This window comes from Periophthalmus magnuspinnatus, chromosome 10, assembly GCF_009829125.3.
Source record: "Periophthalmus magnuspinnatus isolate fPerMag1 chromosome 10, fPerMag1.2.pri, whole genome shotgun sequence".
Classification (NCBI taxonomy): domain Eukaryota; kingdom Metazoa; phylum Chordata; class Actinopteri; order Gobiiformes; family Gobiidae; genus Periophthalmus; species Periophthalmus magnuspinnatus.
Window position 1 is genome coordinate 7,624,845 of NC_047135.1, and position 72,089 is coordinate 7,696,933.

Here is a 72,089-nt window from a genome sequence, read left to right on the forward strand (position 1 = left end):
GTCGAATTTTGGCAGCTGTACCTGATTTGCATGTAATAATATCATAGGTTACACATGTTACACACTTCTATGGACTATTAAAAACACATAACCTATTTAGATCATGATGTTGCCTGTTATTGTTTTGAAAATTCTATATTCACTAAAAACAAAGCATCAACATGTTTAATAAGTTTTGCATTTCGTTTTTGATGCTCTCTGTCACTCTATCACAACCCAATCAGTGTGCGAAACTACCAAACTAACAAAACTACCGCACATTGCCTGAGGTTTGTGAAGTTGTAGCGTATTATTTTGTATCATTCTTTCGTATATTTATGGAAAATTGTTGCTTGGGAGCATAGGTGACGTAGGTTTGTGGGCTGAACATTGGACAGAATCGTACTGCTAACGGTAAGGATGGTTCAAATAGGACCTGGTAGAGATCGCTAGATTACTCAAACATGCATGGATGACATCTAAAACCTCTTGCATGAAAGACAAAGTTCCATCATCAAAAACATCCCGTTTTTGATGATGGAACTTTGTCTTTCATGCCAATACTGTACTTTAACTCTGCAAGTATGAGTATGCAGACATCACTTAGAGACATCCATTGGATCTCAGCAGGAGGGCTAACCACTCTGCTACTGTAATAACTATAATAGAATACTGTGTTCCAGGTTGGTCTCATTTGTTTGTCCTTTGCCTGCTCTGACTCAGCGCTTTGTGTGGGCTGAGAAAAAGGTCGTTAGATTGTACCTTCACACACTTTTGATGTATGGTGTGTTTGCAGAGGTTTAATGAGCGACTCCCATCACTCACACTGAGACTACGCAACCTGGAGAACACTGCGAGGGACACGGGGAAAACAATGCAGATTTATGGCACCTGACCTTTAATCGTGTACTTTCATTATTAGAAAGATATAGGAATACATTTGGGAAACACTGATAGCTGTTTGGAGGGTAAACTTTCAAAATAGACCAGGTGCAGTGGCAAGTTTGTGTCTAAAGTAAAAGTACAGATGTGAGAGCAGAGAAATACTGAAGTAAAAGTAAAGGTATCACAAGAAAAAATCTACGTTAGTGAAAGTATTTTGGCACAGTAGCATGGTGCAGTAAGGAGATTTCAGGTTTGACTCTCAGGCGTTTCTGTGTGGAGTTTGCATGTTCTCACTGTGTCTGGGTGGGTTTCCCCTGAGCACTCCAGTTTCGCCCATTAATCCAAACAAAATATCATAAAAATCACTTTAAAAATATTTAGTTCTCAAGCTAATGTAGTCCTGACCAAGACTAGGTCAAATGCAGAAGGCGCAATTCCTTACAGGGACAATAAAGCGTATCTTAACCTTAACACAAATAATGTTTTTGCACTACGTAACTTTTGTGCTAGTCCGTTATCTGCTGGTCTACATCCACATGTGCCAGGAATGTCCCGCAGTATGGCTTTAAACATATCTCTCTTGCATTTATTCTAGTACAGGTGTTTTTATTGCTCCAAAATATCCTTAAAAACATGCACTCACTCTTACTGGGCTTGCCTCTCCACAGATTTGATTTGTAACTTGGACTGTGGAGTTACATATACTGAGGAACATTCCAGGCAAAGCAATGACATCTCCATGGAGACAACCAGTCGCACACTCTCCACTAGAGGAGTTACATAGTGTATCTTTAATCTAAAAAAACAAAACAAAAACAAAATTAAATACTGCATAGTGAATCTTTATAATGGTTTCTTGACACGTTCTTGGCCATCAGGTGGAGTCTTGAGGCATGTAAAGCTAACAACTGGCATGCTAACACGCACTTCCTGATTATCTGACAATAAAGATGCATTAATAAAATAAAATGCGTTACTACATGCAGGCCGAACACAGATTTATTTTGACCTCAACAGCATAGCTGCACTGGGGCAAGACTCAAATACATGGGGAATTAATCGGATACAGACCCTTCTTCCTCTTTCTCACTCGCTCTAGGAACTCAGTCTCCCAGCATACATCACTTCCGCGGTCACCCAGAGTTCTCCAGTCCCCTCCAGGTCTTCTTCTGTACCTCCGCTGACGCAGCATCAGGACCCAGAGAGCTTTTAAGCACGCTAAGGAAACACGTGTGTCAAAGGAACAGCATGTTACTAAAATTAGCAGTGAGAGTTACCCAGAGTTCAGTGCGTTCTGGCCCATATATGAATCACCGAAGGCTTTATGGGAGATTATGACGGATGTATTGAAATGCACAGTGGTGAAAAGTACATGGAGTTTATATGAGGAGATGTTATGAATGCGAGCAGGTCCGAAACGAAGCTAAAGTGTTCACCAGTGGCTCCCGACCTTTTGACCTGAAGTACTCTCCTAAGCTTTGTCTCACACTTTTTACTCTAGGCGCTTTTTTACTGTCTTAAAAACATTCAGAGCGTCCTAATTATTCACCATGATGAGTTTATAAGTGCTTTTCACAACTTTTTTGAGAGTTTTGCCATCACGGTAACCTCAACAAGCATGCTAATGTGTGCTTCCTGATTATGGGGTGATAAAATCAGTTATTATTTTTATGTTTTCTTGTTGTAGCGGTTTTGGCTAAAACTGTGTCTAGTGCTGAGGTTTTGATATTTTCTCTTCAACAAATTTAAATGCATCTGGACTAGTTTTATTTGGCATATTAAAGTTTATATCATTTCACTCTGTCACTCTCTTTCCGTTGGTCTGTCTCCCTCTTTCCCTCCCTCATTTTCTCTTTCTCATATCTCCCTCTCTCATGCTGTCCTTTACTCCTCTCTGTTTCTCTGATTCTCTTTCCTTCTCTCTCTATCTCCTCTTCTTCTTTTCTCTCCTTGTCTGTCTCCCCTCTCATGCTCGTCTTTTCTCTTTTTTCTCCCCTCTCTCTCATTCTCTTTCTTTCCCGTGTCTCTCTCTCTCCGCTTTCCCTGTTATTTCCTAATCTCTTTCTCCCTCTGTCTCCCTCACTCATTTGCTCTCCCTCTTTCTATCTCCTCTCCCTCTGTTCTCTCCACCTCTCATGCTCTCCCTCATTCTTTCTCTTTCCCTGGCCTCTCTCTCTCTTTCTCCGGTCTCTCTCTCTCTCTCTCTTTCCCTTTTTTCCCTGGTCTCTCTCTCTCTTTCCCGGGTCTCTCTCTCCCTCTCTTTCCCGGTTGTCTCTCTCTGTTCCCTGGGTCTCTTTCTTTCTCTCTTTCCATGGTCTCTCTCCTTCGCTGGTCCCTCTCTCTCTTTTCCCGGTCTCTCTCTCTCTCCTTTTCTCTTCTTTCCCTGGTCTCTCTCTCTTTCCCCGGTCTCTCTCTCTTTCCCCGCTCTCTCTCGCCCTCTCTTTCCTCCATCTCTCTCTCTCTTCTTTCCCTGTCATCACTTTATCTCTCACTTTCCTTTTCTCTCTCTCCTCTCTCTCTCCCTCCCACGCGCTCTCTCCCCCCTCCCTTCCTCTTTCTCCTTCTCCCCCTCTCTCCTTCTCTCTCTGAACAGCTGCTCTTGACTCATACCTCCACATGAACATTTTGGACTCAAATAAATGTGCTGTGTTGTGCTTAGCAGAGATGCTCATATTGAGACTGCAATAAAGCAACGGCTCAATATGAGAATTCAACCCACAACCTTGCTGCTGTAATTCCCTCCCTGCCTGTGCACTCAAAGACACTGTCACTCTAATAATCCATCCAGTTTTTTACATTAAAGTAGTCGGGAATGTGCTACTGCCAATGGTTCACTCTGAATGACTTTAAGCATATACTGTATATTACCAATACCACTGAATCGATCTAATTGTTGATATGTTCGGGACCTATTATCTGCAGTTCCCTCCTTGTCCTCCAGGTGTAGTCTTGAGCCATGTTTCTATTTATAGACACTTAAAGAGGTTGATTTAAAAATGAAATGAAAAACAGAACTACCGTATTTTTTCCAGACTATATTTTGGCCGGGGGTGCGACTTATACTCAGATGCAACTTATATGTGAAATTATTAAACCATATAAGTTCACGTACCAGTATGACAGTTACTCGGAAGCGGCTGTTGAACTACCTCCAGAGTTGACGGAGTTCAGAAGCGACACCGAGGATAAAGAATTCAATGGACTTAGTGATTTGGAGTGAGATCTAGAGTAAACTTGCTTGTTTTTTCGGCATTATTTATCTGATTAACTGTTAATATCTTACGTTAACATATCAGACACTTATTGAGTTCACTGTCTATGCCTCATGTAACTGAATAAATATAAATGTGTTATGTTAGCGTGCTGTACTGCTGTTCAGCCTGTTGTCCTCTATTATGTTGTTGTTATTATAATTTGCCTTTAAAAATAAAATGTTTGTTCTTGGTCTCAAATTTTGCAAAATAAATTTCCCAAAAAAATGCGACTTATACTCCAGCGCGATTGTTTTTTCTTCATTATTATGCATTTTTTCGTTGGTGTGCTTATACTCCGGAGCGTCATATAGTCCGGAAAATACAGTAGTTCATTTTAAACGGTTTGAATTGGTCTGAAGTTAATCCTCACTTACCTTATGCATCTTCATTTTTCACCATGATGAGTTAATAAGTGCTTTTCGCAACTTTCAGAGATGAGAGTGGAGTTTTACTGTGACGATAAAGCTAACAATAACTAGCTTTATAATTAGTTAGAACACAGTGGACTTGTTTTGACCTGAAGAGCTGCTTGTACTAAATATCTGTACTGGGACGAGACAAATTTTGCTCAAATACATGGGGAAAATCTGTGCCTCGTGATGCCTAAAGCACATTTATGCTACAATATTAGAGGAAAGCTAACTATTTTATGTACAAATGCATTTACTTCATAAGGTCATGTGAGTTGAACCTTTAAATACACAACACCAAGAGCAGTATAGGCCCAAAACAGTAGTAACATGCAGTATCAGGGCTGCTGTGTCAGGAGTCTGCCACCTCACCTCAGCTCAATGTCATCATTCTCTCTCTCTTCTTTGTTCCTGTCACCCCTCCCTCGCTAGCCCTCTCACTCTGTTCAATCTCTCCTTCTTCTCTTCTTCCCCTTGAGCTTTCTCTCTCTTCTCTCCTCCATCCCACTCCCTAGCTGCTCCACTCTCTTTTCTTTTTGTCTTTTCCTCCCCTTCTCTTTTGCCCTTCCTCCCTCTCCCTCTGTTTATCTCTCTCCTCTTCCTCCTTTCCACCTCGGTCTTTCACTCTCTTCTCTCCCCCCTTTCCTCCCTCACTCTACCTCTCTTCCCCCCTTCTATCTCCTGTTCTCTCCCTCTCTCTTACCTCTCCCTCTCTCCTATTTCCATCTCCTTCCATTATGTCTTTCTCTCTCTCCTGCATCCCCTTTTCCTTCCCCTCCCCCTCTCTCTCCTCTTCCCTTCTCTACCTCTTTCCTCTCTCTCCCTCATTTCTCTCTCTGTCCCTTTAACTCTCTCTCTTCTTTTCCTCCTTCTAGCCCCATCTCTACTCCCTTCTCTCTTCACCTCCCTCTGTTCTCCTCCTTCCCACCTTGGTCTTTCACTCTCTTCCCTCCCTCCCTCCCTCTCTCTAATCTCTCCATCTCTCCTCTTTCCATCTCTTCCATCTCTTTCCATCTTCCCATTGTGTCTTTCTCTCTCCTGCACCCCCCTCCATCCCTCCCTCCCTCTCTCTTCTCCCCTCTTCTCTCTCTTCTCTTCCCTTCTCTGCCTTGTTCCTCTCTCGCCTCCCTCATTTCTCTTCCTGTCCGTTTCACTCTCTCTCTTCTCTTCCTCCCTCTGGTCCCATCTCTCCTCCCTTCTCCCTTCACCTCCCTCTGTTCTCCTTTCCACCTTGGTCTTTCACTCTCTTCTCTCCCTCCCTCCATTCCTCCCTCACTCTACCTCTTTCTTGCTTCTATCTCCTCTGTTCTTTCCCTTTCTCTTATCTCTCCATCTCTTCCCATCTTCCCATTGTGTCTTTCTCTCTCCTGCGTCCCCCCCTCCATCCCTCCCTCTTCTCTCTCTCCTCTTCCCTTCTCTGCCTTGTTCCTTTCTCGTCTCCCTTATTTCTCTCCCTGTCCCTTTCACTCACTCGCTCTCTTCTCCTCCTCCCTCTGACCCCATCTCTTCTCCCTTCTCTCTTCACCTCCCTCTCCTCCCCCGCTTTCTCTCCTCAATCTGTAATTTTGCTCTTTCTTCACCTCCTCTCTCTCCTATTGAGTCTCTCATCTGTCTCTGCCTACCTCTCTCCTCCCTTTCTGCCTCCTCCGTCTTCTCCATCTCCCTCTCTCACTCTTTATCCATCTTCTCCATCCCCCTTTCTCTCTCTCCCTCCCTCCTCCTCTCCTCCCACACACACATACACACCATAGATCACATGAGGACAATATACAGTACGGTGACATTTCGTTTTCATTTTGGTGTGAAACCTCTGCACCGCTGAGCTCCACATGGGGGCGCTCTGCTGCGGCTCACGCCATTTAAATGTGTGAAGAGGCTGAGGTCTGCTGGGAAAACCAATGCATTTTTAATATACAACTCCGTAGTGTTTTAAAGCCTCTCATTTCCCCGGATCACTGGGAATCGTCAACAAATATGAGACAAGTCTGAAGTCGACGAAAGAAGAAAACCTGCTCGTGAAACGGTGCAAACGTTTTCTAAAGCGTACATTTAAATTGGCTCTTTACCGTAGCCTATATATATAAATGGACGTAGCTAACCTGCTAGCCGCTGCATTGCAAATAGGAAGTGAGCATCGGCGCACTTCCGGTTCCATTGACTCTGGCTCAAATTCACTTTCTATTGAAAAACTTTCGCCCCTCTGTCTGTAACTGCTGCTGTCAGACTCGTTATTTTGGTCTTAAAATGTTCGTATTGACCCGTTTTACATAATCTCTGTGTTTTTATTTCGCTATTGAGTCCGAAACTCAAAATATGAACATCAATAACAGACAAATCAGGCGACTTGTTTCCCTGAGGTTGCTTCCGCTGGCCTTAGCAACAGGTTTGAATGATAGCGTTGCTAAACCAGCGGTACAGGCGAGAAGGGACGTTACCTTCAACAGCCTCGCTCCGGATTGGCTCTTTGGTTGCTATGATACTCGTGGTCGGACTTCCTAATATGCCGCTTGGCTCTTAATAACTCATATGTTTGACTGAATAAATTGGTATCATGGTTGGTGTAATGACGTTACATTGTGTCTAAATGAAATAAATTACAACCTCAGAAATAATGTGATGATACTTAACCCTAGATAGATTTGCGGTTGCGGGATTTCCATTACTTTCACTTCCTTTACCATGATTTTTATGGCTAAAAAAAACAAAAACAAAAAACCATCTAGGCGAGCTATAATGATCTATAATGTGCTCAGTCCTTAAAGGGTTAAAGGTGTACTTTGCAACTTTTCTACTTGTATGGGCATGCTATAAGTTATCTATCTCTATGGAGACAAAAAAGGACAAGGCAGGACAAATTAGAGGCCAGATTTGTGGATAGGTCAGCCCACTTATAATACGAATAAAATAAATTAAAGCTACATAAAGAAGTGTAATGCAATATAGTGGAACATTTTAGGCAAAGCAATAATGTCTGCATAAACAAAAGCAGATAAACTGTGCAGACAGCAGCTAAAATCGAAATTTACCTTTTGTAACTCAGACTTGGGCTCCCTCTAGTGGCAGAAGGAAAAACAGCAGGCTTCACTTGACCAAGACTAGGATGTTGTCACTATTGTTGGTCTTTACTTTGACATCACATCATTTTATAGGTCAATAATATTTAATGCAGATGAGAAGAGCTAAAATGAACAGATAAATGCATTTTAGCTTTTGTGGTAATACAGTGGGGATAGGGGAAGCTGTTTCTTATCAAACCTGAAAACCACCAATTAGCTTATTTTACACTCTCTCTCTACTTCCTTTCTTTCCTCCTCCCCCCCTCTCTCTCTCCCTGCGCCCCCACGCTGTTGTCTCTCTCTCGTATTCTATGTAAATTGGACATGAGCAGTTCCCGGGGTAAAGTCATGAGGAGCAGGTTTCACTGACAGCTCACATGGGCAGAAACATGATTAATAAAACGACGCTGCTGGTGAAAAGGAAGTAGAGAAGAGACAAGGAGGAAGAGAGGAGAGAAAGAGAGGAGACAGAGAGGGCAGAAGAGAGAGGAGATGGGATAGAGAGGGAAAGAGCAAGGGGGAAATGGAAAAGATGAGAGAGGAGGTGAGAGGGACGAAGAGAGTGGAGAGAGAGGAGAGGAAAGAAGGGGAGAGAAAAAGAGGAGAGGAGACAGAGAGGGCAGAAGAGAGAGGAGATGGGATAGAGAGAGAAAAGGCAGATGAGAGAGGTGAGAGAGAGTCAAAAAGAGAGGAGAGGAGACAGAGAGGAAAGAAGAGATGGGATAGAGAGAGAAACAGAGAAGAGGAGAAAGGAGGTGGGAGAGAGACAAAGAGAGGAGAGGAGACAGAGAGGAAATAAGAGATGGGCTAGAGACAGAAAGAGAGAGACAAAGAGAAGAGGAGAGAGGAGGTGAGAAAGAGTCAAAGATAGAGAGGAGATGAGAGGAAAGAAGGAGAAAGAGAGGAGAGGAGCCAGAGAGGAAATAAGAGATGGGATAGAGAGAGAAAAAGAGGAGAGAGGAGGTGGGAAAGGGACAAAGAGAGAAAAGAGGAGAGGAGAGAGGGAAAGTGAGAGGAGAGAAAGAGAGAAAATGAGACAAAGAGGAAAGAAGAGAGAGGAGATGGGATAGACAGAAAGAGCAAGAGAGAAATGGAGAAGAGGAGACAGGAGGTGAGAGAGTTAAAGAGAGAGGAGATGGGATAGAGAAGAGGAGACAAAGAAGAAACAAGAGAGAGGAGATGGGATAGAGAGAGAGAAAACAGAAGAGAAGAGAGGCAGCAAGAGAGAGAGAGAGAAAGAGAGAGAAGAGGAGAGAAAGAGAGAGTGGAGAGGAGAGGAAAAGAAGAGGAACTAAAGAGAGGAGAGGGAGAGAAAGGAGAGTAAGAGAGGAGAAAGAGAGGGTAAACAGAAGAGAGGTGAGAGACAGACTGAGACAAAAGAGAGAACGTGAGCAGCGATGGGGGGAGAGGAGAGAAAGAGAGGATAGAGAGGGTAAACAGATGAAAAGAGAGGTGAGAGAGAAACAGACAGAAGAGAAAAAGAGAGCAGCAAAGGGGGGAGAGAGAGGAGAGAAAGAGAGGAGAGAGGATAGAGAGGGTAAACAGATGAGGGACGAGAGAAGGTGAGAGATAAAAATAGAGAAAAGAGGAGAGTGAAGAAAGAGGAGCTAGAGAAAGAGAGGAGAGGGAGAGCGAGAGTGACAGGAGAAAAAACAGTCAGCTAGAAAAAGAGTTGTATTGTTACTATGAAGGAAACACGCTCACTACCACTGATGTAGTCACCAGTGTATGCAGAAACACTCCATCTCTTCCTCCTTCTCTCTCTCCTCCCATCTCTTCCTCCCTCTCTGTTTGGCCCATTCTCTTATCCTTCACATTCAACACTCAGGAGATGATGAGGAGTCGTGTAGCTGTCAGTCTCAATCCTGATCGCTGCCCCCGGTGGAGAGGAAAGGAACACAGACACTTAACTTATGAGAGGAATAACCATCAAAGTCATCGATGTTTCCATAAATGTGATGTATGTATGTGTGCTTTTTGAGTTTGTGTAGTTTCCTCATTTTAAACATAACAATAATACAATACATACAATGTGTTTCATTTGCTCATGTAATCTTGCATATTTAAGTTTTTCCCTCTTGTAAATTCAACCTGGAAGTGCAGTAAAAATGTGCCTGTGGGAGATAAACAAAAAATCTATTATTGTAACTGCAAAAGACAAAGTTTAAATCTGTCAACTGGACACATCGTTGTAGGAGTGAAGATGTTTCCCTGCTCATCTAAGCCACTTCTTCAGTTCTGGTCAGATTGCTGGTGGACACTGCCTTATATCTATCTGAAGGGAGGGGCTAACTACACTGAAACTGTAAACAGCCATTATCTCCATTTTCAGCTGAAACTACCCTATTTAACCTTTAACAACCCTGCTATTGTTTTCTTTGTTTTGTGTTTGAGGATGGAGTTATAGATGGGGGAGAGATTATGTCTCTATTTGTGAATATCCAAAATACGCCTTAAATAGATCTAAGAGAGCCAAAATACAGGACAACAGGGAATCTGAACCTAGAAGGAAAGGTGTTACCATTCTACACTGCGAGTGTGTGTGAAAAACTTCAGAGAATTTTCAGATAGTTTGAGATTCCTGTCTTTTACAAACCTACAAACACTTTCAAGACAAAAACTGGTTCACTCAAAGGACAAAACTTCGAGCCATAAACAAAGTAATGTGGTCTACTCCATTCAGTGTAGTGAGTGGTACACTGGAGAAACTAAACAGCCACTTCATAAGAGAATTTAACAATACAGTCATGAGAGCTCAGCAAAACCTCTTCACTCCTACAACAATTTGTCCAGTTGACAGATTTAAACTTCGTCTTTTGCTATGGATCAGACCTAGACGACTGAGGGATTACACAGATATTATTGTAACTGTTGTTCTGGAGTTATGCAAAAGTAGAGTACTGAGTGTATTGTCTAAAATTATTACTTGAAAAAAACAAAATCCATCCATCCATTTTCTTCCGCTTATCCGGGGCCGGGTCGCGGGGGCAGCAGTCTAAGCAGGGACTCCCAGACTTCCCTCACCCCGGACACGTCCTCCAGCTCCTCCGGTGGGACCCCAAGGCGTTCCCAGGCCAGCCGAGAGACATAGTCCCTCCAGCGTGTCCTGGGTCTTCCCCGGGGCCTCCTCCCGGTGGGACATGCCCAGAACACCTCCCTAGGGAGGCGTCCAGGAGGCATCCTGAGCAGATGCCCGAGCCACCTCAGCTGGTTCCTCTCAACGTGTAGGAGCAGCGGCTCTACTCCGAGCTCCTCCCGTGTGACCGAGCTCCTCACCCTATCCCTAAGGGTGCGCCCGGCCACTCTGCGGAGGAAACCCATTTCAGCCGCTTGTATCCGCGATCTTGTCCTTTCGGTCATTACCCAAAGCTCATGACCATAGGTGAGGGTAGGAACGTAGATTGACCGGTAAATACTTTACCTTTACCACAACGGACCGATACAGCGACCGCATCACTGCAGACGCTGCACCGATCCGCCTGTCAATCTCCCGCTCCATCCTTCCCTCACTCGTGAACAAGACCCCGAGATACTTGAACTCTTCCACTTGGGGCAGAGACTCACCACCCACCCGGAGAGAGCAAACCACCTTTTTCCGGTCGAGAACCATGGCCTCGGATTTGGAGGAGCTGATTCTCATCCCAGCCGCTTCACACTCGGCTGCAAACCGCCCCAGTGCCTGCTGCAGGTCCTGGCTCGAAGAAGCCATCAGGACAACATCATCTGCAAACAGCAGAGATGAAATCCTGTGGTTCCCAAACCAGGCCCCCTCCGGCCCCTGGCTGCGCCTAGAAATTCTGTCCATAAATATAATGAACAGAACCGGTGACAAAGGGCAGCCCTGGCGGAGTCCAACATGCACTGGGAACAGGTCTGACTTACTGCCGGCAATGCGAACACAGCTCCTGCTCCGGTCATACAGGGACCGGACAGCCCTTAGCAAAGAGCCCCGGACCCCATACTCCCAGAGCACCCCCCAAAGGACACCACGAGGGACACGGTCGAACGCCTTCTCCAGATCCACAAAACACATGTGGACTGGTTGGGCATACTCCCATGAACCCTCGAGGACCCGATGGAGAGTATAGAGCTGGTCCAGTGTTCCACGACCAGGGCGAAAACCACACTGCTCCTCCTGAATCCGAGGTTCGACTATCGGTCGGATTCTCCTCTCCAGCACCCTGGAATAGACCTTACCGGGAAGGCTGAGGAGTGTGATTCCCCTGTAATTGGAACACACCCTCCGGTCCCCCTTCTTATACAGAGGGACCACCACCCCGGTCTGCCATTCCACAGGTACTGTCCCCGACCGCCACGCGATGTTGCAGAGACGTGTCAGCCAAGACAGTCCCACAACATCCAGAGACTTGAGGTACTCAGGACGGATCTCATCCACCCCCGGAGCCTTGCCACCGAGGAGCTTGCCAACCACCTCAGTGACTTCAGCCAGGGTGATGGACGAGTCCGCCCCTGGGTCCCCAGTTTCTGCTTCCTCCTCGGAAGACGTGACAGTGGGATTGAGGAGATCCTCAAAGTATTCCTTCCACCGCCCGACAACATCCCCAGTCGAGGTCAGCAGCTCTCCGCCCGCACTGTAAACAGTGTTGGTGAAGCACTGCTTTCCCCTCCTGAGGCGTCGGACGGTTTGCCAGAATCTCTTTGAGGCCGTCCGATAGTCCTCCTCCATGGCCTCCCCGAACTCCTCCCAACCCCGAGTTTTTGCCTCTGTGACCACCCGAGCCGCGGCACGCTTGGCCCGCCGGTACTCATCAGCTGCCTCAGGAGTCCCACGAGCCAACAAGGCTCGATAGGACTCCTTCTTCAGCTTGACGGCATCCCTTACTTCCGGTGTCCACCACCGGGTTCGGGGATTGCCGCCGCGACAAGCACCACAGACCTTACGACCACAGCTACGAGCAGCCGCATCAACAATAGAGGTGGAGAACATGGCCCACTCGGAGTCCATGTCTCCAACCTCCCCCGGGATCAGGGAGAAGCTCTCCCGGAGGTGGGAGTTGAAGACCCCCCTGACAGAGGGCTCCGCCAGACGTTCCCAGCAGACCCTCACAATGCGCTTGGGTCTGCCAGGTCTGTCCGGCTTCCTCCTCCGCCAGCGGATCCAACTCACCACCAGGTGGTGATCAGTTGACAGCTCAGCCCCTCTCTTCACCCGAGTGTCCAAGACACGCGGTCGGAGGTCAGATGACACGACAACAAAGTCGATCATCGACCTCCGGCCTAGAGTGTCCTGGTGCCATGTGCACCGATGGACACCCTTGTGCTCGAACATGGTGTTTGTTATGGACAAGCTGTGACTAGCACAGAAGTCCAATAACAAAACACCGCTCGGGTTCAGATCGGGGAGGCCGTTCCTCCCAATCACGCCCCTCCAAGTGTCACTGTCGTTACCCACATGGGCGTTGAAGTCCCCCAGGAGAACAACGGAGTCCCCGGTTGGTGCACTGTCTAGTACCCCTCCCAGGGACTCCAAGAAGGCCGGGTACTCTGCACTGCTGTTTGGCCCGTAGGCCGACACAACAGTGAGAGACCTGTCCCCGACCCGAAGGCGCAGGGACGCGACCCTCTCGTTCACCGGAGTGAACCCCAACACGCAGCGGCTGAGCTGTGGGGCAATGAGCAAGCCCACACCAGCTCGCCGCCGCTCCCCGCGGGCAACGCCAGAGAAATGGAGAGTCCAACCCCTCTCAAGAAGTTGGGTTCCAGAGCCCAAGCTGTGCGTGGAGGTGAGGCCGACTATATCTAGCCGGTAACGCTCAACCTCCCGCACAAGCTCAGGCTCCTTCCCCCCCAGCGAGGTGACATTCCATGTCCCCAGAGCTAGTCTCCATGTCCGGAGATCCGGTCGTCGAGGTCCCCGCCTTCGACTGCTACCCGGATCTCTCCGCACCCGCCCCTCATGGCTCCTCCCGCAGGTGGTGGGTCCACGGGAGGACGGCCCCACGTCGTTTCTTCGGGCTGGGCCCGACCGGGCCCCGTGGGGAAAGGCCCGGCCACCAGGCGCTCGCTGCCGAGCACCCACCCCAGGCCTGGCTCCAGGGTGGGGCCCCGGTAACGCCAGTCCGGGCGACGTAACCGGCCTTGATCTTTTACTTTCCATGCTGGGCTTCTGAACCGCTCTTAGTCAGACCCGTCTCCCAGGACCTGTTTGCCATGGGTGACCCTACCAGGGGCATGAAGCCCCGACAACATAGCTCCCAGGATCATTCGGGTGCTCAAACCCCTCCACCACGTTAAGGTGGCGGTTCGGGGAGGGGAAAAAAAACCAAAATAAACATTCAAAATAATAATAATAATAACATGACCTTACATGTGTACACTCTCATTTACTCAACATTGTCGCCACAGCTGCCCTAGGGTAGACTGACTGAAGCAAGACTGCTAATCTGCGCCATCTGCCCCTCTGACCACTAGAAACACTCACACATTCACCACTTTTATATTATGGGCAAAGTGTGGTACTTGATTGTTAACCATGACATTTGCACGCACATTTTAGCTCATTTTTGATGGACCGGTGAATTATTGTAAGGATATACCACAAAAAATATAGATACTCACATGTGTCAGTATTGCTCAGCCTTACCACATATAAAAAATAACCACGCACAAGAGTGACAGCAGTTTTGTTTTAGCTTCCTTCATATATTTTGGTCAAGTCAAATGGAACACGACATATGGGCACATTTTATAAATAAATACTTGCATTTTTACAACATTTTACATATCTACATCAACATTCCAGGTTGTGCATTCAACAAAGGACAATGTATTAATAATCACAACAACAACAGCAACAGCAACGATGCTACTGTCCCTTCATTAAACTGCTTATAGTTGCTTATAGTTAGCTTTTGTGCTAGAATAAAAAAAAACAACAACAAAAAAAAAAAAAAAATTGGGTGCTTTTTAATACCAAAGCAGTTAGGATATCTTCTCAGTAACACCTTTTAGTAAAAAAAAATACACAAACCCACAGCCACAAAGTAATGTCTAGAGATTATCTTAAAATGACTTGAATTGTGAGTGATAAGTTTTATAAATCTTTTTTGACCTACAATATCTGTTATAGTTTAAATATATTTCTGCGATGTGTAAAAGTGAACTTTTCTGTAACTTTTGGGGTGGGGAATATGCCTAGAATGTCCTACAGCATGGCATTAAACTATATCTACAATATCTCCATCTCCAAGTAGCTGACACTAAAAGGTCAAGTTCCAGGTCATATCTGTGGAGCGGCGACCCAGCTACATGTTGTAAAAATGCATGCTCTGAAAGTTATTTTTAAGCAATAAAAACACTTGCAATGAAATAATGCAAGATAGAGAGTGTAATGCCATACTGTGGAGCATTCAAGTCCAAACACTAGCATCTCCATGGAGACACGGAGGGCATTGACCCACCAGAAATGATAAATATTGTATCTTTAATATTAACAGATGGTATTATAGAAAATAGAAATAGAAAATAGTAAAATGGCTACTATGTGACTAAAATATATCAAATTGTATAAACGACTGGAATAGAGATTCAAAATTACAAATCATTTTAATAAAACCTAGACATTTTTGTTTTTTGCTGTGTTCAGTTAGTGCTTGCTCAAAGGCCACTGAATAAATAGCAGATGATCGTCCAATACTTCAACACTGATAACTAATAGTATAAAATAAAATTGTGCAAAAGCGACACTAGCGCCAGTCTCTACGGTAGTCTCTCAGGGGTACGGCCGTAGGTAGCTCATCTGTGGGACCGTGGTGAGGTAGTTGGAGGGCACGTACCCGCTCTGCCCCCCTTGTGTCTGGACTAAGCTCCACTCGGGGTTCCCCTTCTTATCATGAGGCTCCAGGACTCGCACTGGTTCTCCCGCCCCGAGAGAGACCTCCCGATGACCTCTGGCTGTGAACGGGTACGCTGCCACCACCTGGATCAAAGAAAAGAGAGTAAAGTGTATATTGTATAAAGTCTATCGTGCCCGTAGGGAAATTTGACCTCTACATTTGACCCATCCTTCAAAGCAGCTACGATAACCTGATTGCAGCGACACAAGAATACAGAGTGCTGGTAGGTTTACTTGGGCAGTACCTCGAGGACTGAGGAAGAAAAGAGTGAGGGGGGAGAAGGGGTGTGGTCTCGAGGTATAAGGAACAGTGTGATTGGTCCAACAGGCATTCACACATCAAACTTCACCAATGCAGCCAGGTGATTGCAATCTTGGAAGTCTTGTGTGATGTCACATAGTACTTGAAGTTGCAAATCTAACTAGTTTGCAATAAAACTGCGGAAAAATGACTAGGACCAGTAGACTATGCTATTCAAACACCATATACACAGTTAAGTAGTAAAAAAGGGTTGATTTAGTGTTTAGTTCAACTTTGAGCATCACTGAAATAGCTGACTTGCAGTGTTCCTGATCTGGCCTGACAGAATCTAATCATCAGAAGAGTCATTTTTCCATTTTAAACTCATAGTCCTTTAAAATCTTTCCCATTCTCTTAGCGTTTCTAGCGTCACTTTTGTGGTCCGTCCCTTCTGAGCGCTCTAATAAGCCTGCTGCAGAGCGAGCCAACACTGATGAGTACAAATGACTGCAGCGCTGAGTGAAAAGGTTAAGGCTCTGACTATGTCCCTGCTCTGCGTTTCTAATGAGCGGAGCATGACAGCGCTAACACAGGGCTAAAGCGGTGCGTTAGTGCTGTCATGCTAACGCAACACTTTAGCCTAGTATTAGCATGACAGCACTAAGACATAGCTTTAGCCCAGTGTCATTAACACGCTTTCACCTCTGCTCTGCTTAGAGAACACACACTAGCCTAACTGCTCTAATTAGCATTTAATTAGCGCTTAATTAGCACTATATGGTACAGACGAGGGAGTTTGAAAACATAGTACAGAGTAGGGACAGTGAATATGGTAGAGAGTAGGAACAGGGAATTTTAAAGAAGCTAGTCCAAAGTAGCGGTTATCAGTCTTGTTTTTGCTACAATAATTCAGTTTATTTCAATAAAAGATTCCTCCAAAGCCAAGCCAAAATCCCAACTCATTTATCAGCGGTGCGCGTGACAGCTCCATCTGCCGCTCTAAAATATTAACATCCAACAGTCGGACCACAAAGTTTTCTCAACATCTGCGAGTTTACTTCTATGTCACAGTCATTTTGCATCAGGCAGAGGAAAGGAACAAGATTGAGCTTGGCATTTTTGTCACAACGCCGTCAAGCTAAGTGCATTCATGTGGAGAAGTGTCAAATATTTATAGTACGCGTCAGCCTAAAAATAATGAGGCTTTTTTCTTAAATAGTGCTGTTCTTGTTGCTTAAACTTTCTTGCTAGGAACTCCATTGAATCATATAAACTGGACTGGTGCAATAATGTCTTTTGCTGTTAAAAATCCCAACATGACAGGTTTCACATGTTGGTCAAAGATACAGCACAATTTGTAAAAACAACACTGAATCAATTAATCTTTTGTTTATTTTTGTACATTTTTGTTGTTGTGAAAAGTTGGAGCACTAATTTACCAAAAACGGCTTTGAACGTACGGTACGATATTGAGTTAAGGTATTGCAAGTACTCCTTTATTTTGAGTTTACATGCCTGTTGAGTGCTATAGAAAGTTATAAGGCAGTGTGACCGCAAATTAATGATAAAAACTGCAGATTTTTATCATAGAAAAGTTGTGCACTGTTTAGCTATAGGACCTTTTCACTAACAGAATTCACTCATTCAATATTTGTGGATATTTTTAATGGATTTAATGATTTCTCACCTGAAAAATGGGCATAGCTGGAGATAAAGGAGGAGCTCTGGGTTTGACGGGAATCACAGGGCTGGATGGAGAGGCGGAGGGAGAGAGGGGGGAGAGAGAGAGCGGGGAGGGGCGACGGTCTAAGCTCTTGGACAGGTGCCTCCCCTCTAGTTTGGTGTCGGCTCTGTTGGGCTGTGGAGATGGAGGTGGGGGGCCCTCTGCTGGTGGTGCCTGGTATTGTCTCAGTTTAGAGGCAGGAGCGTAACCTCTTTTTCCTGCAAAAACAACATTGGAGTTTGAGTCAAATTTATTCCTGAAGCTTTTAAGACATTATTGTTGTCATTTGAAGGCACTTAAGATTAAGATGGCCAGTTTATGGAGCTAATAATAAGATTCAACATTAGTAATCAATCTCACCTCCAGCGTCGACGAGCCAGCGCCTGCGGTCTCCTTTACTGTCCCTCTCACTGACCACAGCCACCAGCTCCCCTTTAATGAGGCTCAGGTCCAGGTCTCTGCTGCCCACCACTCCACACGTCGCCTCGAAGATCCGCTCCTGAGGGTGCTTCTGACACAGCTGATGGTAGCGGAGGGCCCAACATGGGTGCACCGGCTGGACAAGGGAGAGAGGGGGATACAGGGTGAGAATAATATCATAATTAAGGCAATGTGGAAGCTTATGATCATTGTATGTTAAAGTGGGACTAAACACCTAAACTGCGCACACAACTACATTTCAAATAGAGCTGCTAAACTGGGCAGTGCCTGGAGGACTAAAGGGGAGAGTGAGGGGGGAGGAGGGCGTGGTCTGGAGGTAAAAGGAACAGTGTATAGCCATGTGTGAGCCGAAACACATGGCTGTAATCAGGGCAGTCTGTGTGATGTCACGTAGTACTTGAAATTGCAGTGGCCAGTGAAGTCAGCACGCACTCAGTTTTTGCCCGTTTTTGTCCAGAATGCCCATTTTTGTCCTAGTTTGCACAAAAATGGCCAAAAGGGACTATGAACAATAGATAATACTACTAAAACTCCATATACAAACTTGAGTAGAAAAAAAAATTGTGTTCATTTCCACTTTAAATCGATGTTATTATGCATTACTCAGTCTACCTTTATATATACATGCTCAGTTTTTCTCATGTCTAGACAGGAAAGAGATGCTTGTGTCCATGGAGATGTTATTGCTTGGTCTGGAATGTTCCACAGGATTTCCATTCGTCCATCGTTTGATTTTTTTTCAATTACAAGTGTTTTTATTTCTGAAAAAAATCCCTTGAAAACGTGTCTCCATACTGCGGAACATTCCAATAAAAGTACTAACATCTCCTTAGTGACAAGCAGGTGACAGACCCTCCAATAGAAAAGTTACACAGTACACCTTTAAGATTAAATTACCCCGCATTACACATGTTGTTCAGATACAGAAGACTAGGGCATGCAGTAACCCTCACTAATACAAAAGTAAACAAATACAGTTAAATCAGATGAATGACCAGACGCTACTAAAAATATGTACCGTAAACAAATTGATACCCTGTGTGCATTTTGAAGTGGAAGCACAGTGTCTTGCAATGAATGAATAAATAAATACAGAAATAAAGCAGAGAAATGGATGTATAGAAGTGACTCATCATATACAGCACAGCAGACAGTGGTTTATAAATTGAAGGACATGGTGGTAAACACAGACCATGGAGACAGGTGCGCTGAGAGCCTCCTCCACAGTCTGACACAGATCCTGCAGTTTCCTCATGCCCTCCATCACAGCAGCCTCCGCCCAATCCCAGAATGCACTGGAGCTCATCCCGCTGTGAGGGAGCTACAAAACAGAGACAAAAGGAAAACATCTATTACATAATCCCAATAATATTTTACTTTTGTATTACCCTCAAAAAGCTTGACAAGCCTCTCAAAGCTTTATGTTCCTGTCAATATGAATCAGGCCAGAGTCGGTGGTTGTAGGGATGTCAAGATTAACTGGTTCATTGACAACTGATTATTTAACTCACTATGTAATCCTAAAAGAACTAAAATAATAATTTGGACAACATTAGTGAGAGAAAAATCCATTCCAATTCAAACTGCACAAATAAAATTAATATAAAGCACATTTTGCACTAGCTGGTCAAATGCTAGAGGAAAAGTCATCTTTTAAACAAATTAGGTCGTTGCTCATAATTGATGATTTTAAAAAGGGAGTATTAACTGCTAAAACATTGCATATTTAGATCACCATGGTACCTTTTATTGATGTATGCTATATTTGCAAAAAACAACATATTAACATGGTTTATAAGTTTCAGTTTCACTTGTGATGCTCTCAGTTCCCCCTCTCTTTGCTCCCAGCGTACAGTTTTGTATCATATTTTATTAATATTTATGGAGACTTGTCATGTGGGAGCATGGGTGACATAGGCTTGTGGGTTGAGTATTACACAGAATCTTATGACTAACTGTAAGTAGGGTTCAAATAGGGCCCAGGAGAGATCACTAAGATACTCAAACATGCATGGATGACATCTAATAACCTTTTCAGGCATGTTTTTAATGAGGGAACAAAATTATAACATGATAGAAAGCAAAGAAGATCAATTTTTTATAATACCACCTCTAAAATTTTAATTGTGACATCCCAATATGTTGGTAAACTATGTCTGCACAATGAGTCTTGCTCAAAGGCACAACATCATACTGCGTTATTAAGTGGATTAAAAAAAATCCTCTACGTTCATGTGAAAGATAAATGACATTAAACAGAGTTGTACCTGTGTAGCAAAGGTCTGGAAGAGCTGTGTCATGTCTGAGGCCAGGTCTCTATGTAAACAGCTGAACGTCCCCAGGAGCCTCCAGATGAGCTGCAGAGACACTGTGTTAAACCGGGGCAGCTCTGTGAGGAGGAGGGTGTTCATTGTCCTGTGGGAGGGGCAAGAGGGGGAAGAAAAATTAAAAATAAGTCAATCAAAATACAATATAATGAATATTATTATTATCATCATCATCATCATCATCATCATCATCATCATCATCATTATTATTATTAATTATTATTATTAAGTAGAAGTAGTAGTAGAAGTAATAGTAGTATGTAATGAGCCTATGCCTGTAGTCTGTATAAAACTACAGCATTGAAAAGATTACAGACTTATTGTATATTTGTCATTAACTATTGTTATAATAGTGTTGTAATTTAGTTTGAAATTCTGAGCCAGATTATTCATAAATATCTTGGTTAAATACTGTTATGGCCATATTAAAACTTTAACAACCGTTAAAAAAAATAATAAAAAGCTCTATTCGCTTTTACACCACCAGATGGCAGTAAATGCTAAGACGACTTCACATCTAGCGCCATGAAGCATGTATTTACAGGTGTTATCTCAAGTTCTTCACACTAATACAATAACAGCAGTGTAAGGTCTAGCAGAAAACACTAAATCCCAGATGGTGTTTAGTTTCAGATATGGCTCTGGCACAGCCTGTGATCTGTGCACTGAAAACCAAAATTACTCAAATGATATGTTCTGTCATGTCCTCTAATACATGCACGTGTGTAGGAGGTTAAAAATAGTGTTTTAGTCCAACTCTCTGATCCTATAATAACAGAGGCCCTGTCCTGATCGAGTGAAGTTTTATCTTCAGACAGTGTTTCACCAAGGAAAAAAATTGCAAAACAAACATAATCACAAGAGTTTGGCTCATGGCTTTGATTAGCTTTAGTCCCAGTCTAGTCCTGGTCAAGTCCCAGCCGTGAGGTTGTAGTGTGTTTTTGCAATGTGTGGTTCTAGTGTGTAGTTGTTTACTTGTACGTATTGGCTGCAGCCTGCTCCTCGTAGCTCAGGTTGCTCTTGGCTTCAATAAGCTCGTAGTCCAAAAGTTTGTCCAGTCTTTTCCGGATCAGATTCCTGGGTCCGACTAGGAGGTCCCGGAGCGCACAGAGAGGTTTGTGAATGAGGGCACGTAATCGCTTTTCCTGAACAGACAGAGAAACAGTAAACAAGGGAAAAGAGGAGACAGGAGGGAAGGATCAGAGGTCAGAGGAAAGATGTAAATAGACTCATGTAGGGCTAATACAGACTAAACTAATCAGAATTAAAAGGTCCTGTACCCAATATTTCCCATGTATTTCAGCAAAATTTGTCTTGCACCAGTACAGATATATTGTATAAATAAGTGCTTATAAACTCTTGCAGTGAATAATTATGATGCTCAGAATGCATAAGGTAAGTGCGGAATAACTTTGGACCAGTGGAAACTGTATAAAGTTCAGTTTTTTCACACTTTTAAGACAGTAAAACTCTGGTACAGCGCCTTAAAGGATAAAAATATGAATCCCACAAGTATAATAATGCATTTATTACATTCTGATTTAATAATGTCACCGTCCTTGTTATAAAAAGGTCTTTGCACATGTGTTTTAGAAGCTGTATAGACCAGATAATAATTAATTAATTATCAAAATAAAATGGAATGATTATTTTTATATCGATTAGTTATGATTATTCCCCAGTTTATACATAAAAAAAAAGTTCATCTTTCAAAGACACACTGGAATCAACCACAGACATTTGCGTTGGTGGGCAAATACTCAACCCATTAAGCCAATGCCGCTCAAAAACTAAAATCAGATCCCACACAAGTATGAGATGAGATAAAAAATACAGCCATGCACAAACACGGGCTAACCCACTTCTAAACACGAGTCCCAGTAGAGCGCAGAGTGCAGACTAAACATGCTGTGTACTCACAAACGTGGGCAGGATCCACTGTCTGAGCGCTGTGGTAATCTCTTTATAACAGACAGCCTCTCTCTGAGCGTCCATGTAGAGGTCAAACTCCTCCGTCTTATACGAGAGAAAGGCCTAACACAAACCAGCGCACACAGGGGTTAGTATCAGGACATATATTAAACACAGCAATTTAACATCTATTAAAACCTTTATTTACAGTGCAATTTCTGCAAACCTGACTCTTATTCGGCCTGGAAAAGGGCTTCCTCTTACTTGTTTCCATGGAAATATCGTTCTTTTGGCTATAACATTCTACAGTATGGGATATAACTCATCTATCCATGTTCCAAAGTATGGTTTTAACTTTCTATTTCCACTGAATCATGCAGGTGACGTGCCACATCCAGAAAGTTGGATACTGTACCTCTAAAGTGGGAATATTACGCATTATTACTTGAGCCAGTAACATTTCTTTTTTTTTTTTTGTTTGTCATATATTTTCACTCTTTAACACAGTTTTAGACTAAACTGAAGACCCACCCCTTTTTCTCCCTGGCATTTAATACTAGCTAAACAGGATATCTTGGTGTTTTATTGTTCTTTTCCTGTGTATAGTGTTATGTGTGCATTTGTTTTTTGTTTATTTATTTGACTTTTAAGTGAAGCACTTTGGTCAGCTGAAGTTATTTTAAATGTGCTCTATAAATAAACTTTATTTTTATTTTTATTTTTTTTCCCTCATAATCACCTTTAATGCCATTATTAGAACAGAAGAGAAGTATAAATTCAGTTTAGCAAATAGTGCAAACACATAGAGGAAGAATATATCAGTGGCATTGTAATTAGCATGCAAAGTTAAAATAAAATCATAATTCTTCCATCTATCCTGTACGGATCCTGTGGCATTCCATTCAGCCATTTTTCTGTGATCAAAACACTATTAACTATAATATTTAAAGGAATTGTGTGTAATATTTTTTATTTCAGATTTCATAAACATGATCTATCTGTGTCCCTAGCTATGAGGTAAACATATGCAAATCAAATACAGCTTTTACTGATAACAATTCTAATGCAAAATGAGCCTCACATGAGTCTCTCATTTAGGTTGCCAGGTTCAATTCTAAAATCCAGTTATAAATAAATAAAAGGACTCTCTGATCTGAATCCTCACTGCCTAAACCTCATGAATCAGTGCATGTGCTGCTGCAGTATATTCAAATGAGAATGAGAAAAAACCAAAAAGAAATAAAAACTAAATATATTATGCAATCCAACAGTTTCAAGTACCCACATAAATCTTGCATAGTTGTTGGATTGTAGGAAACTAAAATGTTGGTTATTGACTTGTGGTTTCTGTCAGGAATAAATATTTCCAAAGGTTAAATTTAGAGTAGAAGCACTCACAGAGACTCATGTGTTTGACTCAGGAAGTTTGAGCTCGTGACTCATTTTACAGGAGAAAAAAAACAAAAACTGTGCATTCATTTAAGCTTCTGCAGCAGCGGTCACGGCTACAGTGGAAAACCAAACGTACACTTTCCAATGTAGAGACCAAGTGTGCATTTCAGCTAGTTTTCCAGTCATAAAAAAAAGCTATAAAAATACAGTTTGAGAATTTTTCCACCCAATATTTTTTTTGCTTTTTGAGTAACAAATTGTTTAGAGGTATGAAGGAGAGGTCTGTAGCAAGAATTATTTTAGTAATCGACTAGTCAGCAATTCAGCTGCCAAGTCAAACAATAGATTTTTTACTAAATATCTGTTTTTTAACCAAATAAAGGTTGAACTATTGTGACTGAAGGTGTCGAGATAGAAGAGATTTATGAATAAACTGCATTATTCATGAAACTCAGAAACTGTTCATTAGTTTATGACATTTTGATTTAATAATGCCACTGTCAGGGAGAACATGCAAACTCCACACTGAAAGGCCAGGCACCCAGGAGTCAAACCTGGAACCTTCTTGCTGTGAGGCGTGAGCGATAGTCTCTTAAATTGTAACAGTTATTTACAGGAAGCATGCACACAACACAACGGACATCCAAACGCTACAGCCACAATCAGAGTTTCATTATCAGGAAGGAAGTCAGACTGATTACTTTGGTCCTGTCAGATTTAAAAACTTCTTGATTCAGTCAGTTACCTGTAGGTGGCTGAGGTAGGTCTCCACGTTCTCCAAAAGTTCCAGGATACATTTCTCCAAAAGGTAAAAGAATCCCTCCAGAGCGTCAAACTCCTCATCCACCAACTGTAAACACGAGGTTTTAAGCCAAACATTAAGTCAACAGTTCTCAACCTAGGGGGTCACAGGTCAATTTCAAGGAGTTGCAACATCATATTGGGGAAAAAAATCATTAAATCAAACATTTAATAACAGGCTGTTTTATCATATTGTGTTTAACCCTTTTCTCTGTTCAAAAAAGGTTGAAAACTTCTGATTTAGGTATATTTTAAAGTCCACGTGACACATTTTTATGTTTTTCTAATTACAATTGGTTTGATGTGAGAGTGTTGGTACATATTTATCATAGTTTTACATCTGTTAAGTGGCAGTTGAGAAGTACAACAATACAGGAAGTAGCACCACGTTCCAAAACAGAATAACCCCGTTACCTTTGGCATCAATGACAAAGATTCCATCCAAAGTGCAGAGACAATTTACACACAAAGAAGGCATTTTTCTTAAGGTTTAAACATATGTATTAGCTTTTTAGTGTAAATTTGATAGATTTGAACCTTTGTTTACATTATGGTTGCTAGATTTCACTTGTAGAACTACATCTACATAGAATCTGCTGCAACCATGTTTCCAACCACAACATACAATAATAAACGATCATAATTTTAGAAAAAAAAGAAAACATTTTTAGATGAAATTGAAATATAATGATGTGAAATGAGTAGTTTAATCTGTCAGAAGCACTTTTTTAAATCTACAATATTTGCAGCAATTCTTGATTAGCGCCAACACAGAAATAAACACTGTGAAATTTGGGTTTGATCTTCACAAACTTTATAAAAAACACCTTTTCTACAATCCTGCGCTGAAACAAAGTAGTATTTTTGTACTTGTCAGACTAAAATATCCTTAACAGCGTTTCATCAGTACACATCTATAAAAGGTGTAAAAATAGCATCCAAACCTTAGGAACAATGCCAGTCTCATGTTTGATCTGCTGGCTGAGGCGTGCTGTCTTCTTAAAGATGCTGTGAGTGTTCAGTCGGTTTATCATGTCTTTAATACTCAGGGTCTCTGTCTTCTTGTATTTATTAGCTGTGGAAAACAAAATGGAGGATTTATTTCAAACCAATGAGATCTTGTTAAAAATTTCTAAATGTTGGTGCAAAAAACGATGATTCTGTCTTGTCCACTTTTCTAGACACTCAAATTGTATGGTTTTATTTATATACTGACAACAGCCATTTAGATTATTAAACAGTGCTCATTAAAGATAATATGTGGGTTTTTTTTAGTTTTTTTTTTACATTTTATAAATCTGTCTGTGTCCTCAGATACAAAGTAAAAATGTTCAGATCCAATATTGATTTTGATACCAACTGTATGTATAATGTTGATTTCTTTATTAGACAAGAGACAATCAGAAAGAAGAATGAGCTCCTCACTTTGGGTTGCCAGATCCTGCGACCCAAAAGGTTTTTCTGTGTTCTTTCTATGTGACGTGTCCTCAGCTAATGGCATTCGTAGGTTTAATGGTGATTTAACAGACCTTTATAAACCAGTGGGAGTGGGATGTTACAGCGAATACATTTAAATGTGTTAAAAATAAGGTAAAAAGTCAAATTTGTGAGCTCGGCATTCAAAGTGCCCGATTTTGTCTCGTCAAAATCGCCATTATCCGTGTCGCTGCTGTTGTCTGGGAGTTCAGTGAGAATTCCTGCCTTCGCGAAAGCTCGGACCACAGTTGAGACTGATATATCAGCCCAGGCATCCATTGGCAGATTGTGGCGTATGTCACTCGGCGCTGACTACCCGTCTCCCCGTTATTACCGCTATTACTTCGGCGACGCCTCCTGACTACGGGTGTCATAATTGACCAATATTGATCCATATATAAGGCGCATCGGATTATAAGGCGCACTGTGGGTTTTTGAGAAAATTAAAGGCTTTTAGGTGCGCCTTATAGTGCGGAAAATACAGTAGTTCTGTTTTTCACGTTTTTAAGCCAGTAAAAATCTGATACAGTCCCTTCAGTATCCACATGTAACCAATTATTTGAGACTCACCGACTTCTCTGAACTCCCTGATCCTCTTGTACTCATTGATGCGACAGTTGATGTTGACAGAGGTGTGGGCGGTCTTCTCCAGAAGGGCGTACGCGGGGTGGGAGGGGTCTGTGTGCTTTAGGATGGTCTGGAGGAGCAGAGGATAACGCGCGATCCTCTGCACCGGCATCACCAAGAAGAAACTCAGAGAGGACGCCTTCAACTCCGGACTGAAGGGAGAGAGAACAAATGCGTTTATATTTTGCAAAATAAAGATAGGACGATATGAAAATGATGCAATTAACTCATACCATCAAGTACCATGTTAATCTATATATACATAACCAAGCACACTTCAAGGAATTTGTGTCCACCTTTAGTTGAAATGGCTTGAATTCAACATATTGCAGCGTTCTGGTGTAGGGCAACGAACCAAATTTATTTTGGTTGTATTTTATTAAAGATTAAAAATGCCTTACTTTACTTTACTTTGACAAACTTTTATTTAAATTTTATTTATTTATTTTTTATTGATTTTATTATACATCTGTTGTCTACTTTATGTAATTACTTTGTATACTGATTCAATTATTATCATCATCATCATCTATTTATTTATTTATTTAATTTTTTGCTTTACCTATTAAAAACGTTAACAAAAAAGATTTAAAAAAATAAATAAATAAATAATTTAAATGCCCAAAATTTACTAAGATGGACAGGTTTAACATTCCAGGCAAAACAATAACATCTCCACTGAGACAAGAAGGTGGTTGACCATATTAATAAAAAAGTTCCACAGCGCATCTTTATTCTGGATTTGAGTAGTTTGGACAAGGTTAGATTTAAATGCTTATATAACAGAACTGTCAATAGAATCAATAGTTTACTCCCATTTAAAGTGTGTGAGAAATCTATGTAGTGGTCTGCATGTGCACTATTTGAGTTGAAACCATCAAATCAGGTCAGACACACTCAGGTAAAAGCAGTTTCAGTTCATTGCCCTAGTGATCTTATTGTTATGTGAATGGTATTACAAACTACAGAAGTTCACTAATGCCTTATAATGAAAATGGTAAAGCAGGAACCAAAACAAACAAACAAATGACGAATGCGTGCCGTAATAGTAATAAACTAAAGGTGACTGTTCCACATATATCAGTAGTTTTCTAAATGACGCAAGTGTATTGCATGTGTTCAAAGTTCAGTCCCACAGCCTTAGACCTGTTTGCAGAAGAATGAAATATAAAAACAATCCCCAGGTGTGGCAGAGGGAGTAGGAGCAGTACAGTACAATGTGTAACTTTCATAGTAAGAGGTTCTCCAAGGATACTGCTTTGCCTGGAATGTTCCACAGTATGACATTAAATATATCCAACTAGCTTTTATTTCATTACAGTTTTTTTAATTTCTTCAAAGTACCTTCAAAAGACCTGGTGGTGCCAATTAAAGATAAATATGTTTAAAGAGGGGGTATTAGACTCTGTGGGGTGTTAACTGCAAACAAATAACATATTTAGATCACAGTGTTATCTTTTATTGTTTTGAAAATGCTTTATTCACTCGACAACAAACATATTAACATGTTTGACAAGTTTCACTTTTCACTTTCACTTTTCACGTTCTGAGTCCCGCTTCCTTTTGCTCCCCGCGTTAAGTCACTTCAGAGCGATATCACAACACAAGCAGTGTGCATCACATGGATGGAACATTATAACATGGTACAAAGTTGCAAACAGTTGATCTTGCATAATACCCTCTCTTTAATGCCATTCTGTGGAGCATTCCCCTTCGACCCCCTTCACAAACATTGGCTCAGATTTATATTCATGCCATCTCTACCTTACCGTTCGGCTAACATAAACTTGATGAATTACCAATTATCAGTGTTGCCAAGGGAGAATAATATTGGATTATGGTGCATTCCAGTCATCCTTGGAGGTCAGATCTAATGAACAGCATGTAATTTAATACATAATTGAATATAGTTTTAACTTACGCAGAGCTCTTGAGGACTTTGACGACCTGGTCCCACAGCGCCTCCTTCTGTTTGCAGTTGACCTCCCACGTGGTCACCTGGTTGTAGTTGGACAGATATTCTTTATAGGCCATTTCCATGTCTGAGGAGAGGCTGAGGAAGGCGTTACCTGTCAGGGATACAAGGCATAGGACAGGATCAGCTAGTTAGACTACTATTAAAAGAGAAATAAGGTATTTGTCCATTTTGTTTCTAGACCTCAAACCGTTTGGCACATCTGTAGTATTTACCCGCATGGCGTTTCGTGAATGTGCAAAGCTTTAAAGAACACATATTATGGCTGTCTTTAGCTTCAATTGTGTCATAACGTTGTTCCCTCATCAAAAACATATCTGACATTGCATTTTACTTTATTCATGCTTGTTTGATGAATCCTTGTAAGTCAGCTCCTTGTAAGACCGATAAAAACATGCAATTTTGAATTTTTTGTGATGCACCTATTTGAAGTTCTCCTGTGCTGTTTAAGTCCATAAATCAACATCTCAATATATCTGCCGTCAAATTGCTTTCATTACAATTCCATGCTTCTTTTTGCATGTTGAAAAAAGTTGCTAACTCGGGTTTGTTATGCAATTTTGGAGTTCCATATAAATCCTTTGGGAAACAAGTAAATGTACTTTATAAACCCCATAGGAAAGACTGTGCTCTGGTTTTGACCCATTCTCTGTCAAGTTCAACCCAGGATCCCTTCTCTACATCTGAGTGAACGTTACGATAAGGAGTACCTAGCTGGAAGACTTCCCCATTATGCACTTTTGTTGGCATGCATTAGTCTACAGAGTGTGTTTAATGCTGCATGAATCTTGTTCCAATCTCAAAAACAAAGCTGAAGTGATGTTTGCTTCCTGTGTTCAAAGAGTATTGGGTGACAAGAGAACAAGAGAAGTGTGACCGACACCAAACCCACTTCCTGAATGAACATGGGGTACATGGAAATATTATACAGAATAAAACAGTACATTCATGCATCCTAGAATGTTTTTTTTTTTCCTTTGAGCTAGTTCTATCTGTATAAATCTTGGCTTGAACGGGTTAGAATACTCATTTAATATAATAAACATCATTATATTTACAATTTTACAAAAAATCTTGCCTAGTTTTCCTATGTTTGACCATCTTGAAGACGTTTATAGTTCTACTTCCTGGTTGGACATGGGCAGCTGCTTCTTTAACAATTAACTATAGCATCTATCCTGTAAACAAAGGCCAACTATCAGGTATAAATGTGGACTCGACCAAAACAAATCTAGGACTAAACCAGGCCTAGAAGAGGGCAGTGCTCCACAGAGAATTATTGGCTAAATGTACGGAAGGTGGGTCTTACAGAAGTTCTGGAGGAAGTTAGGGTCTCTGGGCTGGAGTTGGTCCTGGTCCACAGAGTCAAGGAGTCGACTGGTCACAGAGACCACCTCAGGCAGATGCTCGAACAGACAGTCCACGTTTACAAGGGGAGGCTGGAAGAGGCAAATATATTACACTTAAGTTTATTCAGGAAGAGAAATAAAAAAAAAAAAAAACTTGTAGCAGACATTAGACCCTTCCAAGAGTAACGTAATGGAGTATGCTAGTATCACCACAATGAAGAAAGTGTGACACGAGGTAAGATATCTTGGTTAAATAATGGTTAAAATCTGGTCAAATTGATATGTGCAAGAATAGTATTGCACATATTAAACATTAAACACAACCCTCCTCTTTATACCTGTATTTTGAGCAGGTTTTCCCGGATGAATCCAGAGCTCAGTTGTAACATTCGGAGGTAGTTTCGTTCCGACTCGAGCAGTTCCTGAAGAGCCAGATTCTGTCTCTGAGCTTGGATCTCCTGGGATTTCTCCTCTTCACTTTTCCTCTGGACTTCATCGCTCTGCTCCTTCAGCTCGATAAAACTGTCCTGAGGGTAGAGATTACACAATGTCAAAATTTGGTGTTACAATATGTGTGAAAAGAAAACATGTGGTTTTAAAATTATCATCTAATCCATCATCTAATCCATCTTTATTAATACAGGAAGTGCTCCACTGTGTTTTTAAACTGCATACACTTTCACTAGAATCATTTGTGTAATTTCAGTCCTGGAATTGCCAATCTCTACTGAACAAAAGGTAAAAAGGAGCTGTTAACTTGAAAACTACCACTTCAGCAGAGTATTTTGGGCTTTAGAGATGTAGACAGACTAATAATAAAGGGATACTCAAACATGTGTGAGTGAAACAAAACACAACCCCAGGTATGTTTTTGATGAAGTATAACAACCTTCTAACGTGGCTTAAAGGTCACAAGAATCCAATTGGTATAATATAGGACCTTTAACCCACATACGTTTCCAACAGTCATATTCTGTCAAGGTCTATTTCTATAGCCGCGTGTCCTGAGGCTGAGCGACAGATGTAACTGCCATTGTTAATATGCTTCTCCTAAAACAACCAGGAACTTACACATTCAAGTCACTTTAACAGTATGCACTGATGGGAGGGGCATGAAAACGGCTACAAAAATATATATTTGTTCATATTTCTTTATTTTTTCCTTTGCAGTGTTATTGGTTTGACTGGAATGCTCTAAAGCTTAATATTAAACTATCTACAATATATGATTTATGTTGCTAATAATACCTGCATTAAAATACATGCATTGTAAGAAAGCATGTTTTCCAAGCATGCACATCTCTCCACAGACCTGACCTGTAATTTGGCCTAGAAGCATCACCTGCTTGTGGTCCATGGAGATAATGTTTCAAGTTTAATGCCATACTGTGGAACAATCAACACAAAGCAATGGCAAGCAGGTGTATTCCTTTAAAAATGGGTTTAAATAAGTGGTTATTTTTGTATTTTGAAAGTATGAATAAAAATCAAATGAGGTGAGATGTGATAATCAATAAAAAAAAAATAATAATAAAAACCAATACAACTTGCATATACCAATGCAACTTCTTTCTGATTTAAAGTCTTAAACGTGTCCCGTTGCTGTGGTTACCTGTGAGCAGATACTCATGTTCAACACGGAGGAGTTGCAGTCCAGCAGGTCTGAGCTCTCGTCCGATCCCACAAAAAAGTCGTCGTCTTCGGGGCTAAACAGATCGTCCAACTGGGTGTGGTCATGGAGCAGGTCGGGCATCATGGGCCGGTCCAGAGGCAGGAGGAGGGTGGGGGGCTGGGGCCGCGGGGGCACCTCCATGATGGGTCACTGAGGGGAGAGAGGGGTAACGTTCAGAGGTTGTCAAACACTGTCACCTACTTTGACCAAAACAAAAGTAAATTAGAGGCAGACTGGATATATATGGGTTGGCAGATATCTCGGGCTGATATTTGCACTTTTTAATGCATCGGTGAAAAACACATCGGGAAAGCCTGATGCACTTGTGCTAAAACACTCAACGATGCAAGTTTTCAACACCTGTCTGTAGAAAATATAAATGCATACACACACAAAGCAGTAAGTAAGTAACATATAGATTTACATTATATCAGTGAGAATGTTTCTGGTAGGAACAATCATTTCAACTCTTATAGGTTTGTGGTAAAAAGGGCCATGGGCGTGTTTGTAGTAAATGTACACTGCAGAATTTGGAGAAAAATGATCAAAATCAGCCTAAAAATATGGGCAGAGCTTATCGGCCATCAGTTTGTCAGGATTCTAAACAATTGGTAGTGGCATCAGCGGTGAAAAAAACTCATATTGGTCAATCTCTAAACATAACAGAATACATTGTGAACCTACAGAGCACACAAGGGACCTTTGTGATTTTTTTAAAAAGGGGGTTATTGTATGCTCTTAAGTTAGTAAGTCACACTGTTGCGTTATAAAAGTGCACCCTCGAGTTTCAAAGTCAGGCGCGAGAGTTCGTAAAATGATTGTGTGCAGCTATTGTACAAGGCTACTGTCAAGCAGCGGCAGTGGAGGGGGGTAATCCAACTCTACCTCACAACCTTGAACTTATTTTCACAACAACATATCGATAGATGAGCAGATATATCAGGTTTAGTTTGAATTGCATATGACAGGTATTCATGTTTTTCCAATTTGGTTTGGTGGGAGACTAGTATTTATAAAAGTTAAGTGTCAGTCTGTGGAGTAAAAAAAATAAAAAAATACAAAAATATAGGAAGTAGCAATGAGTTTTAAACTTCATACCTCAACCCATGTCATCAACTGTCGTTAATTCCATCCAACATGCAGCGACAATTTACACTCTGGCAGTTTCATTTCACAAAATAAAAGGTAGTTTCAATGAACAAAATAAAAAGGTCATGGCATCCATTTCCATCAGTCTAATCAGAGCTATTGTGCGACTTAGGTGGACGTAAAGAAGCATTCACTCCGAGAGCAGTGCTTGGGCTGGTGTGAACTCAACAGTCACACTCTGGACCACAGTAAATGGCTGGTCTGAGAGCATGTGAACAAGGCTGACCATGGGCCTACCTACACAGGCCGCCGTGACAGTAAAAATGGTTGGAATTGGACAAAAAGGTGTGTAAGAATGGGCACTGTAGAGTTGCTGTTTGGCACTCTCGCCTGATGATTGTGAGCCTGGGTCTGTGTGTGTGTCGTTAAAAAAAAATTTTCTCCTCTGCCAGGTGAAAAAAAAGACCAGTGTGTATAGGGGACGTGAGCGTGTGTGCGCATATTCACGGAGCTCTGTCCCTTAAAGCATGTTGGAAATCCGTTTGACGATCAGCTGATGGACTCCCACGTGCCTCATGATGCACTATTGAGGTAAATAATGTGCAGTTTGAACAAGACCGACCCAAAAGTAAAGTAAAGCAAACTAAATCTAATGGTCCACATGTGTGAAAATGACCTTGGACGAGTTTAAGTATTGTTTTTGTCACTTCTTTTGAGTAGATCATCTCATTCACAAACAGAAGGAAGTGACCTAACGGCACATAATCACATGATAACTGCATGTGTGAAGCTTTGCGTGTCATTGGGTCAAATACACACAATTAGAGGTGGTTAGTTTAAACGTTTAATGACAGCACAGAAAAATAACACATAGCTCCCCTCTAGTACAAAAAACAAGCCCCAACGGTAAATATTGACCTCCAAAGATTATTGTTCCATTTCTCATGTATTGGACAATATAGGAATTACTGTGGTTAGGCAAGGACTAAACCAGGACTAGAACAGGGCCAAACCAAGTCTACATCATGACTAACCCAGGGCCAAACCAGGACAAGTGTAAACACAGTCTAAGTATATGTAATATGGAAGTCCGCTCTGTAATTGGATCTAACAGGACCTCTACTTCAGAGTCTGAGGTGAGACATGTGACGCTGCAGAGTGAAACAGCAGGAGCAGAGCAGAGCAAATACAGCTGTGTCCAACCCCACTGTGAACACCAACGCTGGAGTGCTCTATCAGAGGAGAGAGGAGGAGAGAGGAGGAGTGTTTGTCAAAGAACTGCTCTGGAAATGCATTTGGCATAGATGGAGATGAAAGGCGACATAAACTAAAATAACCTTTTATAACATTTCGAATTTGTGTGTTCGACCCTAAGACGCCTAAAACTTCTAAGCAGTTATCCTCTGATTATAAACATGCCATCAGGTCACTCCTTCCTCTGTTTGTGAATGGCATTAAAGCAATATTGAGTCAAATAAAAAAAATAGTATACGTCCAGGTGTGGTTATAAAGGAGAATTGTGGAACTTTTCTGATGGAATGTACGCTACCTGCTTGTCTCCATGGAGAGGTTTGTGCTTTGCCGGAAATGTTCTACAGCACGGGTGTCCAAACTTTTCTCATTAAGGGCCACATATAAAAACACAGACAAAGCTGAGGGGCAATCGAGGGCCATAGACTCGTCGCCAGTACAGTGAATACTTCAAATCTGCGTTATTACTACAAGTTAGACTGAACCACTAGACGTTTATTCATGCTTACATACTCTGTGGGACACATTAAATATTTGATATGGGCTTGTTAAAGTAGATTTTCAGAAATGTACAGTAAAAAGTATTGTTTAAGGTAATATGGGCCAATTCATGTGTAAGCTTGAGGGCCAAGAAAAATTGGTCTGAGGGCCGCATTTGGTTCCCGGAGCACAGTTTGGGCATGCCTGTTCTACAGTACGGCACTACACCTACTTCTGAAAGGAATACCTCAAAAGCATTTTACTATGAGTGGGGTTGCCTCTCCACAGATCTACCTGCTTGTCTCTATGGAGATAAATAGGTTTAATGGTTTACTGTGGAACTTTCTAAACAAAGTATTAACATCTTCAAGTAGACTATATAGCATTGAAATTATGTAATTTAGCTTTTAAAATTCTCAGTATTATGTTTTAGCTTTTAGGGTTATATTGTGATCTGAATAATCTCGGTCACAGAAAAAACAAATTATCTTGACATTCACAAAAATTTTATTATTTGACAAAAAAGAGATGAGGGACAGTAAAAAATAACACAAATACATCTAAATAAATTTGTCCAGAGTTTGACAGGTGCAGAGTCAGATGATGTTCTTTAGGGTTTTGGGGCCCCATGCAGTCGCCCTACAGGACACCACTGAGCTAAACCGCTAACGCCGCTAATGCTACAGCGGCAATTAGCCTGGACACGCCTCTACTGGGCACGCTCAGTAAATCTACCCCTGAAGTTTTGACAGTTGTGATTAGTCTGTCTGCTGTGGGGTGTAAGACTTGTAAGGCATGAGTGATTCAAAAGAAACAACTTTCTCTTCACAGTTCATGCCAAAAAAGGAGCAGACTTGTCGGGTTTTATTTCAAATTCAGCAGTGAGTCAAGGGCAAGTTTAAAAGCATTGCACAAAAATATTACATTTTGCTTATTTTGTACACTTTATATGTTATACATGTGTTTCCTCTTCAAAACCATACCCAGAGTTTTGTTTTATTTCATTCACACATTACAAACCCTGCACATTTAGGCTGAGTTCTTCTCTCAAACAGAAAACACTCTGTTCCACCTTGTGATGTCATACAGTAATATTGTTAAACTCCATATACTTTCACTAGAATCATTTGGATAATTTCAGCTCTGGAATTGCCAGTCTCTACTGAATAAAAGGTAAAAGGTAATTCTTCGTGAAAACTACCACTTCATGACATCACAAGGTGGAACAGAGCATTTTGCGCTTTGGAGATGTAAACAAACTAATAATAAGGGTTACTCAAACATTTGTGAATGAAGCAAAAGACAACTCCAGGGATGTTTTTGAGGAGGTAACATCATTCTAACGTGTCCTAAAGCTCACAGGAGTCAATTTTGTGTAATATAGGACCTTTAATGCAAGTTTATTTAACCAGTCACAGAACTCTCACTTTTTGGGATACCACCAACGGTTAAATTAAATAAAACATTTGGTTATCTATAGCTGGTCCTTTTCAAACTGTGACCCATAGCCCTTTATAAAATCATAAAACAAATGAAAAACATGCATATATCCATCTTTAAAACTATTCACAACTATTAAATGTGAACAGACTTAATATGACTAACCTAAAGACTCCCTGTCCTTCTCCTGTTGTGTCTCTCCTGTATAATCCGTATAATCACAAGACCACTGCCCTTCGCCCTCTGACCTCTGCGCCTCAAACCTGACCTTCTTTCAGAGCATCTATTTTAGCCTCCGTTCAAATCAAAGTGACGCGGCTCGTCCGCTTTTCAATCCTCATTCATGTCAAATGCACAAAACTGACAACCCAGAGACCAGAGGAAACGCACAGAGGCACACAGAGAGAGCTGTACTATATGTTTAGCTTCAGGTCATTTTAAGACTATTTCTATTTTTCAAGTAAATATATTATTGTTAATGGGATGAGATGCAGTTTTTACAAGACGAGACGAGACAAGAATGAGTCCGCAACATTTTGACACAATTTATGATAAATAAATTTTGAGGTCAAGTTGATTTTTGAATCATGGATTCTCAATACAACTCACCAGTGTCCAACCTACTTTTTCTCCAAGGCAACAATCTCACGGGATCATTTTCCTCATGTGCACAATCCTGAAGCAATTTTATCTCACCAGATCGAGACCCATCCATAACTCTTATTGAAAATCTAAAACATGATCGTTCAGTTTTTAAAATAGACCAAATATTTTTGTTTATTTATTTTTTTAATTTTTTTTATTTTTTACCAAGAACTGCTTGGTAGTATAAAAAGCCAAGAAAGACATTTGCCAAATATATAACAGTTTCAGGTGATACCATAAACCACCATTTACTACATAAATTCTGGTGCTGCAACTAATTCTGTAACTATAAAAAGCACTAAAATCCAATTCTATTTAAATACAATGGTTTGACATAATGTTAATAAAGTCACTTTACGAGTTTGTGCTTCACATTCTGATGCTGCTGAAGCCTCTAGGCACATTCACACATGTGAAGTGAAAGAAGTGTCTTGCTCAAAGACACAAGAACAAAAGCTGATGTAGCTATTAGGAAATCAGATCGTGAACAATAAGCTAAACGACTCCACCTGCTGCTGACTGTAAAACTCTTTTATAACTCACTCACAAAGGAAGTTATAAAAGCACGTCAAATTTTCCAAAAGTACATTTTTACTGTAGGGAACTGTCACTAAGACGGCATAATGACTGGGTTTCAGTCACATGACATTTTCCAGTTATGGACACCATTTATGTCTAAAATATATATTTTGTTATAAAGTTCCATCACTTTAAACCTATGAAAACATAGCAGACAGATCAGCAACTAGGATTTGATATTGAAGCTATCTCCATGGCGATGTCACTGCATTGCCTACAAAATATGGCTTTAAAAACATTTATCCCCATGAACAAAAGCACATGAGACCACCAAGACAAGTTACAGGCTTTGAGCTCATAGTGTTTTTTGGACCTTGAGGCACAGTGGGTTTCACATATAAAGCAAATATGAGGTGGCACCTCTCCTGCATGATTAAAATAGAAAGTTAAAACCATACTATTCTCCATAGAGATGGATACGCTTTATACCATAGTGCTGAAGATTACAACCAAAGGAACAACATTTCCATGAAGATGAGCTGGAACAGACCCTCAAGCCAAATAAGAGTCGGGTTTGTGGAGAGGCAAGCCTGCTCAGAGTAAGAATGCATGTTTTTCTATGAGTAATAAAAACAACCAACGAAAAATACATGATTTTATTACAGTCTATTTTGGGCTAAAGGTTACGTAATGTTGCTTTAACTACACAGACTATAATAATTGTCATTTTCTGTTATGTTTTGTCTGCTGTAATAGTTTTGTTGAGTGAAGTCATGGCTCAGAAATGTGCCCCGTTCACATATTGTTGCGGTGTTAAGGAGGAGCAGCTCGTGTCTGGAATGAAGCAGGGCAACTTTAAATACTGCAGCATCACCTCAGCGTCAGGTTTGGGCTCAGGCTTAATCCACTGATTTAGTCACCCTGGACACAACTATTATCCAAGAACAGGTTTCCATTGGGTGGCACTGAAATGAGTAGTGCTGTGACCTACTCATACTAACCACGGAGCTCAAAACTACTGGGTTTCAGACAAGGTCACTACATTCTATAGGCTAATACTATTTAATACAGATGAGGTGTGGTTAAAATGCAGGTTTTTCTTGTACCACAGTGAGTTCTAGGGTCTAATCAGAAATAGAAATTATTAGGTTCAGCATGTGTGAATTTACCTTTTGGATATTTCATGGCAAAGTACAATGCAATCAATAGGGAAAATCCATAGTAACAGTACATTTTTGATCATTATTAAATTATCAGGCATGGAGAACAGAAAAATGGTTACAAAGGACTAATCAATGAAATCTAAAAAAGGTCTAAGGTGAAAAAAAATCAAATAAATTTGTAAAAAATATGACTTTAAAAGGTGAACTATATGGATTTTTTTCTGGTGGATGGTCTGCTACTTGCTTGTCTCCATGGATCTTAATTTTGTTTTGTTTTTTTAACGTTTCATAGTATGGCATTAAATCTATCTATCTCAAAATAGACAAGCAAATGACATCACAGTGTCGCCTTTTTAATTTAATAAATTAAAGATAGATATATTTAATTCAATATTGTGGAACATCCCAGTCAAAGCACTAACATCTCCATGGTGTACCTTTCACCAGAAAAGTTGCATAGTGCTACTACAACCTCTACTACAGCAACTTCTACTGCTTGAACTACTCCTACTACTAATGCTATTACAACTTCTACTATAGTGACTGCGACTACTACAGCTACTACAACAACAACAACTACTGCTAATACTATGACTACTACAACAACTACTACTAATACTACGACTACTACAGCTACTACAACAACTACTGCTAATACTACAACTACTACAACAACTCTTACTACTACTGCGACTGCTACTACTACTGCGTACTACTACAACTTCTACTATAGCGACTGATTACTACTGCTACTGCAACTACAATAACTATTACTACTACAGTGACAACTACTAGTGCTACTACAACTTCTACTATAGCGACTGCGACTACTACAGCTACAACAACAACGACAACAACGACAACTACTACTGCATACTACTACTGCTGTGACTACTATTCCTACTGCACCAACTACTACTTTTGCGACTACTACTTTTACTGCGACTACTACTCGGTTGCTAAATCTGTGATCAGAACAGTGGCATCACAAAAATTATTTAAAAACGCTCAAATGTCCAAGTGAACTTTAAAAATCCCCATGTGAAAAAAGCAGTCATCAGATTTATTCCACACACAGCCAATGTGAATATTTGTAGAAGTAGGAGCGCGTTTCAGGAGTAGGAGCACGCTTCAGGAGTAGGAGTGTGACAGCCCCACTCTGCTGTAAGTGAAAGCAGCTGTTGCTAATGAGAGCTAGCATTAGCATTAGCCGTGTTTTGACACAAGTGCAGCAGTCAGCAGCATTCATTCACAGAACAGAGGGCTTTTGTTTTCACTCCAGTCAGGGATTTCCATTGTCCTCTCTCAGTCTGAGCGGAGGGCTCTGGGGTTTAGGGTTTAGGGGTTTGGACAGTCGGATGGCACCAGAGCAAAAGAACCAATCTGCTCTGGTAAAAACAAATTGGTCAACTAGCTCAATTAATTTGTCGAATCATATCAAAATAATGTTTCAAAGTCTCAAGCAGAGTGGCCAAAAATGTACTTAAGAAAGACTGTTGCTACTTTAAAATAATATTACTGAAGTAGAAGTACAAATTAGAGGTAAACTTATTAGTCTAAGAAATTGGGAGAGTAGGTAAATACACAAAATCTTTACATCTATGATTCCATCCTCAAACCCAAAGCAATCAAAAAGAAACAAAAGCGAATAGGAGGGCCATTAAAGGGTGAATAGGGCCATTAAAGGCTGCAACTGGAGAACTGAAGAAGTGGCTTGGATGAGCAGCGAAACGTCATCACTCCTACAACGAACTATCCAGTTGACAGATTTAAACTTCGTCTTTTGCTACACAAAATCTTCAAAATTATCAAATAGACAATAAAAATGAGAAAAAACACAATCATATCTGAAAGAACAGCTCAAGTAACAAGAATGTTTCGTTTAAATAATCAATGTTACACCAATGTCTCCATATAAATTCAAGGTGGGTGTTCCAGTGGGTGTTCCAGTAACTTGTGTTGTTGGAATGTTCCACAGTATGGCATTAAGCAAATCTTCTCTTCCATGTATTCAGTTGCAGAGGTGTTTGCAAAAGAACGCCTTGAAAAACATGCGCTGTTATTACGAGTGGGATCGCCTCTTCACAGATCTGACGTGTCACTTGGCAATTAGTCAATTAACTGTTGCAGCTCTAATTGTAGCTACAAAAACATCCTCATTATATTTTGATAATTGCACTCGTTATCTGGACTATGCAACTTTAAAACACTGCGCTAAAAACTGCTGAGCGTAATAGAAACAAGTTTAATGCCATACTGTGGAACATTCAAAGCAAAGTTAGTTGATTCTTCGGCAAAAGTTACAGTCTGCATTTAATTAGAAGAGGAAACAAGCAAATGGTGTTACTTATTCAACTTTTCAGAACAATTACTTTACCATTTTAGCGTAAAAAAAAGTTTGCATCGCACGGACGAAGTTACACTAAAAACAAATCAAATCAAGTCAAGATAAGTCGAAGTAGTAGGTTAACTCGGATGAAAACACGAGAAATACTGCAAAATACACTATAAACTACATAATACTACCAACAGATGAAGACACAGTATACAGTAAAAACAAAAAAAGTTGAATATTAATACTAGTTTCTTTTACCTGATAGAAAAAGTCCACCTCATTTTGTCGGTCTTAAAAAGCTGCGTCTTAATGTCCTAACTCCCGAGCGTGGTTTGAGTGACTAAACAGTGGTGCGGAAAAGTGCAGATATAGTGGTCCTGTCTGTACCATGTGGAAACAGAGCGGTCCCTCCCTTCAGCTCCTGTGGTTTTGAGTTTTTATAAACACAGAGACAGACACAGAGCCCCCCCTTTTCTCTCCAACTCTTTAACATAAAACTGTACCTCCTTCCCTCCAAACGGGAACTCCCTGTGACTCACATCTGGGTATGACATTTCACATCAGGAGACGGGGGGACAGACAGGGTTATAAGAAGGTAGGCATGGGTAGGCCTGTCGAACGATGAACGATAATACTGAAACCAAACCATAAGGCAGAATTAGCCCCCAAACAGTATTCTAAATGTATAAAAATATGAACTGCAATAAATGGATGACAGAATGCAACACTTTAGTTAGTTTGTGTCTATAATGAGTCATAGAAGTTCATAATTCAACTTTCTACAGCTCAAATCTGATCATAGTACAGAAAAATAACCAAACATTGCAGACTACTACAAAGAAAAAGTACCCAAGATAAATACTGACCACCAAAAATGATTGTCCTATCCATCATCTATTGAAGAATAAGTAAATATAGTAATGTTCTAGACTGGGGAACATATACGGTTAAAAGAAGTTAAGCATGGAACGGTGTTGAAATTTGGTGTCACAATTATCACAGCCAAAATAACTGTGATTAAGGATTGTATCACAATAATTATTAAAGTTGCTGACAGTTTAAAAATGTTCTAGATATGAATAATAATAATCATTTTAATATTATGAATAAGTTCTATATTTAAGCAACTGTTATAGTATTGTACTTTGGTATAAGTGAAAACAACAATGATCTAGAAGAGACTATTAATGGGGGAGTTAGTGTTTTTTTTAATCCATCCATCAAAGACTTCCCTCACCTCAGACACATCATCCAGCTCCTCCGGTGGGACCCCAAGGTGTTAAATTAAATTATTGTTTCCCATACTTTTGTAATTTTTGGTCATTTCAGTTTAGTGTGCAAATACAAGTCGGGGTAAATGTTAGGGCTAAACGATTTGGGAAAAATATCCAACTGATTTTCCTGGCTATTATTCAAACTGCCATTAGAATTCTGTTCAAATTTCATATGTTAAACATGTCCAGAAGAAATGACAAAAAGGTTAGAATATGAACTGACAAATTAATATAAGAATCACAATTCAGAACATGTTTGTACAGATCTAAACTACACGGTTGGCAGTTTTGTTTTTTGTTTTTTATTCCAGTTTTTGTTGGTGGAAGAAACGATGCTACTACAAAATTTGCGACTGTCAATTGTGTCCATACAAATTGCAATTTTGTTTTGATTTGTATATTACAATACAAGAATATTTGTGAGAAATATTTTAATTGAATCGTGTCTTGTCGTCCTTTACACCAAATCAGACCAGGAACTCCATATGATTCACATGTGGAGACTGGCAGAGCAAATAAGTAATAGTACGCAAATAGAAGTAGAGGTATATTGGAATACTAGAGTTAAATTAATTGCATCTTATCCCATCTTATGTGTGACATTTCACATCTGGAGATGTGGAGAGCATATAAGTACGGTAATAGTACACACATGGACATAGAGGTAAAAATAGCAACACTCCAGTAAAAGTGACAAATATTTAAATGAAATTGTGTCTTGGTGTCCTACCAGAACAGACAAGGAAGGAACTCCGTATGATTAACAGCTACATGACATTTCACATCTGGAGACTGAGCATACAGGCTCAGGAGATGGAAGAAAGTAGAAGGCAGCGGTTGAGGTAGTTGAGGAAAAACTAAGAAACGGAGAGTTCTTTGCGAGGATGGAATTACGGTACTACATCTTTAGCTGGATACATTTTACATATCTGGAGTTTGAGACAATGGCATGAAAGTAGTACTAGTCAAAAGTATATTTAGTCACAACTCAATACTCTATACCAATTTTGATACCTTAATCATAATGAAAGGTGAAAGGTCATTTTCAACACATAATACTAGTACTTTCTTCGATATTACCATAAAGTGATACTGTTGCAATTTGTGTGATTTTTTTTTAGTATACTCATGACTAGTTCACAAGTAAAATAATAGTAACTGTATTTTGATAACCACAACAGATCTGTGGAAGGTCCAGACTCTAAAACACACATAAGAAAATTCTGATGTTTTTTGGCTAGTTGATTGATTGGATTGCAAATAATTGTTGAAACCCAACTTACTATCCATTTAAAAGAAGACCTATCATGCTTCTGTTTGCTATACACTTATAATATGTGACATCCATCGATTCTAACGTTATAATTTGCACATTTTAAATCACAATATTCATCTAAAACAACTTAATAAAAGAAACGAAGACGATGACTTCCATGTTAGAAAACTGTGGTGTCCAATGGGAGCAAAATGACTATGCAATGCTGCCAAATCAAACACCTATCACAGATTAAGAAAATAAAATTGGAGAATGAAGTAAGTACCGAGCAGTGGGCGTATCCTGGTGGCAGTGAAAATGAGGATTGATCAGCAATATGGCATCTTGAAAAAAAGGTCATTAAAGATTGCTCAAACATCCAGGAATCGCTCCAAATACAACTTCAGGAGAGTAAATTGTGAAAGGAAATTACTAAACATGGTTAAAAGCTCTGAAAAGTCAATTTCGCAGAATAGTAGTAATGCTTCTTTTAATAAATTGTAAGATATATGAGTAACACTACCTTATACGTGCATAATCGTAAGTAGGCAAGTGACAGTTGAATGCTGTGGTCAGTTGGGGTTAAGACAGAAGCTGAGTTAGCTCTAACAAGAGTGATAAACGTCTCCCATTTTTGGCAACATGTTCCTCTTTCAAGTATACGTGTGTGCGAATTAGTATGCAACATGGAGACGTGTGAGGGTGAGAGAAAGGTGAAAATGGCTTGTATGCAGAGGGAGATGGAGCTGTTTAGACAAAGAGGAATCAACTGCCGAAACCCGGATTCGACCCGAGTTGGACCAATGGGAGAAGATAACGCCTGACCGCAACCAATAAGGCTGGACAACTCAATGTTTAGACCAGGAAGAGCCTCACAATAAAAGGTTTCATGAACCAGAGAGCAGAGCACCCGGCCGGATCCCAGTTTTTGTATTTATTAGATCAGGGACAGTTAGCACGGTTAGCAGTACGAGCCTGAATGGTTACGAATCTTGTTTTGTTATTCAAGAGTATTTTGCAGTGTATTCAATAAATAGAGGTGAATTAAACTCTTCTTGTCTTGTGAATCTTTATCCATCAATGAGCACCCGGAGGAAAGAGATCAAGGTAATAAAAAGAAAATTTAAGTACAGAGGTTCCTCGTTTATCACGCAATAGGCGAAATCCGTGAAGTAGTCAGCTTTATTTTCTACAATTATTACATATATTTTGCAGCTGTAAAACCCCTCACCACACACTTTATATACTTTTCTCAGACAGGTATTAACATTTTATCACATTTTTCCCCTTGTTTAAACACTCTCAACATTCAAGCCTTTGTCAGTGCAGAACGTTTCATCGACATTGCAAGTTTTCTCACAGACAAAACCCACAAACTTACAGCACTTCAGAGTCACATTGCGATCTAACATTTATGTAAATTTGGCTGAACACATTCTGTACTGTACAGGAGACACGGCACGGAGGAGACTGATGGACAATGGTCTACAGTCCCTTAGCCAATCAGGAAGCAGAACACAATGCACGTTCATATGCTTTAAAAAAAAAAAAAAAAAAAAAAAAAGCATGTAAAATTGCACTAAAAAAATCCACAAAACAGCGAGGTCACGAAAGGTGAACCGCATTATAGTGAAGGACAACTGCACTGCTACTGGTAAAGGTGGAAAAGTATAGTACTGTCCTTATGTAGAGGTGGAATTTTTAGTACTGCTCTTAAGGAAAAGGGGAAATACTTAGTACTGTCCTAATTGAGGTGTAAAACTAATGTTAAATGAGAGGAGTCAGATGAGTGAAAAGAAGTGAATTCCTCCGAACACTCTCCAATAACCAAACACAAACTTTGAGCCTGTTGAGTCTATGCAGTGAAGTTTGATGCATTCTTCACCTCCCTGTAACCTCCATCTGCAGGAAAAGCAGGAGCAGAGCTGATCTCAGCACTTCTGCACAGTCTAATCACACAAGTATTTAACATGAGGCTGCAGAGTCAACAACACTGCACCAACTGGAACAATAGAAAAACTATCTACAACAGTCAATGGACAAGTGCTCTGTCCTGTCTCTACGGTAACAGCATCATAAACAACATTTTACACACAACCCTTAGCTTAGCAGGAAAACGTATTTGTTTAGATTTCATGAAGCTGCATTGCGTAACACTTCCATGGAGTATTAATTGCTAACATGTAACATATTTAGATCAAATTGCTATATTTGCTTAAAAGAGTGTATAGGCCTAATGTTTAATAAGTTTCAGTTTCATTTTTGATGCTCTGAGTCTCTCCTCCCTTTGCTCCTCATGCAAGTCAATCACCCTTCAGAGTGCCATCACAACTACTGCACATTGCTAACCATAAAGAGTGTTACGGTTAGCAGCCCAGGAGAGATCGCTAAATTACTCAAACATGCCTGGATGACATCTAAAACATCTTCAGACACATTCTTGATTAAGAAACTACTCAATAACATGGTAGAAAGCTCCAAAAAGTAGATTTTGCATAATTTCCCCCACTTTAATGAATGTATTTGTTTACTATGTAGAATCAGCAATACATGTCTGGCAATGAAGCAGTAGTTAACCAGTCCAGTTTGTATAGAGACATAAGATTAAGCATTAAAAACAGCAACTACTCCTGAAATATCTCATTTATCTGACCAGTGTTGTGATTTATACAAAGTGAGTCTGGTGTAGGGTTGACAAAAGTATTGAATATTAGATACTAACCTTGTAGTAGCAAAACTAGATACTCATTTGAGCAAGCATCGATACTAGGAGTCACATTCACAAGACAGAAATGAACCACATAGACTAGTATAGATCCATGGACCACTATGAACCTACCTGGAAGACTGAGGGATTACACACCCTAATAATATAAAAGAAAGTACTATGATTTAATATTAATACATTCTATTCTATAATCTCATTCCTTAGCATCAAAATCCAGTTTGAAATTTTAGTTTAACATTAGTACAATGCACATCTCAGACTGAAACCTGAGCTGCCAAACTAATAAAATAATCACATGCATTTCAGAACATGTTTGTATAAATCTAAAGTATCGGATTAACAGGGTTTATACATAATAAGACAGGGCCATTTGTTATTTGCAGGGTTGTTGTCTACTACAGTTTTGGTCAACTAAAGACGCACTGCCGATCAATTGGTCGACTAAAAAGGGGTGGTACAAAAACTCTCAAAACTATTATGTATCTTTATGCATTTGACCCACACTGCACTCACAAGTATCTCTGTTAAAAAATACTATATGGACTTTCATTCAATATATGTTAGATTATTTAGTTTAATAGTATCATGTGCATTTTCTTTGCACTACTGGAAAATTTTGGGTTATTTTTTGGCCATATGATGAACATTTGACCAAAAAAGGTTGAATTAATAACTTCTATGTCGTATTATAAATGCAAACTAACTACTTAAGTGTTTCGTTCTGCTGTTTATTTATTGCAGCTCATGATTTTTGAACAATATTGGAGAATTAGAATAGCTTTTGTGGTTTAAATCTGCTCTTGGGTTGTTGAGTCAGTGGCGTAAATTAGTTTCAACATTATCGTTTATCGTCTATATTTGCTTCAACAATACATCGCGCTTCAAAATGTGTTATCGTGACAGGTGTACTCACAAGACTACACATACAAAAACAACTATTTATTCAGAAAAGAGTACCGGAAAACAGTGTATTTGTGAATCATGAGTTTATTCTGGGTTTGTACGTCAATATCAAAAAAATACGTCAACTAACTCGCTCACTTCCTCTTTCTGCTGTAGTTCAAAATAAATCCTTATAATCTAAATATACCGGTAATGTTTATTCAACAAAAATTTTGGTTGATTAAGACTTCATCAACCGATTAATCAACTCAACGACTAAAGGCAGGCCTGCAGCTCTAGTGATTTGTAAAAGATATTTGCTAAGTACCTGCAGTGTGGGCGATTTGTTCATTTAAATCAAAATTTCTATTTGCTTAGTTCCTGGTTTAGTCCCAGTTTGGATATGGTGAGAGTTCAAGTGTCAGTGCAAACATGACATGTGATCAGATGTTTTATGAAATAGAATATTCCATTATGATGTTATTAATGAGTCACTGGAAAAAAAACCTGTTTAGCTTCATATACTCGGCATGACTTTGTGTTTCCATAGATCAATATTTTTCTTACTATATTATTATTAGTCTTAAGTCAAATTTCATAATTCCTCTTTATGCATTAGAATATACTTGTCAACATTGGGGCAAGTATATTCATTTAGGGATATTTACCTTCAAAACACAGAGAATTGTTTGGTCAAAATTTTTAGACAGACAAATCCTCAGAATGTTTTTTATAGAGAGATATATTCCATTTTTTTTTTATTAAAACGCTTAAAAAGAAGAGTAATATGTCATAAAAGGTTAAAAGTGCACTATCTAACTTTCCTAGTCAATGATACTGCTTTGCCTGATTACAAAATATGAAAATAAAAATGGTGGCATCAAGTTGCTGTGAGTGCCATACTGAGAAGAAAAGTTACATAGTGGAGCTTTAAGATTCTCAAACAAAATCGTCAGTGCAAATCAATGCATAAGTGATTATAGTGGTTTCTTTCTGTCTTTCAATTCTTTCCCAGTCTGCCAAATTTGGTAAATCGATTCTGCATACAAACTGCTAACCCTGTAGTTTAAATCTGTATAAACATGTTCTGAAATGTCATTTTTGTATTAGTTTGTCAGTTAAACTTGTCATGATAAATACAATATCGACTTATCATTCAATATATGACATTTGGAACAATACATTTTGGGCTCAATATTTATCGTGCGTACATTTTGTCTGTAAAAGTGGGGAGATTTGGGGTATTTTGTTGTGCTACAATGTGATTTGAGCTGTAAAAAGTTGAATAATTCCTGTCTATTTAAATATGGTTTACTGGAATTATCGTGTACTATTGTTGTCGGAGGCATAAAGTGGTAAAGCAGCAATTCTTCTGGACGTGTTAAAAATCTGGACTTTGAACAAAATCCTGGTGGTAAAACATACATAGAAAATGGCAGAATTGCAGAAAAATCGCAAATAGATATTTTTTCCCTAGTCTGAAATGCCACAAATCATGTTCCCCGACCTCCTTTTAACATTGTTTTGATTGACATTTGCTTCTAGTTAAGTCAAGTCATGGTTTTGGTTTTCGAGGTCTTAAAAGTGTTTACAGTCAGACAATCAGTGCAATCTGTGTCTTATCTGGTCATATGCTCAAGCCGCATGAGGCAACCCCTTTTTATCACAAACTCTTATGTGGTTTCCTGTCATTAAACCTTTTACCACATCTGTTGTAAACTTAAGGGGTTACCAACTACATTATACAACTATAAATGTCCAAAACCACAAAGTGAATCTAAGACTCTTGTAGAATAAAGAATCGGGCACCTGTTTTATCCACCGCACTCTGAAATACAAAGTGGAGTGAAAAAAGTGAATGAAGTAGTAGAAAAGGAAATTCTGAAGTAAAATGGTAGTAATGGTACAACAAAGTGAAACTAAAACTAAAAAGGCAAAGTATTGGTCTCTGCTGGAGATTTAACGCTGATACACTGTCAATACGCTAAAAATCGCAAATATTGGCCCATCGATATATCATTCTGTCTTTATAGAACACATAGAATAATCAGTAACAACAAATTACTAAATGGAAGTTCAAAGGGGAATGAAAAACTAATCAAAATAGAAGCACAATAGGATGTAACAATGATACTGAAACCAAATATTGTGATATCGTCTCACTGTTGAACTTTGGGCTTTCACAATATGTCAAAAGATCCTTTGCGTAAATGAATTATTTTATTGTACCAACACATAATAAACAGAGGGAACTTCATAGACCATGATCCATTTCAGTGCAGACAACAACAGAAATATCTTTTAAATTTTAATTATTCAGATTATGAAGAGTAATAATTCGCACTAAAGTCTTGTGAAGGTATTTTAAAAGGAAAAATAGCAAATCTATCTAACAATGAGCTATGAATATAATAATCCTTAAGTTGTAGTAGTAATAGTAGCAGTAGTAATAGTAGTAGTAGTAGTAGTAGTAGTAGCAGCCCTACTTTACATGATATTTGTTGAAGTCAACCAATTACTAGTACTGCTATGACATTAGTTGGGCATAATGGGAATTCTAATGACATTTCTCTTATTTTGCTTAAAATATAATATGTATTTGGTTTAACTAGTGTTGTTAAGCTTGGTAATTGTTGAAGTAAACCAATTAATGTCATTTCTTTGACTTAAGTTGGGCAAGTCTAAGCTTATTTGATATACTTGTATCTTACTGTACCCCACAACTTAACTACAACCCACACATTGGAGCACAGTCTCTATCACTGAGTCTACTCTTTTACTCCACAGTTAATACAATGTTATCAGTCCTTTCTAACACGTGTTTTTTTTAGTTTAGACAATTGATAGATGAAGCTACATTACACACGTTCTTTTTGACCAAATGACAAAAACATACAGCTTCAAACAACAATGCCAAGACAGACTACAAATGACCCTCACATCTGCCACATCTGTTGGGAGTAGGTGACCGTTCAACCCAAACAAACGCACATTTCCAGCCAAAACTCGCCTTACCGTGTGATTACAGCTCAGCACACCGCTCCGTGCGTCTCCCGGCTCACAGGCAGAGAAAAGTGGTGCAGAGGAGCGCAGTCCTGCATCAAAATCAGCTATCCACACACGAACACGCGAGTCGGATCAAAGTTTGGTTGTTTGGCGCATAGCGGGTTGTTGCGTCCGCTGTGGCCAAGACGCGTGCGCTACGAGAGAGTGGAGAGGTGGAGGGGGATGGGCTCAAGGAGGAGAAGGAGGAGGTAGTATTTGGGGTTTTTCACAGGGAAATAAAAGAGATGGGAGGGGGGAGGACGAGGAGGACGTACGCGCACTTTTCACGCCGCTGGGTCCGACGCTGATTGACCGCAGCAGATGCGCCAAACAGGAAAACTGACACTAGGGGAAGAGGGAGGTGATTGGACAAAAGAGTTCACTGGAGGAATGCGGGCCAATCACTGGGCAGTTAAAGGGACAGTTCAATGTTTTGGTCCTGTGGATTTGAGGCTTTTCATTATTTTGTAACCCCCCCTTTCAGATAGAAGAGGCGCAGACAGTGTTTCCTGTGTCTAAATGGGCTACTTCCAAAATCTCAGCACGCCTACACGAGTAGAAGTAGGCTAGTAGGCTATGAAATACTTTGATACTTTGATGATTTCCCACATGAGAAAATTAGAAAATGGTATGTATTTGTATGGTGTGCTTTATTATTATTATTATTATTATTATTATTATTATTATTATTATTATTATTATTATTATTATTAGTATTAGTATTATTATTATTAGTAGTATTTATGTATTTATTCATTATTATTATTATTATTATTATTATTATTTATGTGTAAAATATAATTATTTTTGCATGGTTTTCTAGACAGTATTAATCAAACTGCCTATAACAGAATTAGAAGAACCAAAAATAGTGCACAGGTTAACTTCTGATTTGGCGCACGTTGATATACCTTTTTATGGGTGGGACGAGACAATTCCCACGACAGGACAAATGAAACAGGGACCACATCAACAAGAGAACGAGAAAAGATGCCTTTTTTTAAACATAATTTGTGATAAATAAGCGGTGCGGTTCAGTTTAGAATTCTGCTCTCACATGTTTCATTTCATATTTTCATTATAGCAACTACAGCTTCCAAAGAGGTCAAGATCAATCCAGATGTAAACACATGGGGAAAACACATGCACATTCTTATAGCAGTTTTATCTCGCAAGATCTTGTGTCACGAGATCTGGTGCTGTCCCTAATATGTAATACTGCAGAGATGTCTAACCCCCAAAAAAGGTGTGGTGTGGCAAGGTTTAACTTCTGCTAAATGCTGGATTGAATGATTCACTTCTTTGACCCGTGACACAGATAGAGTTGCGTGTTTTGTTATGGTTAGGATTGTTAGAAGTATTGAAAATCAGATACTAACTGATTTGGTTGGTATTTGACAACAAAACCACATGGTGATATAAAGGAAAGTAGTATTATTTAATGTTGAAAATCACATTCTATTGTCTAAAGAAAGAGTGTTTTGTTTTCATTGTGGTATTGGAGTCAGTATTGAGCACTGAGTCTACTCCTTAGTATCGAAATCGAGTTTGAAATGTTAGTATTGAGACAGCACTAGTTATGCTAAGACAAAGTACCTCCATAAGTCCATTGTCCCATAGTGATTAAATATGACTTCAGCTCTTCTACAGTTTAAATGGTGCTCTACTTCCCACACTTTGTCCATAAAAGTGCTCGTTAACTGCGGTGGAGCGCTTAGAAATGCTGACTGTCTAAATCTAACAAGCATCTGTTACTAATAAGACCTACCATTGAGTTTTTATGCGATCAGAGTGAGAAGAAGTAGAAGAAGAAGTATTTTAATGTTGAAGATGGTGTTAAAGCTGCATTGTGATACTTTTCTGGTGAAGGATCTGCCACCTGCTTGTCTCTACGGGGCGACAATAGCTCAGGTGGAGTGTTTGTCCACTGATCCGAAGGTTGGTGGTTCGAATCCCGCTCTCGACGTAAACATCATTGGGTGAGCAGTTGGCGGTGTGATTTTAGCTCCCACAGATAAATTGTGGCTGAGGACGAGCTGGGTTCAGTGTCTTGCCCAAGGACACAGTTTATCAGTTCTTTAATGTAGGGAGATGTGATTGCTTTGCTTAGAATGTTACAAAGTATGGCATTGAACTTATCTATCGTCATGGAAACAAGCAAGTGCAACCATCAAGTTATAGGGCAGCCCAGTGGAGAGGTGACTTTGCTCGCTTTTTTTTTTTTTTTTTTAGCTAAATTGGAAATTGGATAAAAGTAAATTAGCCGCAATAACAATGCCAACGGTGGAACATTCCAAGTATGAGCAATATAGTATATAGTATATGCACGGAGACAAACAGTTGGTAGAGTGGGCGTCCTCTGATGCAAAGGTGGGTGGTTTGAATCCCGCTCTTGACAAAAACTAAAAAAAAAACATCAGTGGTAGAGCATATGTGTGTCAGATTCACAGACTCACAGGTTGGTAGTGCGATTCCAGCTCCCACAAATCAGAATTTCCATCCAATAAGATTATTCCAAAGCCACTGAATAGACCAATGAGGATTCAGCTGTGAGACTTGAGTCCCCTTGTCTCCGGGGATAATAGCTCTACAGGACGTCCCATCCTCCTCCATTTAAATCTGAGCTGTACAGACAGGACAGAGACGGGGACAGGGGGGATTACATCTCACGGCTTTGGGCTCAGACCAGCTGGAAGTAAGAACCTGTAGAGTTAACCCTGCACCTTATTAAACTACTTTGTAAAATACAGACTTAGATCAACTTTATCCACAAGGGAAATTACCTAAACACAAGGTCGCACATTACAGTATAAAAATAAAAACAACTAATATAATTATAAAGTAGTAATAGAATAATAATAGTACTCTCAGATGGGGGCAAGAGCCAGATCAATAGGGAGCCAGATCTTACACTAGTTCTGATAAAACTCAAGATGAAACTGTTCAGGAAAGGTCACATTTTCTCCAGTTACCGGTATGTGTTTATCGATACTTGCTTAAACGAGTATCACGTTTCAATATAGTATAAGTATCAATAAGTATCTGATTGTTTCTACTTCTGACAACCCTAATTCACTCTAAAGAAAACATTGTCCACTTGACAGAATTCAACTGTTTTTTTGCTCTAAATAAACCCCAGATGTGCCCCGCTCCTCTGTCTGTTCCACATTACTCAGAGTGTCCCGTGTCAGGCTTCACAAAGGGGTCATCCTGAGTCCTTTTGGAAGAGCTTCCTGTCTGAGTAAACTAACATGTGCTGTGGTTTAGTCAGACCTACTTTCTTATCATGTTATATTCTCTTTCACAACATCTACAGCCTCTGAATAAGAGCTGAAATGTCTTGATTTCAAAAACACATGACAGCCTCTACAACCTAACCTAGAGTCACTTTATTATTAGTTCTGCAGTCACATTTTTAATTTTTAGTTTAGTAGATATGCCTAATAAAGGTTGGTAGTCCATGTTAAAAAGATATTCTGAATTTCAACAACTTTCAACAACTAAAAATGTCCTGTATGATTGCTCCAGTGAGGTCACAACACCTGCGGCTTTGATTATATAGAAACACCGCCATCTGCTGGTTTTATAGTGAAAGTACAATTGTGTGCCACTTTAAATAAATTACTTGAAAAGGTTTTGAATAATCAGGACTACTACTACTACTACTACTACTACTACTACTACTACTACTACTACTACTACTACTACTACTACTACTACTACTACTACTACTAATAATAATAATAATAATAATAATAACAGTACTTTTGATGACACTCAAAGACGCTTCACACAGTTCAAGACACAACTAAAAGAGACAGATAAACAACAGGTGCAGTTATTTGAAGGCAGTTTTGAACAGGTGAGTTTTCAGGGCTTTTTTTGAACATGTTGAGTGTGTATGAGTGTCTGATGTGTTTGGGCAAGGAGTTCCAGAGGGTGGGGGCAACGGCGGAGAAGGCCTTGTCCACCCAGGTCTTATGTTTAGTCCTGATGGGGGGAGGCAGCAGGTTGGCATGAGCTGATCGGAGAACATGGGTGGTGGGTGTGTGGAGAGGTTAAGGTGACTTGTACATAATGGAGAGCGCTGTGGACAGGGGTGATGTGCGCATGGGAGGGGATGCAAAAGTTCAGGTGAGGAGGAGGTGCAGGTGAGGAGGTGAAGGTGCGAGTGAGAAGGCGGAGGTGCAGGCGAGAAGGCAGGGGTGTGGGTGAGGAGGCGGAGGTGTGAGTGATGAGATGCAAAGGAGGAAGTGCGATTGAGAATGAAGGGCTGGTGAGATGGAGAGGTGCGGGTAAGGTGGAGGAGGTGCAGGTGAGGACGAGGTGCAGATGAGGAGGAGGAGCTGCAGGTGTGTGTGTGTGTGTGTGTGGGGGGGGGGGGGGGGGGGGGGGGGGTTGAGTGTGGGTGAGGAGGAGGAGGTGCAGATGAGGAGAAGCAGGTAGTGTAGATGTAGGTTTTTAAGACACAACAAAGAGAAAATATAAATAATCAAATCAAATAAATGCAGGCATAGAGTGAACATCAGTAAAATAAATACAGAGAAGCGCCTGCCCTTGTGCACATATACAGGCATTTAATATGTGCAATGCAATGTTTTGTATAAATACTCACATTTCATTGACAGCAGGTCAAAAGCACCATCTCACCAGCTTTTAAACCAGTGAAGGAAGTCTGCAGGCATTTAAATACAATCATTTAAAAGTCATTCCTAGCTGTAACAAACCTGTTGGCACATTTTTATTATTCACATGCATGGATGTTCACATTACTTAGGACTGTTTACACAGTCCTGCTTTGAGGTTGTTTTGGAGATGGAGACAGTGATGGCCAGTGATTTGGTTTTACAATATACTTTTGAATATAAATGTATTATTGATGCCACTAGACGCGTGCACTACGAGAGAGTGCCACTGTTTTTTGTTTTTTGTTGTTGTTTTTTTTACACAGTATGAACGTGCATTGTGTTCTGTGTCCTGATTGGCTAAGGGACTGTAGACCATTGTCCATCAGTCTCCTCCGTGCAGTGTCTCCTGTACAGTACAAAATGTGTTCAGCCAAATTTACAAAATGTTCGATCGCAGTGTGACTCAATGGACCGTTCTGCACCAACAAAGGCACCTATATTATTTTTTAATCTACAAAGGTTTGAACATTAAGAGTGTTTAAATAAGAAAGAAATGTGAGAAAATGTCAATTCCTGTCTGAAAATTGTATTAAGTGTGTGGTGAGGGGTTTTACAGCCTTAAAACATATAGAACAATTGTAAAAAATAAAGCTGACTACTTCACGAATTTCACCTATTGTGGGTTATTTTTAGAACGTAACCCTGGCGATAAATGAGGGACCACTGTATAAGCCTGTCCTGTCATTAACCACCTCCCCTGTAATCCCCTCGTGCATCACATGGTGGCACTGTTGTTCCACAGCTGAACCATGCTGCAGAGGCTGAGAACAGACCCGTGCTCTGGGCAGTCTGTTCATTTCTCTCCCTCTCCGTCTCTCTCTATCTCTCTGTCTTTCTCACACCCTCTCACTCTCTCTTTAAATTCCTCCTGTTCCTCTCTGCATCCACAAATCTTTAACACATTGTCCATTCATAAGTTCCCGTCTGTCATAATCCTGGGTTTACACTAGCTGCAGGGTTTGGCCTGTACTTTGAGCGGGTTACTTGCAGATTGCCTGTTAAACCAACTACAACAACTGCAGTGCATACTTGGACAAAGCAAATCAGTTTCATGAGGGTCCACATGATAACACTCACAGAATGACTTGAAAACCACTGCAGTGTCCAGGAAAAATGGACTCTTGACAGATCTGGACCTGCACTCACACGCTCCAAGGTCAGCGTGACAGGGGGCATTGATTTCAAGGACTTTCTACATCTTACCTTTATGCAAAATGATGTGGAAAAAAGTACAACAATGTCTCCTGATTATGCTCCATTTTAAAATCATCAAATAGTTTTTAAGCAGGTCCAAATATACTTTAGCATTTCAACATTTCCCCAGGTTCTGTAATAACCACAGGGCACTGGTCGGTGGGTCTACATCACCAGTCCGTCTGCAGCTTTCATCTGGAGTTTTAAAAAGAGGAGAGGAAGCTCTTGTAGAAATAAGCTGTGTGTCTGAGCTTTGATGGAGATGTGAAGAGCTGCTCTAACACAGGCACAGGGCTGAGAGGACGGTAATATACAACCACACTGAAGAGGAGGACAGAATACAGGCTCGTAAATGTAGTGAAATGGTACGTCATACTACCTGAGAATGCACATCTCCAGTCCTATGTAATTCTATAGTAAACAAAAGCTGTTTCTAAAGTGCTCCACTGAAATATAACCAAAAAAACAATCAGAGTTTGGCTTAGTCAGTGGTCATACTCACTCGTCAAAGCCTGATCTCGTCAGTTCTCTGAAGCTAAGCAGTGCTGGCCCGGTTATAATACCTCATACCACCGTGCAAACTGTTGTTGTGTCCTTAGGCAAGACACTTCACCCAACCTGTCTACTATGAATGTGATGTGTTGATGTGGGGTTGATGGCACAAATTCACATCCTCACTCCCATCGGTCGGCCACAGGGCAGCTCTAATTGTAGCGTACCACCAAATGTGTGGAGTGAACGCTTGGAGATAAGGAATGTCGTTCGTTTGGTTGTAATATTCCATAGCACGGCATCAAACGTGTTCATAGAGAATGTTCTGAAGTTTCGTTTGAACTGCTCTCAAGTCTTTAAACATCTGACCTCTGTATACAGTATATGTCTTTCTAAAAAGTCGCACTACGTAAGTTTTAATGTGGAGGTACTCACTCTCACTTTTGTTTAATGACCCAGACGTGTACTCAAACAATGAATCCTACTTCAACCAGTATTAACATTATACATCCTAATGCGGCTTCAATTTGATAATCATCTTTTCTGTGATTTCTATTCCCATAATAATCCCCCGACTGCACTTTTCAAACAATGCACAACACCCAACAATAGAAGCCGCTGAAAGAAAAGTTACATTCGCTCTGTTTATCTTCTATATTGTATTTGACAAGAATCAGCAAGAAAACTAAGTCTGTGACACTAAAACCCTATGGGCCTTTTATTGTCTGGGGAGCCTTGTTTTTTTATATTTATTTATTTTTCCTTCTGCAAAAACAACTGTGTCCTCGGGATTCAGTTCTGTTTCTGGTGCTAAATCAACTCTTACTTTCAGGCGCCTTTGGCTATGATCTGTCAGTTCAAGTCTATGAGGGGTACAGATCCTATATTCCACTCATTAACTCTTGCTTGACATGCAATGGTTACCCTGGAGACATATGTATGGAAAATCTGCAACCTTGGATCACATATGGGAACAATCGGGATGAGTTTCCTGACATTGGTGCAGTCCCTGAAGACTTCGTCAGGCAAAGTTCAAAATATGACAATTATAGTGGAAGCGAGAAGTTTGGCGAGGTTGAGAAATGGCATAGCATGTACTAGTCGAGTTTGGGAGAACTTTAGCATTTCTTTGCAAAACTGAGACTGTTACTGGTTGGAAGAGCCCTGTCAGGAAGCATAAAGAGTTTTTAGAGCTTAGCTGGAAACTGCAGCCCAACTTCTCGATGTTGATAGATGTTTATGGAAAATGGAATCGAGTTGAATTTCAGAAAATGAACAAATCAGCAGATGTATATTATAAGGCAGGGTTGCCAGATTGCAGAAAATACTGTAAAACATAGACTGTATATATAAATGGACATAGCTAACCTGCTAGCCACGGCGTTCCAAATAGGAGGTGAGCATGTGTGCACTTCCGGCTCCATCGACAGTGGCTCCAATTCACTTTACATTGGAAAACTCCTCCTCTCTCCGTAACTGCTGCTGTCAGGCTCATCATTTTGATCTTAAAATGTTCGTATTAACCCGCTCTGAATGACCCTATTATTTTTATTTCGCTATTGTGTCTGTAAATGAAGATATATGAACATTAATAAGAGACAAATCAGGCGCCTTCTTTCTCAACAACAGGTTTGATTGACAACGTTGCTTAGCGCCCACTCTATGCTAAACCAGCACCTTCAACAGTCTCGCTCCGGATTGGCTCTTTGGTTGCTATGATACTTGTGGTCAGGATTCCTAATATCGAACTTTGTTCCAAATTCGCCCCTATAATTGCTAGCCTTGATGAGCTTCATTTGACTGGAGCCAAACTCTACTGGTGACGTCACACTTACTTACTCCACTTCTTTATATAGTCCATGTATCGAATTAAACTTCAGAAAATGCTACTGGTTTTTAAGATTTATTATAAAGCAGGGTTGCCAGATTGCAAAAAAACACGCAACATGCCACATAAAAATGTAACAAAAATTTAAAAAAATCAAACTAACATTGCCCATTCAGGATTTCAGTTCCTAGCTCCAACAGTTTGTCGAACGTCCCCCCCATTTCCTGCTTTAATCTGTCCGGTCCAACAACAGACACTGCCCAGGAAAATTCCAATTCATCTCTCACATAAACCTTTGGAAGAAATAAAAAAAAGGAAGAAAAAAAAAAAAAAAAAAGAAAAAAAAGAAAAGGAACATTTCAGTGTGGCAAACTCTGGTGAGCTATTATTTTGTTTTGTTGGAAATAAAAACAGATATCTCAAAATACTCTTTAAATTCCTTGGCACCAAAGCAATCTCTTAAATTGATTGTCAAAATATTTTTTAATTCATAAAACTCCTCTCTCCAGACCAAAGGGAGTGAACGCTGATGTGGAAGAAAGAAACTGGTCCTGGTTTAGCCCTGGTTTAGTTCTGGTTTGGTCCTGACTCAATCCTGATTTAGATCTGGTTTAGTCCTGTTTAGTCCTGGTTTAGTCCTGGTTTAGTCTTAGTTTAGATCTGGTTTAGTCCAGGTTTAGTCCAGGTTTAGTCTTAGTTTGGTCCTGGTTTAGTCCTGATTTAGTCTTAGTTTAGTCCTGGTTTAGACCTGGTTTAGTCTTAGTTTAGTCCTGGTTTAGTTCTGGTTTGGTCCTGACTCAGTCCTGATCTAGATCTGGTTTAGTCCTGGTTTAGTCTCAGTTTAGAACTGGTTTAATCCTGGTTTAGTCTTAGTTTAGAACTGGTTTAGTCCTGGTTTAGCCTTAGTTTAGATCTTGTTTAGTCCAGGTTTAGTCTTAGTTTAGATATGGTTTAGTCCTGGTTTAGTCCAGGTATAGTCTTAGTTTGGTCCTGGTTTAGTCCTGGTTTAGTCTTAGTTTAGTCCTGGTTTAGACTCAGTTTAGTCTTAGTTTAGTCCTGGTTTAGTCCTGGTTTAGTCTTAGTTTAGAACTGGTTTAGTCCTGGTTTAGTCTTAGTTTAGTCCTGGTTTAGTCTTAGTTTAGATCTGGTTTAGTCCTGGTTTAGTCTTAGTTTAGATCTGGTTTAGTCCTGGTTTAGTTTTAGATTAGATCTGGTTTAGTCTTAGTTTAGTCCTGGTTTAGTCCTGGTTTAGTCTTAGTTCAGAACTGGTTTAGTCCTGGTTTAGTCTTAGTTTAGTCCTGGTTTAGTCTTAGTTTAGATCTGGTTTAGTCCTGGTTTAGTTTTAGATTAGATCTGGTTTAGTCTTAGTTTAGTCCTGGTTTAGTCCTGGTTTAGTCCTGGTTAAGTCTTAGTTTTGTCCTGGTTTCGTCTTAGTTTAGATATGGTTTAGTCCTGGTTTAGTCTTAGTTTAGATCTGGTTTTGTCTCGGATACATCTACAGCATGTCCGTCCAGGGTTTGTCCTTGTTCAGACTTCAAACTGTGGTTATTCATTTATTTATTTGTTGGAAAAAACACACATTTGCCAGAAGCAATCACTTATGCTAATTTAGTCATCAACATATTTTTAAAACTCATAAAACTCTTCTCTCTAAACCAAAGGGAGTGAAATCGCAAGGCAAATTTATTTGTATAGCACAATCGTACTCAAAGTAATTCAAAGTGCTTTTCATAATAAGAAAGATATTAAAATCATGTATAATTTATTTATCTTTATTTATACAGGAGAACCCAATGAGAGCACTTGGGCGCACTCTTTTTCATGAGCGCCCTGCTTAAAATATAATACAAAACGAACAAGTATACAAGTCCATATAAAACATTAAAAACAAGAGCAGGTGTGTGTATAAAAGTTTGTTATCAAATTATTAAATTGCAACTGTGTCACCAATGTATCAACTTTTGCTTTTCCTTGGAGTGTATTCTACTTTTGTGAAGGAAAACAGCTAAAAAAACCAAACCTCTTTCCCATCTCAGTTCTGGTGCGGCTCGTCCTTAGCCTTATGCGGTCATGTAATCTGGTATTAAACGTTTTGGTGTCTATGATTAACATTCAGGTGAGGTATTCTGGCAGTTTTTGAAATTGTCCCTTATAGATAAACTTCATACAGTGTTGTCCTCTTTTAACAGACAGTGACGGCCAACCCACTTTTTCATAGAGAATACAGTGATGAGTTTCAGATCCATCACCTGTAATAAAATGAAGGGCAGCAATAGTGAGAGGGAGTGAAATAGTGGATCCAACGGTTTCAAAGTAGAAGCTGAAATCTGCATGTACATTGCATCTGCATTAAAATAGAAGAGTGCAAAATAAAAACCTTTCAGTCATATGCACAGATAAACAGAACTGTTTTGTCAAAGTAGAGGTCTGTCTCACATTTAGGAAGACTGTTCCAGGTTTTAACTGCATAAAATTGAAATACTGATTCTCCATGTTTAGTCCTGACTCTGGGCACCAGCAGGAGGCCGGTCCCTGAAGTCCTCAGAGTGTGAGATGGTTCATATGGCACTAACATGTGGGAGATGTACTTTGGTGCTGGTCCATGGAGAGACTTGTGAACAGACTGAGCGGCTTTAAAGTCTATTCTCTGAGCCACAGGAGCCAGTGCAGAGACCTGAGCACAGGACACATGTGTGAAGTACTTCCTGGTTCTAGTCAGGACCTGAGCAGCAACGTTGTGGATGTACTGCAGCTGTCAGTGGTGATGTGGAAGAATTAATTATTATGTTGGTTTTGGTTTAGTCCTGGCTTAGACCTAGTTTAGTTCTGGTTTAGTCCTGGTTTAGTCCTGGTTTAGTCCTACTTTGGTACTTGTTTAGCCTTGGTTTCAATCTGGTTTTGTCCTGGTTTAGTCCCTGTTTAGTCTTGGTTTTGCCCTGTTTAGTTCTGAATACATTTACAGCCTGTCCTAGTCCTAGCTTTTATTTTATATATATATCATATTATATTTATATTATATATATATTGCTTGTTTTTTGGAAATAAAAACACATTTGCCAAAACCAATCACTTAAGTCAATGTGGTCATCAAAATGTCTTTAAATTTGAAAAACTCCTCTTTAAAGACCAAAGCAAAGAAACTGCTGATATGGAAGAATAAATCATTGCATTGAATTAAAAGCAGTTGAAACAGCAGCTGGCCATGAAATAATTTAACAAGTCTATTTCCTATTTCAAAGTTCATTATCACATGATTAAGGCTCATTTTCCTTTGATAAAAACTGAATACATGTTTTTATCTGCGCGTCATTAAATCTTTATGATTAAATGGGCAATTTTATCTGGTGCTTTTGAAGAGGCTGCTTCAGATGGAGACTGTGAACTGATTGCAGTGAGTTTTGTGCAGTTATGCCATTTGAGATGTATCATTCTACAAAAAACAGGACACTGTATTTATATGAACTAAATATTAATGAAATGCATGAGAGGAGAACATATGTTTTATCTTCAAAATACAATACGGCAACAAAAAAAGCAACACTATCTAACCTTTTGGAGGTGGCACGTCAACTGCCTAAGTTAAAGGGCCCATATTACGCTATATTCTGATCTGCTATAATGTCGTTTCCTCATCAAAAACATACCCAGAGTTGTGTTTTGTTTCATTCATACATGTTTAACACACACATCCTGCATATTTAAGCTGTGCTCTTCTCTCAAACAGAAAACACTCTGTTCCACATTGTGATGTCATGTGGTAATACAGGAAGTGTAGTCTCTTCAGTCTCTTCTGAACTAAAGATAAAATGTAGCTGTTAACTTAAAAACTACACCTTCATGACATCACAAGGTGGAACAGAGCATTTTGAGCTTCGGAGACATAGAACGACTAATAATAAAGTGTTGCTCAAACATGTGTGAATGAAACAAAACACAACTCCAGGTATGTTTTTGAGGAGGTAACAACATTCTAATCAGGCTTAAAGCTCACAATACTCAGTTTTGCGTAATGTAGGACCTTTAAAGCCATACTTCGGAACATTTGCCAAGCAGCCAAATACATTTTATGCCATATGTGGAAGATTATAGCCAAAGAAGCAACATTTCTATGCAAGGCAGTGCAGAGGCTCAAACCTATATAGGACACATAGAAAACCTGCAGGCATTTTATTGATTTTTAATACATATTTTTCTGAGGTATTCCTTTGTTTGTAGTAAATGGGCACAGGTAAGGCAGTTATTGATTTTTCCCTGTGTAAAAAATAATAATAAAAAAGACAAGATAAGATAAAAGGGGAACTTAAGGGGCAAGGGGCAGTTGTTTGAGTACCATTGCCACCCCCTCTGTGTGTACCTGCTTCCATGGAAACAAGCAACAGGGTGACCTCCAAGTGACACATTAGGACTTTAAAGTGCAGATCCTCAAAGTATTACACTTCAATGGGGTGTTACCTGCTAACACATCACATAATTAGATCACCGTGTTAGCTTTTTGGAAAATTGTTTGGAAAATGCTATATTTGCTGATAACAACTTCAATTAGTTTCACTTTTGTTGTGTGCTGAGCAGGGGGAGGGCTGCAGAGAACTTCCTGTTTACATAGACTTGTGGGTGGAGTCTTAGACAAGAGGCGTGGTCTCGTACACCTAACTGAAAGGAGGATTTGAACAGTCGCATCATGAGACACTGCAAGATTATTCAAATGTGCACAAATGATTCAGAAAACCACTTCAGGCATGTTTTTTGCTACTGAACTGTGTATATAGTGTTTGGATAGCTTTATTTACTGTTCCTAGTCATTTTTGGCAGCTTTAGTGCAAACTAGGCAAATTTGCAGTTTTCCGGCCCAAAAAGCCTTAATCAAAGTAATGTAGCTAGTCGATTACATGGGCCTAACCTTGAAGCTAACAGGAAAAAATGACAGTGCTCAAAGAAGTTTAAAATGTTTTATTGACAGAAGTGGTTGTGTATCTGCTAATTAATTGCAATTGAATTGTTTGGAATTCTGCCATCTTAAGTGTTCCAGCCAAATGAGTCCCCAGGGAGCTGGAGCAACTTAAGAAGGTTCCGGGGCAGACAACTGTGTGCTGAGGAGGAGGGGTGTCAAAATATGTTAGCTTTTTGTATAACTAATTTGTTATTCACAGTTGACATGGATAAATTAATGTAGAGTTCTATTTTAACAGCTGATTTGATTGAATACAGATTTACACTGTTGTGCTAGCAATAATTTTTAACAATATTATGGGATGTGCTGGAACTTACATGTGCTGCAGTGTGGGCACAAGCAATTAAGGGAGGTGCTCTATAAAAGGAGCAAACGTCAGTCTGCTCAAAGTGAGGGAGCAGTGTGTACAGGAGGTTACTGCCATGCTGATTTTATTTAATTTTTTTAATGTTTCTGTTATAGTAAAAGTTTTTGGTGTCAGAAGTAAATGTATGTGGGTCTACACTGGACAAATTATCTCAGCTCTGCCCTGTTCCTCGTCAGACCGCTAAAGTTTCTATCTGGGCGATTACACTAAGTTTTGTGTTGCCTCCAGTGGCCTTGGCAATTTCAAGTAGTTGGTGACATCACATAGGACTATCTTGATTACAGCCAAGTGTTTCTGATCACAAACACCTGGCTGCAGGGGGGGAGTTTGAAGCGTGGATACCTGTTCGACCAATCACATTGTTCCTCATATAGACCCCACCCCTCCTCACCCTTCACTCTCTCCTTTAGTCCTCCCGGTACTGCCCAGTTTAGCAGCTCTATTTCAAATGTGGTAATGAGAGAAATTTAGTTGTTTGTCCCGCTGTAAGTGCTGGGGGATGTGTTTTTGATCAACTGTTACCCACCTTAAAATCCCTCATAGTGACAAGTACAGGGTAATCCATCCAAAACAATAGCTTTTGTTTAATAATTCTACTTTCAAACATGACCGACTCATGTTTTTAAATGCTCCCTCTTAACCAGCCATTACCTCCGACATGCACTAAACACATGCTCAGAGCCAGCCTATTGTTCATGTAAATTAGCCTCATTCAAAACAATGCAACTCATTTCAGCAGGTCTGCAGGTCTCTTCCACTTGTTTTGTTTTGGAGGCTAAACACTAAATTGTTCTTATTCAGATTGGATTTCATGAGTAATTTGATCTCTAAACAGCAGAATGGAGGTTTAAATGAAACTTGGTTGATGCTTACGCGCCATGAGGGAACAGCCATTGGATTTCTAATTTGTTATTTGCTATTGGAAGATATTTGACTCTTTAAATGAAGCGGCCATTTTGTACTTCAACAAATGCGATTTAATTCAAACTGTAGTGTTTAGAAGAGCAAATAAGACGGGATTTGACATAGGTCTTCTCCTTATATAAGCTTCATCCTCCTTATATAAGATTCAACCGTACAATTTAGAGGAGGAAAAATACTGAAATACATTGTAAATTGATCTAGGATTAATATAGTGAAGCATCATGGGAAATTATATTTGTTGTTGGTGGTCAATAGAACAGTGTTTAGTGCTTATTTATGAGAGCTGAGCCAAAAAATCAATATGATTTAGTGTTGCCAGAGACTTAATAGAAGAAACCTGTTTTTACACATGAGGATACAGTGCAATTATTGGCTTATATTAATAATAACATTTATACAAAATGAATTGTTTTGTTGTAATTAGGAAATATTTCTTAAAACTAAAGGTTCCCCCTAGTCACAATGCATTCAAGTTTTTTTTGTTTGTTTTTTTTATTCGAGATACATAAGTTTAATGCTATACTGTGTAAAATTCCAGGCAAAGCATCTGACGAATCTCTTACCAGAAAAGTTACACATAAGCTTCTTTAATGTAGCCCCTGATGAAATTGTTTCATTGGCATCCACATTTAGTAAAGCAATAAGACATTCCTGGAATAAACCTGGCATCCATTTTTGTGACCTATTTGTGAATAATAAAAACAAAACAAAACATTGTGACAGAGCCTTTTCTGTGGCAGCACTCAGACTATGGAACAACCTCCCTCAGCCTGTCAGATCCTTTCAGTCTTTAACGCAGTTTAAGACCAGACTGCACACCCGTCCCTTCTCCCTGGGATTTAATACCAACTACACAGGATATATTGGTGTTTTATTGTTCTTTTCCTGTGTATCGTATTATCTTTATATTTGTTTTTTGTTGACTTTTATGTGAAGCACTTTGGTCAGCTGAAGATGTTAAAAGTGCTGCATAAAAAAACTGAACAGAATAGCTTTAGTAACACATTATAATGAACAAATTGTTAATTTAGAATGATTCAGGCTCAGTAAGTACTTAATTAACAACCTAATCTTAACTTCTAACCCCAGCTGCGTAATTAAAGGTTCTATATCACACAAAATTAACTCTTGTGAGCTTTAAGCCATTTTATAAGGCTGTTACCTCATCAAAAACAAACCTGGAGTTGCGTTTTGTTTCATTCATGCATATTTGAGTAACCCTCTATTATTAGTCTGTCTACATCTCCAAAGCTCGAAGCGCTCTGTTCCACTTTGTGATGCCATGAAGTGGTAATTTTCAAGTTAACAGCTGCCTTTTATCTTGAGTTCTGTAGAGACTGGCAATTCCAAAGCTGAAAATATCCACATGATTCTAGTGAAGGTGTGCAGAGTTTAAAAACACAGTGGAGCGCTTCCTGTATTACCACATGACATCACAAGGTGGAACAGAGTGTTTGAGAGAAGAACTTCGTCTAAATATGCAGGGTTTGTGTTAAACATGTGTTAATGAAACAAAATACAACTCCAAGTATGTTTTTGATGAGAAAACATTATAACAAACATCAGAAAATGCGTAATAATGGCCTTTTAAGTAGTTACTAAGCCTGAACAACTCTTAATGAACTATTTGTACATTGGTAATTAAGTCTTTGTTCATGCTTTAAGGCTATTGAAAGTGTAGTTCTTATGCATGGTGAACTTTATAGTATGTAATTTACTTAAACAAATGATCCAACTGTTATAACAATAATGCACATTTGTATAGTCTTGTTTTCGTTACCAAGGACACCACTACTGTATGTCCATTCTCTTCTGTTGGATGTCCTTGCCCAAAGCCAATATCACAATGTGTCCCACTCCTTATAATAGCTGTTTAATTTTCATTTAAAATCCAATCAATTCCTTCAGTTTTCTAATGAATACCAAGCAGAGGCGTAAACAGACGTGTGCACAGAGGCTTCGTGTTGACTGAAGCTGCATTACTTTCACAGCGGGGTGTCTGTATCATAAACCTCCCACAATGTCTGCAAATAGAAAGGTACTGTACAGCCTTCGCTTCATATTAAAATACATAAGGATATATAGTGATAGGTAAATAGACCTGTTGATTGAGCTGGCAAGAAGAAATATTTGCTTGCCTGGGTCCAGACTATACACACGCTTCCAATACGTCACCAAGATGTGAGTCTGGTCACTGTTGAATCGACTGAGTTCAGATAGATGTGATTGGCAGGTGGATTAGTCAATCAGGGATATGCATGGTCCTGCCGTATCAAAAGAAATATGGCTGCTTACGAGCTGAGGTGAAGGGAATTTGATTTAGTTCAAAATGATGGGTGACCAATGAGCTGCTTTGTTTCACATGTATTATGAATATATATATATATATATATATATATATATCTCCAATATTTTAAGTTGCATTGTATAACTTTTCAGGGGTCTGCAATCTGCTTTTTTCTAGGGACAGTCCTAAACCAATGTGAAAAACTGTATTTTGCCCATTGTTTCCATGAAGACACCCATGAGTGAGAAAAGTGAATGTAAACTGTACATGTAAACTAGGGCTAAAGGATTTGGGGAAAAAATATCTACAGCTGAAAATAGAAGTTTACATACACTATATAAAAAAGACACATATGCTTTTCTTTCACTGTCTGAGATTAAATCAGACAATTATTTCTATTTGCTGCATGCCAGAATAACAATTACTTTGAATTTTGGGTTTTGGATATTCTTCCACAAGCTTTTCAGAGTAGTTAGCAGGAATTTTGGCCCATCCCTCAGAGCTGGTAACTGATGCTCTCACATGCCTTTTCAGGTCAGGCTTTGTGATGACCACTCCAGAACACTGACTTTGTTATCCTTAAGTTACTTTGTTTGGGTCATTGTTCATTTGAAAAGCCCATTTGTGCCCAAGCTTTAACTTCCTGGCTAATGTCTTGACATGTTGCTTCAGTATTTCCACATGATTTTCTTTCCTCGTGATGCTATTTGTTTTGTGAAGTGCACCAGTCCCTCCTACAGCAAAACAACCCCACAACAAAAGTTGGGATGGTGTTCTCAGACTTGCAAGCTTTCCCCTTTTTCCTCCAAATGCAACAATGCTCATTATGGCCAAACTGTTAAATTTTAGTTTTGTCTACTACCGCCAAAAATGAAGGTCTTTGTCCCTGTGTGAATTTGCAAACTGTAATCTGGCTTTTTTATGTTCCTTTTGAATTAACGGCTTCTTCGTTTTAATAATTGGATTCTGTTCCAAGTTCACATTTTAAACCTGTCCAGAAGAATTGACGAACACCTAAACTACAGGGTTAGCAGTTTTTTTATGCTGAATAAGGCAGGGTATTTAGTTGTTTGTGGAGGAAATTATGTAAATTAGGGTACTTAAAAAACTGCAGCCTTTGCGATTTGCTAAGTACATCCATTCATATTGCAATTTCGATTCGACTGTGATTAATCTTGAGAGGTAAACACTTAGGAATAACAAAGCAGTGTGCACAGATTCTAGTGAACAACATGGCCGATGAATGCATCTGAAATACACAGAGCTCACCTTTGTTGCCCGGGGCGATGTTTTAATGGGCTGCAGTGATGTCGTCTGTTCACAGCTCAGATAAAGTTGGTAATGACTTATTCCAGTGTCACGCAGATGAACAATTTGTTGATACAAGCTGCGGTTTCCACTCGCCTCATGCCTCCTGGTTTTTAAGAGCCAATTTCCTCTCCTTTATTACACACAACAAAAATACGAAAATAGATCTGAAACTCAAGCCCTGAATCTGAAATAAGGAAGCGTGGATTTAGGACAAGGAACGCTGCAAGAGTAAGTATAGTATTGGATATGTCACGTTTCTGCTTGGCTCTGTAGAGATGTTATTGCGCTGCCTCGAATGTTCCACACTATGGCATTTAAATGATGGAGAAAAGCTAGTGGTGCCGTCCAGCCAAGTTACAGCTCAGATCTGTTGAGATGCGACCAAGCTCACAGTATGAATGTGTGTCTTTCCAAAGTATTTTTCATCAATTAAATAAATAAATGCAGGATAGATATGCTTAATGCCAAACTGTGGAACATTCTTTCAGTCTCATCCATGACCTGGACGACTGAGAGATTATATGGATATTTCTTCAGTCTCAAAAACACTAATAAGGACGAGGGATGTTAAAAGTATTCAAAATCAAATGCTAAAAGATATTCACTTTCCCGAGATCCAGAATACACGCTTCTCCAAGTAAGTCTGGTCACTGTTGAATCTTCCCGGGTTCAGATGGGCGGGATTCACATGTATCAATGCAAATATGGCAATTTACGAGGGAAAAAAGAAAGGAAAAACTATCACAAGTGACTGAAAAACAGCACATTTCTATTGAATCAATGAGCGAAGCACTGAACTGCTAATCTGATGTGAGGGAAATTTGATTTGGCTCAAAATGATGGGTGACCAATGAGCTCCTTCGTTTCACATGCATCACAAATCTGATTGGATGATCAGGTTTGGTTCTGGCTCGAGATGCGATGGAGGGGGTGGTGACCAGACTGATATCTAAATACTGAGAGATTTCATTCTAATAAAAGAGGCGTCAATACAAAAAAAACATACATAAACAGGACAAATTGTGACTTTCCTAAACATGTCTTTAATAGATCTGATATGGAACCGGAACTGATATAAGATCACATGTTAATAGAAAGTAGAATTATTATGTGAAAATGACCATCTATTGAAAAAAAGAGCATTTTTATTTCCATTTGTGGCATCAAAATTGGTATCAAATATCGAGCCTGCCTATTCTTTAGAAACTGAGTTTGAAATTTTAGTATCGTGACAACACTAATTAGTATGTGCTATTATTATTCTCATGCTAAATTGACTTTTTAATAATAATAATAATAATAATAATAATAATAATAATACATTTTGTTTGAAAGCGCCTTTCAGGACACTCAAGGACACTGTACAAGACAAAGTTAAAAACACATATTTACAGATAAAACAGAGATACAAAACTGGAAGATGGTGAGAGTGACTGATTATGTGGTGTAGGATTGTGTGAACAGGTGGGTTTTGAGTTTGGATTTGAAAAGTGAAAGAGAGTCAATGTTGTGGAGGTCAGGAGGGAGAGAGTTCCAGAGCTGGGGAGCAGAGCAGCTGAAGGCTCTGCCCCCCATGGTGATGAGACGGGCAGAGGGGACAGAGAGCTGAAGAGAGGAAGAGGAGCGGAGGGAGCAAGAGGGAATGGAGATGTGAAGGAGGTCAGAGATGTACGGTGGGGCCAGGTCATGGATAGCTTTGAAAGTGGTGAGGAGGATTTTGAAGTGGATTCTCTGTTTTATGGGAAGCCAGTGTAGTTCTTGGAGGATGGGGGTGATGTGGTGGGAAGATGGAGTCCTGGTGATGATGCGGGCTGCGGAGTTTTGGAGAAGCTGCAGTTTCTGGAGGGATTTGTTGGGGAGGCCATAGAGGAGGGAGTTACAGTAGTCAATCCGGGAGGTGACAAGACTGTGAACAAGTATGGCAGAGGTGTGAGGAGTGAGAGAGGGACGGAGGCGAGAGATATTACGGAGGTGAAAGTAGGCAGAGCGGGTGGTGTTATTGATGTGGGAGTGGAAAGAAAGTGTGCTGTCAAGGATGACACCCAGACTCTTGACCTGAGGGGAAGGAAGGACAGTGGAATCATGGATGAAGATGGAGAAGCTATTGGATTTGGAGATAGTAGAGGGGGTGCCTACTAGGAGGACTTCGGTTTTAGAACTGTTAAGTTGGAGGAAGTTGGAGGAGAACCAGGAATGAATTTCCTGTAAACAGAGGGTAAGAGAGGTTGGAGGGAGAGATGAGGAAGTTTGGTGGAGATGTAGAGCTGGGTGTCATCCATGTAGCAGTGAAAGTGAATATTGTGTTTACGGAACAGAAGACCAAGGGGGAGAATATAGATGATGAAGAGAAGGGGACCTAGGACAGAGCCTTGGGGAACACTAGCAGAGACAGGGAGAGTGTTGGATTTGTAGGATTTGAGATGAATGAATTGACTACAGTCAGAGAGATATGAGGTGAACCAGGAGAGAGGAGTGTGGGAAATACCAATGGATTGAGGTCTGTGAATGAGAATGTTGTGGGAGATGGTGTCAAAGGCAGCTGTTAAATCAAGGAGGATGAGAATGGAGAGTAAACCGGAGTCAGAGGCTAGAAGGAGGTCATTGGTGATTCTAAGAAGTGCTGTCTCTGTGCTACGGAGTGGGCGGAAACCGGATTGAAACTGTTCATAGATGCTGTTAGTGGCAAGATGGGTGTGGAGTTGAGAAGCAAGTTTTTTCAAGGGTTTTGGAGATAAAGGGCAGGTTGGAAATAGGGTTTGTTTCAGAATAGGGGTAACAGAAGCAGTTTTGAGAGATGAAGGAACCGAACCAGTAATCAGGGAGGAGTGAATGATGTTAGTAATGACGGGGGCAAGAGAAGATATACAGGATTTAACAAGAGCTGTAGGAATAGGGTCAAGTTGGGAGGTAGAGGGTTTGGAGTTAAGAATGTACTCAGAGACAGCTAGAACAGAGGGAAGAGAAAAGCTTGAAAATGTTGTTGAAAAGTGGGGAGAGAAGGTGTCCACTCCAGAAACTGCAGCTCCACTTATCAGGTGTTGATGGATGGTTGTGATCTTGGAGACAAAAAATGACATTAGTGAGTTACAGAAATCAGAGGAGCTTTTTGGAGCTTTCTACCATGTTAAAACATTGTTACCTCATCAAAACATGCCTGAAGAGGTTTTAGATGTCATCCATTAATGTTTGAGTCATTTACTGATCTCTCCCGGGCCCTATTCAAAAAATCCTTGCGGTTACCTCCGTCACCTATGCTCCTGCACGGCAATTTTCTTAAATATACAAAAGCATAATACAAAACAAAACGTTACAACTTCACAAACCTGGTGTGATGTGCGATGTGCAGTAGTTTCGATGAGTGTGTTGTGACAGTGTATTGAAATCACAATACAACAAATCATAAATAATCACAAATAATCATCATAAAATTAACATTAAAGGAGAAAAGTGCAGAATAAAAACCTTTCAGTCAGTAATATGTTGTTTTCGCCAAATATAGCATTTTAATAAAAGGCAACCATGATCTAAATTTGCTATGTGTTAGCAGTTAATACCCCATAAAAGTCTAATGGCCTTTTAAAAACATTATTTCCTCATGTGGACCTTTCTTCCTGGTGAGGGCTGTTTACCTGATCTTGCTCTGTATTAATGCCTGTTAGTCTTCACACTTGTGGTTGCTTTGTCTCTGCCACAGAACAGGGACAGCAAATGCCCACACAGCTGATCACAATACATGCTATTTGTTTCTATCTATTTGAATTAGCCAACAGCAGCTAAGTGCTCCAATGCTTTTAATGCAGCGAGAGCAGTGTCTTCGCTTTGACTAATGGCTCCAGTGTGCACAGTGTTTTAAGTGTTGCAATGGGGACATGGAAAAAAACAGGGACAAGGACAACGCTGAGGGCTACTTAAAGTTCATATGACAGGTTTTCATGTTTTTGTAGCACCTGTGTTAAACATTTGTCATAGTTTTACATCAGTTCAGGTGCAATTTGTGAAGATATGGTGAGAAGAAACAGGAGAAACACTAGACTGTCATATGTTGGACTGTGTGATATTAGCTGTTTGTTTTTATCCTGTATCCATGGCGATGCTGCATGGAGGTAGCTATGGAGCTCTAAGATTACTTTTTTACACCAAATGTGGCAGAAGAGGAAATTCTCCAAGGAAATGGCCTGTCTCATCACCAGCCGAAGCAATGGAGCGGAGACTTGAGCCCGTCACAAACATTGAAGGGTGATTTCTGAGCTGCTCCCCTGTCCTGTGTAGTATATAGATGTAGGGTTGTCAGAAGTATTCAGTCAGTATTGATACTAAAAAAAGTCCCATTCACAGGACAGAAATGAACCATTCCTGAAAAGCTTTAGAATGATCTTGAGCTGTATCAGAAGAAGTATAAGACCACATAGACTAGTATACGCCCATGGATCACTATGGAACCTACCTAGATGACTGAAGGATTACACAGATATACTGTAAGGCCACATGGGAATACAAAAGAAAATACTATGGTTTAATGTTAAATATCTGTATCGAGTCTGTTCAATATCGATACAAAATTGACAACAAG

The 72,089-nt window shown here is 39.9% G+C and overlaps 1 protein-coding gene across 2 annotated transcripts; it reads right to left on the reverse strand.

The window, feature by feature from the left end:
* Window positions 1–14,235: 14,235 nt before the first annotated feature.
* arhgef37 (Rho guanine nucleotide exchange factor (GEF) 37) lies at window positions 14,236–49,768 on the reverse strand. 2 transcript variants are annotated; one of them, XM_033974670.2, is made up of 15 exons: window positions 49,451–49,768; window positions 31,315–31,524; window positions 30,041–30,229; window positions 29,663–29,792; window positions 28,300–28,447; window positions 26,322–26,530; window positions 25,220–25,350; window positions 24,220–24,324; window positions 22,092–22,205; window positions 21,147–21,316; window positions 20,112–20,259; window positions 19,037–19,165; window positions 17,764–17,959; window positions 17,368–17,621; window positions 14,236–15,523 (listed from the first exon to the last, which is right to left on the reverse strand). In XM_033974670.2, exons 2-15 carry the CDS (start codon window positions 31,513–31,515, stop codon window positions 15,317–15,319), a joined length of 2,331 nt encoding a protein of 776 aa, XP_033830561.1. In that variant the 5' UTR covers window positions 31,516–31,524; window positions 49,451–49,768; the 3' UTR covers window positions 14,236–15,316. The 2 variants fall into 2 exon arrangements, with proteins under 2 accessions (XP_033830561.1, XP_033830560.1); XM_033974669.2 differs by lacking the exon at window positions 49,451–49,768 and adding an exon at window positions 40,555–40,644 and having other exon boundaries at window positions 14,499–15,523.
* Window positions 49,769–72,089: the final 22,321 nt, after the last annotated feature.

Excerpts from the sequence above, each read along its gene's own strand:
- arhgef37 (XM_033974670.2), bottom strand. The coding sequence starts at position 31,515 with ATGGAGGTGCCCCCGCGGCCCCAGCCCCCCACCCTCCTCCTGCCTCTG. Across the intron at positions 25,351-26,321 it reads CAGGGAGTTCAGAGAAGTCG|CTAATAAATACAAGAAGACA; the intron begins GTGAGTCTCAAA and ends TGTTTTCCACAG. Across the intron at positions 17,622-17,763 it reads CTGGCTCGTCGACGCTGGAG|GAAAAAGAGGTTACGCTCCT; the intron begins GTGAGATTGATT and ends TTGTTTTTGCAG.